The sequence below is a fragment of the Argopecten irradians genome, chromosome 13 (assembly GCF_041381155.1).
Source record: "Argopecten irradians isolate NY chromosome 13, Ai_NY, whole genome shotgun sequence".
Classification (NCBI taxonomy): domain Eukaryota; kingdom Metazoa; phylum Mollusca; class Bivalvia; order Pectinida; family Pectinidae; genus Argopecten; species Argopecten irradians.
The window spans coordinates 9,442,958-9,495,146 of record NC_091146.1 but is presented as its reverse complement, the minus strand read 5'-3'; the positions used below and the strand labels follow the sequence as shown (position 1 = coordinate 9,495,146).

General features: G+C 34.2%; 2 protein-coding genes and 1 non-coding gene across 6 annotated transcripts; 2 read left to right on the top strand and 1 right to left on the bottom strand.

The window, feature by feature from the left end:
- Positions 1–8,981: 8,981 nt before the first annotated feature.
- On the top strand, positions 8,982–31,228 carry LOC138305545 (spermine synthase-like). Of its 2 annotated transcripts, XM_069245819.1 has the most exons (11): positions 8,990–10,258; positions 14,673–14,796; positions 15,268–15,364; positions 15,838–15,902; positions 23,670–23,845; positions 25,662–25,816; positions 26,370–26,459; positions 26,991–27,099; positions 29,483–29,568; positions 30,168–30,277; positions 30,610–31,228. In XM_069245819.1, exons 1-11 carry the CDS (start codon positions 10,198–10,200, stop codon positions 30,638–30,640), a joined length of 1,104 nt encoding a protein of 367 aa, XP_069101920.1. In that variant the 5' UTR covers positions 8,990–10,197; the 3' UTR covers positions 30,641–31,228. The 2 variants fall into 2 exon arrangements, with proteins under 2 accessions (XP_069101919.1, XP_069101920.1); XM_069245818.1 differs by lacking the exon at positions 30,610–31,228 and having other exon boundaries at positions 8,982–10,258; positions 30,168–30,323.
- Positions 31,229–31,386: 158 nt separating this feature from the next.
- LOC138305542 (uncharacterized) lies at positions 31,387–48,156 on the bottom strand. 3 transcript variants are annotated; one of them, XM_069245814.1, is made up of 8 exons: positions 47,747–48,053; positions 46,907–47,013; positions 46,031–46,099; positions 45,318–45,359; positions 41,177–41,235; positions 40,775–40,870; positions 40,242–40,509; positions 38,143–39,777 (listed from the first exon to the last, which is right to left on the bottom strand). In XM_069245814.1, exons 1-8 carry the CDS (start codon positions 47,920–47,922, stop codon positions 39,134–39,136), a joined length of 1,461 nt encoding a protein of 486 aa, XP_069101915.1. In that variant the 5' UTR covers positions 47,923–48,053; the 3' UTR covers positions 38,143–39,133. The 3 variants fall into 3 exon arrangements, with proteins under 3 accessions (XP_069101914.1, XP_069101915.1, XP_069101913.1); XM_069245813.1 differs by lacking the exons at positions 38,143–39,777; positions 40,242–40,509; positions 40,775–40,870; positions 41,177–41,235 and adding exons at positions 31,387–33,159; positions 33,650–33,926; positions 34,773–34,930 and having other exon boundaries at positions 47,747–48,156; XM_069245812.1 differs by lacking the exons at positions 41,177–41,235; positions 45,318–45,359; positions 46,031–46,099; positions 46,907–47,013; positions 47,747–48,053 and adding exons at positions 41,303–43,071; positions 43,709–45,301.
- Positions 48,157–51,456: 3,300 nt separating this feature from the next.
- Positions 51,457–51,529, top strand: Trnav-aac (transfer RNA valine (anticodon AAC)). The gene has a single exon. It is a non-coding gene; the product is annotated as a tRNA-Val (tRNA).
- Positions 51,530–52,189: the final 660 nt, after the last annotated feature.

Sequence of the window (52,189 nt, the reverse complement as noted above, 5' to 3'; positions counted from 1 at the left end):
TTAGTTTTGACGGTTTTGTTTACATCATCTATTCTATTCTAACTAAATCACACGCGAAAATATTTTGTTTCACATAGCACACGGAGTTTCACCCCGTCACATCGCAGAATTAGATTGTTACATGTACGTGACACAGATTATCTTGTATTCTGATAGAACGGACAATGGTGTAGTTTCATGTAACACTGATCGAGCTAACCTTTTTTTAACAAATTACAGGTGTTAAAGACCAGTCTAAAGCATAGTCATACGCACGTGTATGTTTAATGTAACGTCATTGGCAGCCTTGCAACATGACGTCAATGTTCATGATGTGATGATTTAACGTCGCTAATTTTGTCATTAATGAATCTACATGTTGCCTCATTCAAAGTCGCATATCTCTTAAATGCTTTATCCTACGGCTTAAATATTTTGTAAACGTGATTTACACAGCATGAAGTAAATAAAAATGTGAAAAAATGAAAATGTGATTTTTCCCCATCTGGGCCCATTTTGTCAGTCGCCGTCACATATAATCATGACTGGTTATGGTAATTTCTGATACTATAGATGTTATCATCACTATACATCGTGCTGTGCACATTTGTTGATCTGATTTGTGATAAAAGATCATCTTGAAGTCTTCAAATATGGAAAATTTATAAAGTCCGTGATAAGATATTTCTATCAGTGAGAATGAGCTGTAAATATGAACTCTAGCGGGGACATCTCAAAATTACTTGACATAAGTATCAGGCATGCTATGCAAGCCCTCAGGGCCTTTTGCTTTTGCAAATCATCAATTGTTAATACATCATAGCCTAAATACATACATTGTAGCACGGCCATTTAAAAGTTCGTTTGTCGATACAGAATTATGTTAAAATTATGTTATACATGTATTATGATAAATCGATGACAGTCGAGAGAAAAAAATACATAAAGATACACACAAACACCCATTTTCTTATTTTTCCATTTTTCTTTTCTATAATTTAATTATTGCCCTGGCAGAAAGTAGATAAATATCTTTCTCACTCTTCAATTCAAATGTATTTTCTCCACTTTGATAATCTCAAAAAGGACATTCCGTTACAGCATACATATGCATGTAGGTATACAGTGTGCTATTTAGCCGAACTGACTAAAAACAAGAAAATAATTATGACAGGATCTACATTTTTTTTCGTCGTCGTTAAGACAATAAGAGCTTATATTTTGATTGGTCCATTTCCAGCTACATCAGAAGGTGATCCCGTATAAGTAGTTCTCCGATCCTCTATAAAAACCGGTGAGAATGAGAATTTTGATAAGATTCGATTTAAATAACTTATTAATTTTTATGTTACTTGTGTTTTTAATGTAAATTCAACATCAACAACTGACACAGCTATAACCCGATGTTTGAAAGATGTTGTACAGTAACATGGATGAGTCGAAGTTGGAGGGACCATCATTTGGACTTGCACTTTTAAAGTGAAGACAATGACCTATGGACTTTCCTACCTAGCTGCCTATTAGGTTTATATAGTGTGTATACTTGGGGCTTTGTTATTGTCACAAACATAATTAAACGTTTTCAAATATTTCTTCTTATTTATTCTACTGGAACTGATGCAATAAAATCAACTAAGCGGATCACTGCCCATCGTGCGAAACGTATACATGTGCATTGAACAGCTCACTGCCTACGGAATATGGCGAATTTGTATGTAATTAAATAAGCTTTGACAAGCTATAAATATTAAATTTATCAACAAAATCTCGACACTTTGTATGATTTAAGCGAAAAGAAACAGCAAATTGTTTACATGATCATAAGGGCATGAAGAAGAGACGAGTTCTGTACGTAACATTATAGAGGCTACCAGATCTAACATGCATGGCTGGTCAACGTTTTTTTTTACACAACTGTAATGAAGATCCAAAAAGTACTGACTCGTAGAATACTTCGACTTATAAAACTTCGACTCATTAATGATTAGATAACTAGTATTATTCAGGAGAGAAAAAATCGGGAACGAAAGGTTTATTCGACACATTGAAAAATGCGAGTCATTGAAGATCGGCTTATCAAAGTACTACTGTAATTATCGATTATGTTGCTATAACGACGAATGAAACACTTCTAATTTAATTAATCGTAATAAAAATGTATCTTTCCTCTGAGTGTCAATGGTACAGTGTGTTTAATGTGGTGAACATACAACGGAGGGGCTCTAATTTTAGATTATTTGATAGAAATAAACCCTAACTATAGGGATCTTATAATAACATGTGCGGAATAGAAAGAGCAATACATCCGTACACACAAAGAATAATCTTAAATACGAGTAGGGGTAATGACCCCTTGAGGTGAACAGCCAATGATGAATTGTAATTTTAAATTAGACAGTGAAAATCAAGTTCATTTTCGATCCCCTCTAAAGTTCACATTCACAGCGCATTCTCACATCCGCTCAGTTAACGGAAATGTATATTATGCGATGTATAAGTTGTAAATATCTAGAGTTGATATAAAATAAATTCTGCGGACGCATGGAGGAGTCCGAGGACGTCTGTGATTGTATTACGGTACAAAGTAAGTAAGTACAAAATGAATAAAGAAAGAAAGAAGGAAAGAAGGAAAGGAAGTAAGTAATTTTAGTAAGTAAATAAGTGAATAAGTAAGTGATTAAGTATGTATTTAGTAAGAAAGTAAGTATTTAGTAAGTAAGTAAGTGAATAAGTAAATTATTAAGTAAGTCAGTAGGTAAGAAAGTAGAAAGGTCATTACGTTATAAGTAAGTATTCAGTTAGTAAGTAAGTAAGTAAGTAAGTAAGTAAGTAAGTAAGTATTTAGTAAGTAAGTAAGTAAGTATTAGTAGTAAGTAAGTAAGTAAGTAAGTAGTAAGTAAGTAAGATAAGTACATGTAAGTAAGTAAGTAAGTAAGTAAGTAAGTAAGTAAGTAAGTAAGTAAGTAAGTAAGTAAGTAAGTAAGTAAGTAAGTAAGTACATGTAAGTAAGTAAGTAAGTAAGTAAGTAAGTAAGTAAGTACATGTAAGTAAGTAAGTAAGTAAGTAAGTACATGTAAGTAAGTAAGTAAGTAAGTAAGTAAGTAAGTAAGTAAGTAAGTAAGTAAGTAAGTAAGTAAGTAAGTACATGTAAGTAAGTAAGTAAGTACATGTAAGTAAGTAAGTAAGTACATGTAAGTAAGTAAGTAAGTAAGTAAGTAAGTAAGTAAGTAAGTAAGTAAGTAAGTAAGTAAGTAAGTAAGTAAGTAAGTAAGTAAGTAAGTAAGTAAGTACATGTAAGTAAGTAAGTAAGTAAGTAAGTAAGTAAGTACAGTAAGTAAGTAAGTAAGTAAGTAAGTAAGTAAGTAATGTAAGTAAGTAAGTAAGTAAGTAAGTAAGTAAGTAAGTAAGTAAGTAAGTAAGTAAGTAAGTAAGTACATGTAAGTAAGTAAGTACATGTAAGTAAGTAAGTAAGTAAGTAAGTAAGTAAGTAAGTAAGTAAGTAAGTAAGTAAGTAAGTAAGTAAGTAAGTACATGTAAGTAAGTAAGTAAGTAAGTAATGTAAGTAAGTAAGTACAGTAAGTAAGTAAGTACATGTAAGTAAGTAAGTAAGTACATGTAAGTAAGTAAGTAAGTAAGTAAGTAAGTAAGTAATAAGTAAGTAAGTAAGTAAGTAAGTAAGTAAGTAAGTAAGTAAGTAAGTAAGTAAGTAAGTAAGTAAGTAAGTAAGTAAGTAATAAGTAAGTAAGTAAGTAGTAAGTAAGTAAGTAAGTAATAAGTAAGTAAGTAAGTAAGTAAGTAAGTAAGTAAGTAAGTAAGTAAGTAAGTAAGTAAGTAAGTAAGTAAGTAAGTAAGTAAGTAAGTAAGTAAGTAAGTAAGTAAGTAAGTAAGTAAGTAAGTAAGTAAGTAAGTAAGTAAGTAAGTAAGTAAGTAAGTAAGTAAGTAAGTAAGTACATGTAAGTAAGTAAGTACATGTAAGTAAGTAAGTAAGTAAGTAAGTAAGTAAGTAAGTACATGTAAGTAAGTAAGTAAGTAAGTAAGTAAGTAAGTAAGTAAGTAAGTAAGTAAGTAAGTAAGTAAGTAAGTAAGTAAGTACATGTAAGTAAGTAAGTAAGTAAGTAAGTAAGTAAGTAAGTACATGTAAGTAAGTAAGTACATGTAATGTAAGTAAGTAAGTAAGTAAGTAAGTAAGTAAGTAAGTAAGTAAGTAAGTAAGTAAGTAAGTAAGTAAGTAAGTAAGTACATGTAAGTAAGTAAGTAAGTAAGTAAGTAAGTAAGTAAGTAAGTAAGTAAGTAAGTAAGTAAGTAAGTAAGTACATGTAAGTAAGTAAGTAAGTAAGTAAGTAAGTAAGTAAGTAAGTAAGTAAGTAAGTAAGTAAGTAAGTAAGTAAGTAAGTAAGTAAGTAAGTAAGTAAGTAAGTAAGTACATGTAAGTAAGTAAGTAAGTAAGTAAAGTAAGTAAGTAAGTAAGTAAGTAAGTAAGTAAGTACATGTAAGTAAGTAAGTAAGTAAGTAAGTAAGTAAGTAAGTACATGTAAGTAAGTAAGTAAGTAAGTACATGTAAGTAAGTAAGTACATGTAAGTAAGTAAGTAAGTACATGTAAGTAAGTAAGTAAGTAAGTAAGTAAGTAAGTAAGTAAGTAAGTGTAAGTAAGTAAGTAAGTAAGTAAGTAAGTAAGTAAGTAAGTAAGTAAGTACATGTAAGTAAGTAAGTAAGTAAGTAAGTAAGTAAGTAAGTAAGTAAGTAAGTAAGTAAGTAAGTACATGTAAGTAAGTAAGTAAGTACATGTAAGTAAGTAGTAAGTAAGTAAGTAAGTAAGTAAGTAAGTAAGTAAGTAAGTAAGTACATGTAAGTAAGTAAGTAAGTAAGTAAGTAAGTAAGTAAGTAAGTAAGTAAGTAAGTAAGTAAGTAAGTAAGTAAGTAAGTAAGTAAGTAAGTACATGTAAGTAAGTAAGTAAGTACATGTAAGTAAGTAAGTAAGTAAGTAAGTAAGTAAGTAAGTAAGTAAGTACATGTAAGTAAGTAAGTAAGTAAGTAAGTAAGTAAGTAAGTAAGTAAGTAAGTAAGTACATGTAAGTAAGTAAGTAAGTACATGTAAGTAAGTAAGTACATGTAAGTAAGTAAGTAAGTAAGTAAGTAAGTAAGTAAGTAAGTAAGTACATGTAAGTAAGTAAGTAAGTAAGTAAGTAAGTAATGTAAGTAAAGTAAGTAAGTAAGTAAGTAAGTAAGTAAGTAAGTAAGTAAGTAAGTAAGTAAGTAAGTAAGTAAGTAAGTAAGTAAGTAAGTAAGTAAGTAAAGTAAGTAAGTAAGTAATATGTAAGTAAGTAAGTAAGTAAGTAAGTACATGTAAGTAAGTAAGTAAGTAAGTAAGTAAGTAAGTAAGTAAGTACATGTAAGTAAGTAAGTAAGTACATGTAAGTAAGTAAGTAAGTAAGTAAGTAAGTAAGTAAGTAAGTAAGTAAGTAAGTAAGTAAGTAAATTAGTAAGTAAGTAAGTAAGTAAGTAAGTAAGTAAGTAAGTAAGTAAGTAAGTAAGTAAGTAAAGTAAGTAAGTAATGTAAGTAAGTAAGTAAGTAAGTACATGTAAGTAAGTAAGTAAGTAAGTACATGTAAGTAAGTAAGTAAGTAAGTAAGTACATGTAAGTAAGTAAGTAAGTAAGTAAGTAAGTAAGTACATGTAAGTAAGTAAGTAAGTAAGTAAGTAAGTAAGTAAGTAAGTAAGTAAGTAAGTAAGTAAGTAAGTAAGTAAGTAAGTAAGTAAGTACATGTAAGTAAGTAAGTAAGTACATGTAAGTAAGTAAGTAAGTAAGTAAGTAAGTAAGTAAGTAAGTAAGTAAGTAAGTAAGTAAGTAAGTAAGTAAGTAAGTAAGTAAGTACATGTAAGTAAGTAAGTAAGTAAGTAAGTAAGTAAGTAAGTAAGTAAGTACATGTAAGTAAGTAAGTAAGTAAGTAAGTAAGTAAGTAAGTAAGTAAGTAAGTAAGTACATGTAAGTAAGTAAGTAAGTAAGTAAGTAAGTAAGTAAGTAAGTAAGTAAGTACATGTAAGTAGTAAGTAAGTAAGTAAGTAAGTAAGTAAGTAAGTAAGTACATGTAAGTAAGTAAGTACATGTAAGTAAGTAAGTACATGTAAGTAAGTAAGTAAGTAAGTAAGTAAGTAAGTAAGTACATGTAAGTAAGTAAGTAAGTAAGTAAGTAAGTAAGTAAGTAAGTAAGTAAGTAAGTAAGTAAGTACATGTAAGTAAGTAAGTAAGTAAGTAAGTACATGTAAGTAAGTAAGTAAGTAAGTAAGTAAGTAAGTAAGTAAGTAAGTAAGTAAGTAAGTAAGTAAGTAAGTAAGTAAGTTAAGTAAGTAAGTAAGTAAGTAAGTAAGTAAGTAAGTAAGTAAGTAAGTAAGTAAGTAAGTAAGTAAGTAAGTAAGTAAGTAAGTAAGTAAGTAAGTAAGTAAGTAAGTAAGTAAGTAAGTAGTAGTAAGTAAGTAAGTAAGTACATGTAAGTAAGTAAGTAAGTAAGTAATGTAAGTAAGTAAGTAAGTAAGTAAGTAAGTAATGTAAGTAAGTAAGTAAGTCATGTAAGTAAGTAAGTACATAAGTAAGTAAGTAAGTAAGTAAGTAAGTAAGTAATGTAAGTAAGTAAGTAAGTAAGTAAGTAAGTAAGTAATGTAAGTAAGTAAGTAAGTAAGTAAGTAAGTAAGTAAGTAAGTAAGTAAGTAAGTAAGTAAGTAAGTAAGTAAGTAAGTAGTAAGTAAGTAAGTAAGTAAGTAAGTAAGTAAGTAAAGTAAGTAAGTAAGTAAGTAAGTAAGTAAGTAGTAAGTAAGTAATGTAAGTAAGTAGTAAGTAAGTAAGTAAGTAAGTAAGTATTTAGTAAGTAAGTAATTAAGTAAGTAAGTAAGTATGAAAGTAAACAAATTCCACAACCTTATTTTACTTGATTATGATACTTTGTGTCCGAGTTAATTCCCTTCCGAAAACGTCCGGTAAACGTTGGAGGATACTTAATGTATGCAAATGAGCTGTACCATTGTCATGCAATATACTTTTTTATATAAGAGGAATTAACCGGCAGGTCGGGAGGGTGGGATGTCAGTTAGAAATACATGTCACTCAACTGTAATATCCCATTGACTGGTACGATAACCACAACATAAAAAGGTATGGTATTCTCCTTGGGGCACCACTTTCAGTGAGTAGATTTAGAACAAGCAACATATAAACTGTATGCATTTGTTAGAATATCACGTGAAATAGGTTGATAATGAATATTTATATTTTTTCTTGTACAAATAAACATATCTGTTGAATTCGTACATAATCTATTCCTATTCATTATATTTATTTAGAAACGTATCTGTATATCAAATAAAAGGGTTAATCTTAATTTGCAACATTAAAATATCATCTAACTCAGCAACCTTTATTCAAATGTTAGAAACATGTTTGAATGTTTCTTTCCATACATATTTATATATTTCGCTCAGAATATGAAATTATAGCTAAGTAAGTACATGTAAATAAATAACACTATGCTAGTAATTAGTGAAAAAAACGTGTTACCTTATCAACATAAACATGCAAAGTATATGCAGCAATTATATATATTATGCATAGATGTATATGTACACATGATATTTGATGCTTTATGCATATACTTATTACTGGTTATAGTACTTGCTGATATTATCGGTGTTATCATTTTTGTATAACTTATTGTGTACGTTTGTTTATCTAAGTTGAAATAAAAAAAATCTTGAAATCATGAAACATCTAGAGTTTCTTCCAGTCTATTATCATGCGATGTATAAGTTGAAATTAATGTTCAACTGTTACTCCGAGGGACCCCAATCGATTAAGGGGTTGGTTATCAAAATGCTCTCTAGGGACACATTGAAGCTTTGTGATCTGTGATTGTATTTCGGTACATTTCTTTATGACAAAGCATTAAGGAAAATCTCAAACTTCATCCTTTTCTATATTGTAAGATATAGTTAAGTTGATCAAATTATGTATTCTAGTTTTTGATATTGAAAAGACAACAATTCGCTGTAAAGGAAAAACGGAATTGTTATACCAAATAGATTCTATCATCGGTACCGCGGATATAGCTACATGCACTCGATATCACAAGACACGGTTAATTGAATTAAGTATTTACCTATACAAAATTAATAGTGTTTGTCATTTCCTAGTTTAAGTGTTGCAAAAAGCATTCTGGTTTTGCTTAATGCACAAACTGTTACATTTCACAGCGTCATTATAAAAATATTGGTCAATATGTATGGTATTCATCGCTTCGGCGAAATATGTAATGCAAAAAAACCCAATAGTTTCATTTCATTACAAATAGTGTTATACATTTTATCTGTGCATACCGGTGTATGATAGTGTAATGTGACCGAGAGAATTTTTTTTATTGTGTCGGACAGGAAGTCCAATGACAATTTCATATTCTGAGATGTGTTGATTAAACGTCTAAAACTCTACTGTAGCGTATCAAAAACAATAAATAAAAGCAAAATAAATCCAATGTTTATATAAGATGTGCATATGTTTGTACAAATGATGAAATTCGCCAGCCAGAGAAAATGAGTGTTGTAACCTAAAAGTAGACATTCTAGAATATATGACCGCTACAATCATGTCAATATCAATTATAGTGTAAAACGTTGCCTTGATAAGCTTGTTTGATATAAAGTACATTGCATGCACAAACGGGTACTTGTTGGCATTGTCTTTATACACACTGTTTTGTATTTTGTATTATAGTTAAATCTGCTGAGGCCAGAAGTTTAGACCGATGTCTTCAAATGTTGTCTAAATGTCAATCAATCTATTTAAAGGTATCGACTTCTTAAATACACAGAGGAACCACCGGTTTTCTTGTCCGCTTTAAAATGATTTTGTAGTATCTTTTCACGCCTGAGTGGCTCCATTTCGCTTCAATAACACTTTATAACAACACGTATTGTGGTAACTGTTCAGATAATATCCGAGACTTTGTTTTGGATGACATGTAAGTACACATCTGTGTATTCCAATAAGAACTGGTATGTTTGTAAATATTTAACTAATTTCTGATATTATAGTACCAAGCTGTTTGATCAGGATGGACTGTTGGATTCTTGCTGTATGAAATAAATAATAAGCAATGGAATAGAATTGAATGCTTCCGAATTGATCTTTTAATAGGCGCAATTTACACTAAAGGTTTGGATCAAGCTTAGTCTCTGACGATTCGTTACGTTGATATATTAAAGCGGGCACTTTCCTCGCGACTTTAAGGATTGGAATTACTATCAGCACTCTTAGGACACTATAAAGGCTCCAAAACCTGAAATAGGTGAAATCTAGCTAACCTTGAACAAATACATAATTCAATTTTACTTGAATATTTTACTCCGCAGCAATCAAACTCAACGTCATCCACAAGGGAATATGAAGTAAGCCTTAACCGTGCTATTGTACCGATGACTTTTGAAGACCTCTGATTTAGAGACGGAGGTAATTCTCCGATACGATATCATTTTAGACAAGTGGTACGTGCGGCGTTGTAGATTCGGCGAATATTGAACAGTATAGGTACAAGCTTTGTCTCGTCAGGCGAGTACAGATCTACGTAGACCTCACCACAGAATAGGACGTGTGTATATACTGCACGGTATTGGAAAATTCAAACTATACTTGTGTGCAGCGCGGCAGCGCAGAACAGATTACAAGAGCTCTGTAAATATCATCAATATAAACACTGGGTTATACGTCTAATCCTCGAGGTGTCGTCTGCTGCCAAACGTTTTATACAATTCTGAATCACATATACAGTGAGGTCCGGGTTCAGCGTCCCATTTTTTGAGATTTCAGAATTGTTTCCTGACGGTGTATTATTTACATTCTTGGAAGCCGCGATCAACCTTGGATAAAGTTATAGATTGGTAGGAAATTCTACATATCACTATACTGATTAGTTATAATGTCAACCTCATTGGACATTTTTAATTTGACTCTATAACCTCGGATATCATTGTGAATATCAAATTATCAATATCCATCCGTGACTATCGGATTGTGACCAGTGTGAATCGTATTCACCGGAGACACCAGCTGCTACTGAACAGTTTAAACCCACTACCACCACCAACACCAACAGTTCGTGGACAGAAACACATCACGGAACCTCCCGTGTTGATGAATTTGTTTTACAGAAAAGTGCCAAGCTTTTCCGAAGGTCAACATGTCCGCCAAGTCAATTATGCTCTGCTTTCAGCTGGTCGAATCTCAGATGTCGGATGACGGTAACTATATAGTGGGAAATCATTATTTTTCATGGGGGTTTAATTTTCGTGGATTTCTCGTTTTTGACAAAATTCAATTGTACAGTTACTTTAGTTCAAGAAAATGAAGAGATTTCTATACTAAGTCAACTTAAATTTCATACAAATCAAAGATGACATTACTGACTAATTGATGTCAAAGATTTACAGCTATATAGCAATTCGAAACTCAATTATAATGTCGAAGTATGATCGATTGATGTTGCTTGTGAGGAACTCTCGATATATTTCGATAACCGAATAGGATTTTCAATAAAAATAAGAAAACGCGGATTACCTTATCAGATACTCATTTTTATTTAATTATCATGCTATATTGTCAATTCGTTTCTATCTATTTTATCTTAATATGCATGCTCGAAATCCCCTGGTTTTCTTAGAATTAGTTACACATTGGTAAAATGATACTAGGAATATATTATGTGCAGATGTGTTAACAACATTATACAAGTATTTTTTAGTGTTACTGCGCACTACTTGATGATATTTACCCCTCGGTGTGGGTAATCAAAGATCGTTATATTGTACTCAGCCTTTGGCCTCGTGCAATATAACACTTGTTGATAACCATTACCTCGGGTAAATATCATGTTCTAGAGCACAGTAACCATCGAAATATTTCTTTTATTACATAATCTAAAATTTCAGAGACTTCGATATTGCCAACATGATGGAATCGACCGTCTATTGTCGCTTTATTTTGCCACAAACAGGGATAGCGATGGCGTCGAAAAGGGACATGAATCTATTTTTGACGTCATTGTTACGTTACATATTATTACGAGCGATTTCTCGGAAGTCTTCGTCTTTTTCTTTAAAAGTAGGTAACAACGGCGAGGTGTTCCTAAAGCCGTGCTATAAAACATTCCGACGCGTGCAGTATAACGTTACCATGGAACTGTGCGATAAAACATATATGAGTTTTCATTGAATCGTCAAATACAGATTGGTATAAGCAAATTATGTAATCAATTTCCATATCTAGCTATATATACTGCGAACGTGTCTTTTAACGAATAGTTTCTTGATTTTACGATCTAAAAGCGATTTCATTCCTTGAAATCACCTGACGGTATATATATATATAAACTAAAGAGTTTTACACGTGTCGTGGAGTCGCAGATAACATTCCTTCAATACCTCGTGTATCTCTTAGTATAATAAGTCGATTTCGAGATACAAAACCTACGTAGGTAAAGCATGATTTATACTATCGATTAGTCTCACTTTACTCTGATTGTCATATTTTGACATGAACGTTTTGACAATTACCGGAAAGTGACCAATCGGCGGCACATCATACTTCATCCACGTCATTTTGGTATCTTGGAACTAAACCTTTTCTGGACATTTGCTCTATATCTTAGCTAGAACTCGATAGTTGTTTTGACGTTTTAACGACAATGCTTTTGATATCGCATTCTCGTTTGTTTTAGCCAGAAATCGATAGTTGTTTCAAAGTTTTAATGGGAAAGTTGTTGGTGTAGTATTCGCCTTTATATTACTACTGATATAAATGCTTAGATATGAAAGGTAATCTGTACCACCAAGACAAGTCCAAATGAACGTAATAATGGATCATTGAAAGGCGAATATCACACCACAGCTAACTATCATACATGGTTGCACCTTTACATTTCTAGTGAAGTATGTAGTCTTACTAACTCTATTGGTCAGTAATACAAACACACATATAGGCTATCTGGTTCCCGTGGGTATAGTCTTACAATAGCATAGCGATAAATATTTAAGTAATTTGAAATTGAGCCATCTGAATGAATATACTATAACGCTGTAAGTCACTACCAACAACAAGATACATAATTCACGACACATCGTATATACGTAACGCTGTAGGGATAGTGGTACTCGATGCTATGGAAATAACCACCACTGGTGTTATATGTAAAATTGGGATTGATTTGTAATGATGTTAAAGAACAGCACCGTGCAGCACATGTCGCAATGATGTTATCTCGTCCCGAGTTCTAGATAATAAAATCAACATCAAGTCCTAGAAACGTTTAACTATACTTAAGGTCAGGGGCATTTAAAGACATGCTAGGACTTGAACCCGGAATTTTCGAATAAAACCACGAAACAACATTTCAGGAAATGGTTGTTGTCCCATGCATGTTTCCAACTCGCGACAAAGAGAGCTTGTGGTATTATATCGGAATATCTTATCCACTCGCTTCCAAGTCTAAAACTTAGTTGGTTTCCTAAAAACTTCAGATTTTTTCATGATCCCGAAGCCAGATTAATCACTAATCATGTGTACTAGAGAAAGACAATTTCCATCAGGAACGGGCTTGTTGGCACGACGGTGTGCAGCTTTTTCATTTGACTACTATTGACTTCGATCATATGAAATGCGTCTTTGCGTTGAGATTTACAAATCTAGAATACGTCAGAATTAACCAAATACGACTGCATGAATGATATGGAGTGATAAGTTCTACGCTGAAATATCAGTATAGTGGACTCCTGATAAGTTGAAAAATAAAACAACTCGCATTTCGATCAAAAATGTCAGGAAATGGTTTACTGAAAGGTTACATATTGATTACGAACTCACAATGTGGCAACACAGAAAGTTCGTCATCTGGTACTGTTTAGGCTGAATTGTCGAGTTAACTTTTGTGCAAGTCCCGCAATTACCGTATCAATGTAAAGTGACGTCACACATAAACACACGGACAATTTCTTATATCAATGATCCCCGTAGTCACCCCCGATATGTGTTTGTAGTGTACCAACCTGCTGGAGATATGAGTCTGTTACGTCACAGAATCACATATCTTTAGGACTTAATTAGTCCAGCGTTGTAGGGATCGTCAGGTTTTTATTGAAGCCTTGTCGTCAAACGACAGCGCTCTGTCTACTATTATATCATCTTGATGCACATCATCCTGGCACATCAGCGCGCGACAAGTGGATTCTGGGTCGTGTGATGCACGTGCATGCAGTGCACGTGATAATGTTTTGATGTAGATATACATCGACAGATAAACAAATGGCCCCATTGACTTGTCAAACTGATAAGATTATAATAATCAAGGGGTGATATGAGTGTGTATGAGTAGGGGAACAACATTTAATAGACTTTCATACAGAATAAAAGAGATATGCAGTAGTTCATTAGTAAAGTGAATATATACAGTGTATGTACCGTGTTTTATGTACACTGAATCATAACACTGCATAGTTGCTTATATTCGAGAATTCATCCATATCTGCGGAATATAGTGCCTCGTGAAATTGATCAAAATCATGGTTTTATATATCCCAGCCTGTTGTATAAATGACACTTTCAAAGGCTACAAAGATAATACCTCCCCCTCCCCCCCCCCCAACCCCCCCCCCCCCCCCCCCCCCCCAAAAAAAAAACAAAAAAAAAACCGAAAAATTCCCAAACAGTATATATATGTTTTCATGTACAGTTACATTATAAAGACAGTAGATAAACAAAATCCGTTATGCTTCGCAAACCTTTCCATATCAAATCAAATAGCGCTGATTATCACGATAGTATTACCAAAACAGTGGCCAAGAACCCGGTGTGATCGCTTTAACGTCTCGTGAATGACGATGTCATAATAGATAGCATGGTATCTTTTATTGTTTAAATCAGTCGGACATACTATTGATAAGATAAGATTTAAATACCCGAGACAGAAGGCCATTTTTTCTAAAACGAAATCGTCTAAGCAATAGTTTAGTTTAAACATATTTTATTGTCGTACATGGTTGATAAATTGGCCACAAGTTATATATATATCTTATAAACGCCCTCTAACAATTTACAGTGCATTGGATATATAAATCATAATATGGCCTGGCATAGGATAATAACAACAATAGTGTGTTTAATACAGTGAGAGGAAAGGAGGGGGTGGGGGTGGTTGTTAGGGGGTGGGGGTTAAGGCTGAGTGAGGATGGTATAGACTTATAGTAAAATATATGTGCCATCAAGTGCTACCCACAGCTTCCCAACATTATGTGATTGAGAGATATCATCAGACTGCATATCGCGTGACAGTAAAAACCCTTTTAGAAAAAAATATTAGATGATGGTATACTTTTTACAGTTAATTGAACTTTAACGATATTCTTTCGTTTATTTCTTTTGTTTAAGTGATAAACTTTCTTGGATTGCTCCATATTTTCTTCAATGCCACTTTCTGACATGACAATTATTGAAAAATTAAATAAAACATATACCAAAACTAATTATGTTCTAAAATATTTGCGCCATCGACATGTTTTGGAAAAAAAACAACGGTAATTAAAGAAGCTTCATTAGATTAACCTAATTAGGTTTAGTTGCAATTATATTACTAGGAGGTAATTTACTTATGGCATTTTGTCGCAGATGTGCTAAATAAGCTGAAAGGCGTACCTGAAGAGTGTCTGCCCGGACCCTTTATTGACGTCATCACACGGAATTATGGGAAATCCCAAGGATACATGGTCGTGGGGATGTCTGAAGATGGAAGGTAAATGAAATAAACGGATTGTTTTGTTGATTGTCTCTTGTCCGACAATTTACAAAGTTTATGATGATACTTTTTAATATACATGTATTTTTTTTTTGTTTCGAAAGATGCATGCAGACTATCAAATAACCACTTTAATGGTGTTGTCAAACCAAAAATATCAAAATAGTCATTGATATTTAGAAAGAGATACAATGTACGTAGATACGATTTGTTAGATTTGACATGAAGTGAAGGAAACGACAAGATGGCCTACCCTTTGAAGTCCATACAATGTATTCCAACAATCGTGTTTTAAAACTTTTAAATTGTATTTAAAAAGTGACAGTTTAAAGGGATATATATATATATGCTCCTTTTCAATCACTAATTAAGAAGAGAAACAAATAAATAAGAACAACATCCTATCATATCCTCGACTGAGTATATTTTTTGTTCGTTATGTTTATCCTTTTATTTTCTATCAAAAAGTCACGTGACCATACGGATGTACCCAAAGGGGCTGGTTACAGTGGACGTTCAGAGACTAGACGAGGAGGACTCGGTCCCCGATAACAAACAGACAGCCGTATGTATTTACTTTAGGTTATACATTTGATGTGTTTTTGTGTGTGCGAGCGTGGGGGTAGGGGCGGGTGGTGGTAGGGGGAGGGGAGGGTGGATGCTTACACAACTTCTAATATAAAAAAAAAACATCTTTAAATACACTGTATATTTTGGGTGAGAAATAATGGTGGCCGAGTGGTAAAGATGCCAAACATAATAACACAAGACCTTCATCTGTGGGTCGCAAGTTCGAATCCGATGTGGTGGCAGTTGCCAGGTTTTGGTTTTTCGTTGAGATTTCCTCTGGTAACTCGGCTTTCTGCCACCATCTAAACAAGACACATCCTGAAATAGCCCTGGCTGTTAATAGGACGTCAAGCTATCCCATCAAACCATTCTAGACACACCTATAGCTGAGAAGATATTTTTGTTCATAAAAGTCGCTTTTATTTTAAGATGTTAATGGATTTTATTGAATTCAACATTCCTTTACAGTTCGTGAAGAATATGGAGATGAGACTGAAGAAGTACTTTGGTGACCTATGCAAATACAGCCGCAGGTAAGCGATACAAACATTAATGAATCGATTCAAGTGCGTTGAACTCATTTCGAACACTCATTTACATAAATGAAGAGCATGATGATGTACCATCGATAAAAACAATTTTGAATACGAGAGTTTCGAGATCCAAAAACGACGCGGTAAAGTACAATTTACTAAATATTTCATTTTTTTTCTACAGCTGATCACCTTGCGGTTGATCATAAAACAAGTTTAATACGGGAGTTTCGAGACCCCAAAAAAGACGTAGGTAAAGTACAATTTACCATCGATTAGTCCCACCTTCCGGTGATTATGACATCACGAAACTCACGTCAAATGATGACGTAATTATCACCGGATGGAGGGACTAATCGACGGTAAATTGTACTTTACCCACGTCGTTTTGGGATCTCGAAACCTCCGTATTGTCATAGAAATTGTTTTAACGTTCTTCTTGGCGATCATTGAGGCGACATGATGGACTGTTCTTATCATAATTCCTGATCAAACACCAAACTTTAATGCTAACCGGCTGACATAGGAACAGGGAACATGTGTTCAATGTATATTTCCCTAAAGTATTTATGAGGTGCTGGTTATCAATGAACAACATTAAAATAAATACATATTGGGAACATATTTTAATTGAATCAACGCATTTAAATTTCTTTTGATAAATATCACGCTTGGATTTATTATGTTCAGTCTGTATATCTATAATAATTATATTGCTGCGAAGCTCTGATATATTTTATGTTTCTTGTTTTCAATTCAAATTATTTCCATATCCCTTTAATAAAAAAATCATACACACTTATTATTCTCATCCACTATATTTACATTTTAAATTGAAATAAGTTCTATTGCCGCTGAATTTCAACCCAAATAAACAGCAATATAGCAAAATACATATTCAATAAAATTGCTTAGTTTGTTCCCCTCTGGTAAACTTGTATAGGCCAGTCCCAATAACCTAAACAATATAAATTTTACCTCGAAATGACCATCGCCTATCGGGACAGATACTATGGAGTACAACTTGATAATTTTCGTATTCAGATCAGGTATATATGAGTTATATTCGGTCGATAAGGCGATAATGCACATTTGAGTGATATTAGATTAAATTTTATATTGAGACATATCGATGAATCATTCACCCAAATATCCCTGCAAGTTAAGTAATGACAGTTGTATGAAAAGATATGTTTCCTTAAATTGGGAACAGTTCAGTCTGTAGCATTTCATTAATTTTGTTTTATAATACTCTTTACGCAGATTACATATTTATCTGCCTTTGCCGGTTGTTACTGATTACTAGGGATTTCCATTTACGGACGGAAATCCCTTTGGTTATTGTTCTGTTTTTACTTCTTACTATTATTTTTTTCTATCTTGTTAGCAGAATATCTCACGAACGGAACACAGTACGAAGCTCAACTTTGGAAGTTTTATGTACGTACACGAGATCTTGAAATGTACGTTCGATTTTGTACAAAAATGTTCAAGGTCAAGGTCACAGTCGTAAAAAACTACTTTTTTGAACAAACTTTAAAAGTTCATAACTTCGTTACCGTACGCTATCCCCGTTTAGTTATTATTGTAGAACGTCACATAGCGCGTTTTTTCTTCATGACATGTTATCAGAGATTATGTCAAGGTCAAGAGTTCGTTACGGGGTCAAACAAAGGTCAAACACGAAATTTGCCACAGAAAAGTTTTGAAAATTGGATATGAAAGGACATGCTCTCAGAAATATATAATTACAGGTTTCAAGGTCATGTGATCAAAAATGACGGAGATATAACCCTTTAATAAATGGCGGTATTGTCGTTTTCCTGCCAAAAATGTACAAGGTTTCAGCGCCTTTAAAACTTAACATACATGCTTCAATTTTTGCATAGACATTGCATGGACGAATGTCTACAGAACTTATGTATTTTCATTGACCTTGACCTTAACTCAAGGTCACATAGGTCAAAAAGCTTGAAATCTTTAAACGACTTCTTCTTAATAAGCGAGAGGCCTAGAGACCTGATATTAAGCTGTGGTATGCTGAGATGAAGGGCTAAGATTTCTTCAAATAAATAACCTTAATCTTCATTCAAAGTCATTGGGGTTAAATAGACTGAAATATATTTAAACGACTTCTTCTTAAAAACCAAGAGTCCTAGAGACCTGATAAATGGTATTTGGCATGCTGGGATGGAGGCCTATCATGTATATTCAAATGAATGAAATTGACCTTCATTCAAGGTCACAGGGTCAAATAAGCTAAAATCTTGATACAACTTCTTAATAACCCATATACCTAGAAACCTGATATTTGGCCTGTGGTACGCTGAGATGAAGGGCTACCAAACTGGTTCAAATGAAAGATCTTGACCTTCATTCAAGGTCACAGGGGTGAAAATGCTAAAACCTGTAAACGACTTCATAATAACCAAGATACCTATATACCTGATATTGGGCATGTTTCACGCTTGGGTGATGGGGTACCATATTTGTTCAAATAAATTACTTTTACCTTAATTCAAGATCACATGGGTCAAGTAGACTCACACATATTTAAACTACTTTTTTTCTTAATAATCATACAGCCTAGATACCTGATATTGGGCCTGTAGCATGCTGGGATAAAAGTAATACCACGTTTGTTCAAATGAATGACCTTGACATTCATTGAATGTCACAGGGGTCAAATAGGCTATTTTTCGTTTGGTCAGATGTTTGTCTGTCTGACCTTATATAAAATCATAGCTGAAAGTATGTTCGTTTAATATACAGTGTCTATCCTGTGTGTCCGTATGTATATAACCATAGGCAGATAATGCTCATGGACATCTGATATATATATAACGTCAGTTATAGTAACCGCTGGAGTATCGAGGATGCGTACTCACACAAAGGCCGTTTACTATCGTATACGTAGCTAAACAGCCTGCGAATAAATACAAGCTACATATTGTGTGAAATATTACAATAATAGTATCGCAGATCGCACAGTTGGACGCGCGCTTTTTTAAGTAGGTAATGTAATCATCATATCACCGTAATCTACGTTATTTATCAAACGTTAAAGTTTTTGTCACTCACATTTCACACATCACCGTGACACACCGTGTACGGATACTGAACCATGTATTGCTGTGAGAAGGCAGCAAAATCTTACAGTTCCATTTAAAACAAAAAACTTTTCTCTAGCTGTTTTTTTCTTGTTTATTCTGCATCCAAGCTTATTCTAATCTTAATCACGCATGGAATTGTATAAGCCCAATTTTATTTTGTGTGAGGGCATGTTTTGTATGTATGTGATAAGATTACATTATATGGTCAAAGGGAGATAAGTTTAACTCTAATTGTATCAGTTATTCCTCTTGGTCTTCATATAAAAGAGAGAATGAAAGTAGACTTGGAACCAAATAGATATGTTTTTTGTGTTGTGAAGATTAAACCTATATACATTGACTGAAACATTTACCTCGTTTTTAAATCTTATGCCCAAAAAATGAGATTCCCACAAATCTATATTTGGTTTTACTCTGTAGTGTCCTTTTATTTTCCTCATGTCCATGTGTGTATATATCTGCAAGGAAGTAAATCCCAGAATAAAAGTTTTCGAAATGTGAATTGACATTGTTATATTGTCATATCCTATATTTCAAACATACAGAAAGTACTGATTTTTTCAATTCAAATTCCACTAAAATAGGGAACTTGTTTTTCTCACTAGACTCTCACTGATTGGCTCAGCATCCTTGTGTGCACTTCGGTAGCCAAGGGTAATACACTTGGCTAGCGAAGTTGATCGTGCGTGTCTGCCTGTGCATCCCTCCATCCATCATTCAGTCCATCTGTATGTCCACTCGTTTGTTCGTGAATCATGTGTTTGTTTGTTTGTCTATATGACTTAAAGATGCTCCACCGCTGACAAATGGTATTTTTTCACTATCAAAAACAGGAGGAGACGATTTAGTATTTTTCATCAGTTACAAAAGTTACTTACTTTACACCATTACCACAGTTAAAAAGTTTGAGCTTCTAATTTTAATTCAAGTTAAAAATATGAAAAATAATTAATTGCATTCCGAAAAAATTCCGTGGCACTATATCCTATATGGAATGAAGTACTGCTTGCGCATGCACCAAAGGCGAAATAAATTATGTTATATTATTTTTTTGTTTTAAATAGGCATATATATATACACGATTAAACACCAATTATTGTTCAAATGAAGAATATCATTTATGCTCTGTCGGCGGGGGAGCATCTTTAATTAAATGTATCTCAAAGTATGCACGTACTGTACGCAGTGTGTGTCCTGTCATTTCGTACCGGCAGACAGATTAATAGACAGCTGTCTATTGAGAGGTAAACAAAATGCCAGCCACCTAAAGTTGTTATAGTGGAATCATTGTCAACATACACGACATTTTGTCAAATATATTCAAATTGGACACGAACATCGCTGGTACCGCATCGCTGGTACCGCATCACATTTGCGATGTCCACGTTGCATATACATGTAGCCTATATGTGGCTAGCATTTTGTTTACCTCTCAACTACGCGTGGCTTTTAAAAATGAAACTGGAAGCGATGGTGATTTGCTGCCGTTTACTCAACTAAATGTGTGAAATAGAAGGGTCCAGAAGTATTTCATTGTGCAAAGTTGTTTAATTTCACAAATGAGATATAATATGGGGGCAGAGGGGTACATATGATCCCAATGAATAGGTATCTGTACGTTTTCGCCGGCATTGTATGGACGATGTATTAGAAATTTGCCGGTGACGTAGCGTAGGCCAAATCACTCCTACGATTTCGAGTTTTTAAGAGGTATCGTCAGCTGACTACATATTAGTCATAAAAAAAAAGAAAAGAAATTAAAAGCGTATTAAGACGCGCAGTGTTGCGTGTTAATAACCACATAATTTTTCGTTTGTTTGAAGTGGCGGCTTCATTTTACATAAATCACTCAAAAAGTTGAGAATTCATTTATAGATATAATATACTTTAATATCCCATCACAGGCAGCGATCCATTCAATTGATTTTATTGCATCGGTTCCATTAAAATGTAATTTGAAAACAAAAATTCAAAATTTAAAAACCGTGTAAGTGATAACATCAACTAAACCACAAGTGTGTGCATGTCTAGAAAGTTTATGCGTTAAAGTCCAGATGAGTAGAACTTTTTAAGATAGTCCCTTCATCTTCGACATTTGAAATTTTATTTTATTGGCAAAAATATGCCATTTTATTTATGTGTTATTTATGTGTATACTAATTTCATCGTAATGCGTTCTTACTTTCAAATTTTTCAGCGCTGTTTGTTCTTTCATGTGTGCAAATTGTGAACATCATATCATGCGTGTCTGACTGTCCTTCCATCTGTTCGTCAGTCTTTCCATTAATTCATGTTTTCGTGTGTTTGTTTGTTTGTCTGAGTTAATAAAATCATATCTGGAAGTATGTTCATGGTATATGCAGTGTGTCCTGTGTGTAAGGACGTGTGCACAGTCCGATTAAAAGACAGATGGAAGGAAGGACACGTTGATACCCGTGTTCAACAAGATACATTGTGTATATAATCATTATATTCGTTCTTTCTTTCCTTTTTTGTTCGTTTGCTCTTTTTGTTCGATAGTTATTGTTTTCTTTCTTCTTTCGGGCTTGCGTTTGTTCGTTCTTTCGACCGTTTGTTCGCTCATTACACGTAGTTCGATTTTATATGAGAGAAAATTATTATAGCGATCGTCTGATCGATAACATGATTATTTGATGGAAATCCCGAGTTTTGATCGCGATCAAATCTAGTTACATCATGTTTTTATGCGTGGGACGTTATATTTTTTCAGATAACATGATGTATTTTAAGGCTACTTAAGCAATAAACTGTTACCAATTTGGACATACAGTTGATATGAAGCCCATCCGGAAGGAAATAATGGCGCCCGTTAGGACGCCATGAATATTTATCTTTCTGACGAATGGGATTCATATCACCTGAATGTGCAATCTGGTAACAGTTTATTGCTTATATTTCCATTACGACCATTCAAATTTCCCGCTTGCGCTTCTAGTGTTGACGTCACCAAGTTCAATTAACGCAACATCTATAGCATCAGCTTCTGAATATAGTTCAACACAAAACGGTTTGAATCAAGCGAACAAATGAAAAAATATGCGATGTTATTTTGCAATACATGCTATTATATTTACATATGCCCCTATATAGTCAATGGGAGGGGCGTTGCGTTCAAATTAACGTAATCGCAATGACGTAGGAATACAAACGCAGTACAGGTTCGGACTACTTCTAGTTCACGCTTCGATAAGTTTTTGCATCATAAGTTGACGGATTTCAATATAACAATAAAGAGTTTTTATAAGATCCAATTAAATAGGTATTTGACATCAAAACAAAAGACGTGTTCAAGCATTGTAACGGTAATAAAAAAAAATTCGCTGGTCGGGGCTACAACCGGAGGGCTTTCCTCAGGAATGTTCGGGGAATTCCATAGTTACTTCAGTAGTACATGTGTGTACGGTCACTCATTTCACCTAAATATACAGAACATCTGATTGTCGGTGAAAATTCTCGGAGCAACTTAGCGAACAATAGGTTAACAGATCATATACAGGTTTCCAGAAAAAAGAACATTAGAGGAAGCCTATCCGAAACAGTATCATCAGCTTTACCACCGTTAGCATTCAAAATAGACCTGCACTCACGCAAACACTTGTCTATCACCCGTACCATAAAATAAAAGTCATTACTATGAAGAATTTAGTCTATATCGCATTCGTAGACCGATACATACATGACAAACATTCAGTAGCTCATTGGTCATACCATCAATAGGCTATGTTACAGTAACTTTCCTCGGTTGAAAATCAAATATGGCGGTTCGCTCCACTTCGGACCGCATCACTACCCTGACAACGATACCGTATACGTACCGGTAGTCGTTCCGCCTCGGTTATCTCAATTTTTATTCGAATTGGACATTATTATTATATATTATCAAATTGTTAAAAACACATATTTTAAAAATAATTGAAAGGTGTCATTGTTATATTTCAAACTTAACTATAGCTCAACAATCGGAACTATATCTTCGGTCATTCTGACTACCGTAGTTACCCAACTTAGCAACCATCACCGTTTCAAATTACGGTAAAAGTAGACTTATTTATGTAAATATATAGATTGGACATTGTTTTGATTGCGTTTAAAGGTGGTATGAACGCAATGGGATACAGACATATTCTACATGAAGCGCTAGATATTCATACACTTGACCATATTGGAGTTCATAGCCAGATATTGCCAATCTGGTTTAACATAAAAATGTAGATCAAACGAGAAACTGAAAGTAGAATGGAAATATAAAGTAATTGCGTTTTATGTATAACTACCCACATGTGAGATAGCGTTGTAATTACGTCAGATAATATGGTTGTTCTATTGGGTTCTCAAATAGAAACTCTTTCTTTGTTTCGTAGTATATACCAGTATTCTGAGACAAAATTTCATTTTAAATTTGGATTATTATTTTGCTATTTCAGAGTAATTCGGGACATGATTATTTCTTTTGATGTAATTCCATTGTTAAACTGTGTTTTAGGACCAAATAATAATATTCTGTTATGATGATACATTGGGCATGGTTCCAGTATACAGCATTTTAAGACATCAACCTCTTAGTTCTCCTGGTATAGAATCTCGTTGTTTAACAGTATTGTATTACTTAATTGTTTTTGTTATTGTGATACAGTGTCCTCGGCCAGATCCGTCGTGGAGAGGTCTGTCCTTACTTCTCCTCGGGTGACGACCTTCTAAGCGAGTACCGACCAATCAAGCTTGTTTGGGAGAAGGAATCTAAATGGCAGAACATCAAAATCTACCATTCGGAAGAGTTCGGAAACATTCTATGCCTCGACGATGATCTCAGTACGTAATTGTATTTACACTAATAATTATGATCTCGATTAAAATTGTAACGAACATTTCTATTTTACTGTAGCTTTAAAAATTATGTTATTATATCATAACGTAAACAATGGCGTTCCTTGTAACGGCGTCTCTGGTTGGCTGAATCAATGGCGTTCCTTGTAACGACATCTCTGGTTGGCTGAATCAATGGCGTTCCTTGTAACGGCGTCTCTGGTTGGCTGAATCAATGGCGTTCCTTGTAACGGCATCTCTGGTTGGCTGAATCAATGGCATTCCTTGTAACGGCATCTCTGGTTGGCTGAATCAATGGCGTTCCTTGTAACGGCGTCTCTGGTTGGCTAAATCAATGGTGTTCCTTGTAACGGCGTCTCTGGTTGGCTGAAACAATGGCGCGATGATTACATAGAAAAAAGAGTTCCACATTGTTTTGCATTTCGCAGGATTACCTTGTATTGACTTAAGTATATTTATTATGTTATGGAGCTACTTAACATACACTTGTATTCGGGTCATTCCTTAAGCATATATCCCAATTACTTTCAAGCAATAGTTATGTAACAGTTATGCTTATTATGTTTGTATCAAATTGCGCATCAGCTACTACATATTCACACTATTGCATCGTCATCCATGACGTAAATAAACGTTCCCGATATCCAATGTCCATGTGCACGTCCAGTTGCTTTCATGTCCTTGTTTAAAAAAAACCCGTTTCTGACATGCAAGTACAAAACGAAATTTGAATGACATATACATTATGTTTAAAATAGCAACATGTCTCGGGAATGGTCTCAGAGAGTAATGATACCTTCATATGGGAAGAAAACCTATTTAATCACAATCAAAGGCGACGGAATATAGATATATTTAGATTTTATTCAGATATTTATGGCAAATATATCGCGTTTCCATATATGTCATTAGACTTATTGCCAAAATAGTTATAGATTGATGTAACCAACCACTTGCCGCGCTGTTAGCGTTCCGTTTTTTGTTGACAGAATATGGAAATGGAAAATGCACATGAACATACTACCATATTATTTCCAATTTTTACAGGATTAGTCAGTTCCTGCGATAATGACTTCTCAACGCAGTGAACAATGTGATCCAAACTGATACAAATTGAGTCTGAGTAAGAACAAATAGTTGTATATACCAGTACTTGTCATATCATCTATCATATAGGAAACATTTTCATCTTAAATTAATATTGAATCAGTTTAAATAGAAGTATTCGTTCCGTGATCTGTTGGTATATCACGCCGGGGACCCTGGTCCGACTCCGGTCACTCGACATATCCCCTCTGTTATTCTGCAGGTGTATAAATAATTATCGCAGAATGCCCTCTATCTGACAATATCCTATAAAATATTTATCTATAGTTGTCTGGTCGGTACACCAGGCACATTTCCCGTTCTGTCGATAAATGGTGGCTTGAGATGAGATCCCGACTCGACTTATTGCTCCCTTGGCATTTTGTTACTGTAATATTCACATCTGACAAAATGTTTTATTTTATTTCTCATCGATCCTGCCCATACAAGGACGGTGTGTTGTTGGCCTGGCAAGGGGCGGAAGATTCTGGCGGGGTTCCACCGTAGTCCTAGACAAGACCTGTGATATTAAACTATACCTTTAGTCTTTGGCTAAGTTTTATCAATGTCGTTAAGAGATATCCATGAAGTAAAAAAATGCATGGGTATCATTCCATATATTAACGAAAATGTTCTAGCCTGAAGCGCCAATCTTTGTTTAAGAACTAAAATGTTTCTATGAAGATGCCTATTACAATTTTTTTATATTTTACAGTGATAGGAGAAAGTGACCTTATATATACCCAAACCCTACTGGGGATCGGGCGTAACGACTTCAAGGATAAGACGGTGCTGATTCTCGGGGGTGGGGACGGTGGTCTTTTGTACGAGTTACTCAAAATGGAACCACGTCACGTGCTCATGGTCGAAGTATCCTTAAAGACAGTATGGTTACGTATAAGACATTTTTTATGTTCTTGTACCCTATATAAGAATGAATGAAACAGTGTGCATTGGCTGTCCAAGGTATATGTATATCCGTTGTGCATTGTTAATACTGGTCAGTGCCGTATCGTGGCATTAATAATAAGTCATTACGACAATTACTAAGATGAAGGTCTAATTGTAAAACTGAGTTTTATGCAAAATCGCTACCGTTGTTCTTATAAATGCTTATTCATAATTAGGGCGAAAACATTCTGGTATCTATTCTCACTTCCATACAAAGAGAACATGGCGTCCTCCCTCCAGAAGACGAAGTAGAAATACGGATCTGTATTATCAATTAGATTGGTCATTTGACCAATCGTGCATTATCTTTTTTAATTATAATTAAAATATTTGTGTCTATTTAAGAAACGATAAAGCTATGTGTAGATATCGATAAGTATTGGAATTTATCATGACTTTGGGGGTTAGTGTTTCGAAAAACAAAAAGAAACAACAACAAAAGGAAATCTTACATACCTTTAACCTAAATAAGATTGACGAAGAAGTTATCAGCGCATGCTCGACCTACATGAAAGAAGTCTGTCATGGCGTTATGGACAAATTCGAGGGACCTAACTACAAGGTACAATGATTGCAAAACGTAAAATTTATATATATGTATTATGTATCCAATAGGAATTTCTTGTTTGACTGATCATCTGCAATGACTGTGTCTTTACTCCTCATTCTAGATACGGTAATGCGCATGTCAAAGCGACCGGAAACAATTTTAAGGTCACCGTATGCTTTCATGGCTCATTGCTCAACTTATCCTAGTTACATATTAAATTAATAGAACTTGATTGCGTAATCATTGGTGATATTTGGTAAAACAACATTTAAACGCTCGCTCATCTTCTTCTTTTGCTAACTACGCACATGTTGCTTGATCGATACAAGCACATACCATTTATTTGTTTGTAAAAGTATTACTTGTGTTCCTAAAAGTCTGAAGATGTATTTTTTACGAAAATAACACTGCAAAAAGTGTATGTACCAAATGCAGCATACTGGCCACATTGGTCATGAATTCATTAGAATTGCCTGTCAACATATACATGTAACTCCAATTTACTGTTTTACTGAATTATGGCAGTGTATCACTATGTTTTAGATCCAGATTGGAGACTGTATGGACGTACTCCGGGAGAGCATTGCGTCAGGGAGGAAATTCGATTACGTCATCAACGATCTCACAGAATTCCTCGTCGGGGCAGATAATTGTGGGTACAGTTTAAATACTGATACGGTATTGTTTATCAGGCCTAACATTCTTTGAAAAACTAAAACCATTAACGAGAGCTTCATTTGTATTTGACGTTTTGAGCAATATTTTATATATCAACTACAACAATGATATTCTGATTAAGTACACATTTCCGGGGACAATGATCTAATTCTACCGCCAGTCACATGTTGCCCTACTAATGAAACACGTTAATGACTTTAGTAGAAAACACACACCAAGCTAATTCCCACTAGGAATGACTTTTCTCCTAATTTGAATATCTAATTCCTTATTCGATGATGGAGTGGGTGACTGCTGAGTCGGAAAACTTAACGTACCAAGGGAGAACCCATTGTAGTAACACGGTAGAAGCCAGGGGAGAAATCATTGTCTTTATCGATATAACTCAGTTCTGCTGATCAGTCGCAGTGTGAAAATTGTATGTCTGAGGAACGTCATGTGATAGATTATCTTCATAAGGAGATAAATCTCTAGCATACCCCATAGCTTTGATACAGTATCATAGAAATTGGGATCATATACGCTTCAAAGAACAACTGATATAAAGAGAAGGCTCGTCACGCTATGCCAAGGTATAGCACGAACTAGATAGGGCTTCTTAACGGATTAACACTACCACACCATGTCGGAATGGATCGAACTCAAATACTGTATACCAATAACCTTTCAAGCGTGATCCATTTTTGTTTATCGCGAATTGATATCTTCTAATGTTCTTGCACAATTGTATTCAAAGATATCTTCATTTAATTTTACTTCCGCGAAACTTAAGTTCCGCAAAAATGCTTTGAAACTGAAATCGCGAAATTTAATATCCACGAAAGATAATTGGTTAACAGTAACACCCAACGTCTCATTGAATAGGGGGATTAGCAATTAAAGCAGGTCTTGTTTTTTGTGTCTCTCGCACAACTAATCGTTTGGATCATGCTGGTAGGGAAACACTGAGCTGGGAATTGCCTGAGTCCTCAATATAGGTGTACGTAATACTAGTGAAATCTAGCAAGGTACCAAATCAATAAAACCCAAATTGTCTGCTAAGCAGCGCACATTGACTGCGCATGGTACCACAATGAGTAGGGAAGTAAAACTTTAATTACAATCACGTGCTGTGCTCTGCATGCCACCGAGGACCACACAACTCACAAGTCTGTGTACTATTTAGTGTTTACAAGTCAAGTAGGCTAATGCCGGTGACACCCTTATATCCCTACGGCCTAATAGTCCGAAGGCCCATTAGCCCGAATGTCCATTAGTCCAAAGGTCCAATAGTCCGAAGGCCCTTTAGTCCGAAGGCCCGTTAGTCCGAAAATTAGTAAATATTGCAAGTTATATAGTTGTTATAATTAACGTACAGTTGTATTTTCACGAAAACATTTTTCTGCAGTGCTGATCTGACAATTTATATGGACGATTGGACGGCAAGTTGTCATTTCTTCATGGAGCATTGCGAGGTCAAAATTACATCAAATTGAAAAAAAAATAATACTAAAACAGGTTTATATGTTATATGTTACCGGATTGCATTGTAAATTAAAATGCAAATACTCTTTAACATCAGATACGTTTACGTATTTCAAGATTATGTTCTTTTTTAAAATTCGTAACATTTCGTTGTATATTATCATTTTTCATCAAATCTATAGTCATATACATGTAAGTATACCTTAGCAAATTTACAACAAATCTTTTGCATCGAAAACCGTAATAAACATTTCGAGTACTGTTCACATATAAATTCCAGTTATATTATTTTTTCGGACTATCGGGCCTTCGGACTAACGGGCCTTAGGACTATTGGACCTTCGGACTAACGGGCCTTAGGACTAATGGGCCTTCGGACCATTGGGCCGTAGGGATATAAGGCGGTCACCCTAATGCCAATGTCGACATTGAATATCTATACACATTTTACATATTTCTGAACAAAATTAAAGGTCACATATCTATGCAGAATTGGAGCGTCCCTGTTTGCATGTCAACATACAAAATCAACGATATATACTGCGACGTGTACATGTGTTTCTATTAAATTGGGTATCTCAGTACGTCATACATGTATCATCGATCAACCCACCGACGCTAATACACACTTCAATGTACGCTTATGGGATGTCTCCCTGTCGTAGTCAAACGGCATTTCAGACCTTTTACTTTTTATCGCCTGGATACCAATATCCCCGCCATCCAATGCGAGTATCCACATATATGTGTTCAGTCCATCAACTAGACGTATACCTCCTTTCGTTTGTCCACATACAAAATATATCTCCTAGCTGACATTTTGTTCACATGCACATTGCACATATATCTCCTAAACTGACATTTTGTGATTATAGACTTTGCTTTATTTGCAGATTATACCTATGATCTAGAGACATCCTCACACAGTTTGGAGTTCTCAATGAAGATTCTAAACGAAGGAGGGAAGTACTTATCCCGGGTGAGTTATCTCCACTTCACAAATCACTATTATAACTTGGTTATATCTCCATGAAAAGGAGGTATTTCGGGTGAGTTATCTCCCCTTATCAAGTAATTGTTACAAGTGGGCTATATCTCCATAAAAAGAAAGTATTACGGGTGAGTTATCTCCCCTTATCAAGTAATTATTACAAGTGGGTTATATCTCCATAAAAAAGAGGTATTACGGGCGAGTTATCTTCTCATAATAAGGAGTAAACTATACAGCTGAGGGAGAATCATTTTGGAGATCTGAAATTGTTTATACGTGGTGTTATTGGTATAACTGAAGGCGGTGTACATATTTAAAATGTATTATCTGTCAGGCAAGGTTTGTCAGCAAATATTATCTTATTTGTTCATTTAGTTTTCGATAAGTGGTATTAACAAATGGTATCACTGATTCGGAATACATAGTATCTAGATAAAATAATGAAATTGAAACATAGATGTATAGTGATTGCATATGTTAATTTCATATATTTGAAGAGCAATATAATAATTCATTATGCTTTAATTATTTATGAGTTGAAATTGATTTGTACATGAATAAGGTTAATTTGTTCTATTGTTTTGAAGGGAAACTCGCTTCTCGCTAAGGCCTACACGGATAAGTTTGAGGCCAACGTCCGAGCTCTGCAGCTCGAGTTTCGTCGGTATGAAGCAAACGTGCCTTCATTCCAGGAAACGTATCCTTTTTCTGAACGTTTGGCATTGACTTTGTTTACCTCATGATTATAATCGTCATCATTTTCTGTGTAAAATAGTTAAAGAGAATCGAACGTCAACATTTTCTGTTTAATATAGTTAAAGAGAAATCTCCGACATTGGTCATTTTCAATAATAAATCTACGGAAGTACACCTATAAATTTTAATTATTTGCTAGTTTTTTCATGCATTGATACAAATGAAAATTCGTAATTCGATTTTGTAAAATAAATAGATTGTCTCTCTATACGTATTATATGTGCTTAGTAGTAGTATATTTTTATGTCTAAGATAAACCTTGACCTTCCTCAGATATTGCCTTTATGAAGTGTGGAAACCATAGTAACGTACAAGCCAGCTTTTATGTTATGGATTATTTTCGTATTTTAATTTTGTGATTATTTTGAAGATTTCTAAATTGCGATGGGAACTAGAATCGACTGGATTGTTTTAATGAATGTTCTCAAGTCATGTGTGAGAGTGCTTCAAGTATTGCTTTGGAAATACTTTATTTTCATAAAAGGTAGTTAGACGTATTAACTTGATTTTGGTAAAATAGTTTGGTTTCATAGTGTTGATTTAACACATCATGCTTTAAATTTAAACACTCTGACATTTTTGCTTGCTAGACGCATACGAGGGCCATACATAAACAGAAATAAGGACACATCATAAACATCGGTTTTATAAACAACTAAAGTTAGTTATATGTTTAGTCAAACTATTCATTCAAATACGTTATAGAGGTCACTTATAATATATTTCTTTTCTCCAACATCACGTGTGCACGTGCGTTTGTGTTGGTGATGGGTGCGCGTGTGTTAATGAAATGTGGAACGGTGCATGGATTTTACATCTCGTTCTAATTTTCTAAATAACTTGTGTATTTTTCACTTTCATAATCAGACTATAAATAAAATAATGATCGACAGCATTCCTTGACTTATCTTTTATTCGAGTTATCTCCCTTACTACAGGACTAGTACTTCCTACATAAAATTATTATGCATTTGACAACGTTGTCATGCTAACTAATTACTATATACATTTGTATGTCATATTTATAAGCAGGGAAATGGTTTTAAGGAATTGTTTAGCCCCGAAAATGGTATTTGATAATGCTTGGTATTGCTAAACCAGAGTTATTAAAATCATATGAATAAGTCTGTTTTCTACCTGTACTTGATGATAATGCGTTGATGTTTTACTCGCTTCTGTTCCTTTTGCAAGTACAAAGTGTATCAACATCTCATGATAAGTCCTACATGTATCTTGAGTGATTCTAAGGGGATTGGAGGATAGATGGAGGGAAATTTCTGACTTTACGGAATATTTATATGTCTAAAAATCGAATTTTACAAATATGTGAAAAAATTAAAATGAACATAAAAACAGCGCCTCATATTACATGTACAAGGTATAAAAATCCAACTGATAGAAACATACAGTATACGAATGTTTTTCTTCATAAAGTCTATCTTGACGGGAAGTTTTATTTCTCTATATCATTCCAAGAGTATGTGTCAGTAGATTGTGCATTTACTCTGGGTTTGGATTTTGGAACAATAAATTATCCCATATCTAGATAAGTTGGCCTTTTCCTATTTAGATGACTGAATAATATAATCTAGCCCGCTAAACCTGCCTATATTATTAGGTTTTATTTATCTATGTATTTGCCTAATATATATGGACTTTATATTAGACTAAAAAAAATAAAAAGCTTAGAAATATAGGCAGGTTTTAGCGGACTATCTAGTAAGTAGAATCTACTCTGTGTCGCTATAATTTGCGAGGTGTCATTTTTCGATATTTCATCTGTCGCCCTTTGACTTTGCGTGTCTTTCGGTTTAAGCTTTAAAAAGCCATGCCATTAATTGTGTCTTTTCCATATTAACGCACCAAACAACACAAGCACTAAACACCCAGAACACGAGGGTTGATCGTAATAAATGGATACGACTTCAGGTTTCCATTTCCGGACTTCCAAAACTGCACGGATATATTTCAGCATCATTAATTTTAGATATATCATCTACGTTTAGGTTATTTTAACTTTGAATTTAAATTACATTCAAGACTTTGACGGATCGAAACAGATGTTTAACTTTACAAGACCATGAATAACTCATACTAGGATTTTTTATGTCCAAGCCCGGGTTCTTTTTATAGAGCAAGCTACGCCCCTGGGAATAAGAAAATAACCATGTTAGATATCGTGGTCCTAAATCATTTGCCTAGGGCTAGGACTACATTGGTCAAAAGCGCCCCCGCATGGCCAGTAGTATTTGTCCGTTTTGACCTTGAGACAGATAAAACAAAACTTAACCTGACACGTATTACGTGAGCAAGTCATGTGTTTACAACTGTCCCCTTCTCCATACTCGATCACACACTGACACTTTGGGCATGCGCGAACGGAAGGGCAGTTCGGAACACCAACAATGGTTCTTACGGGACAATTTCGAAGAAGACTTCTAACCTTCGGAATACTCTGTTTACATTCAGTGTTTATGCACGATTTATCGCTACCGACGACATTCCCTGCACATGTCACACAGAATGATTTTGTACAATAGTAACACGTGACCACACTTCTGTCACACGTGTCTTCCAATGCCTCGTCACAGTTGGGACAGAGGTAGACATTTTGATGTTTCTCAAGCCAATTTGAAAACAATACGGTCTGGAACAAGTTAATTTCGTCATTGGACAGACATGCTCGAGAACTAATAGACTTGAAACTCCACACACTTGAGCATTGCTCGCTCGGTTTGTCTTCTTCCGGTATGGCAGGACACGTGACCTGAGTGGCACCATTGTTGATTTCATTCCAAGAATATCTATATAAATTGTCAGGAGCTGAAAGAGAAAGCAAATTGTTTGGTGTATTTCAAATTTAATAATTTGAAGCAAAATTTTTGCCATTGAAGAACTGGGGGAGGAGGAGTTTTGAAAAAAAAAATCAATCATTATGTTTACAATGTACAATATTTTTATTTTTTATCGATTTCTATTTTGTTGAAACCATCGATTTTTTTGGAATTTTGTTTATGCAATACTTTCGTTTCAATTCGTTGCCATTTATAAATGAAAACCGTTATTTAAAATTTTTATTCAATGCAATTGGATTGGTGAATTAATTGTCGTTATTGTGGGGTTAAGACTAAAGTTATCCTAAGTCGGGGCATTGTTTATATTTTTGTCTATAGGCTTTTCTTGTCATAGCAAACTCAGGGTGTTTTCTTTCCAAACATTGGATAACATTTTTAAGATAATACATTTTCGTTTTATTAATGTTGAATATCTATTTTTAACAGATCTTTTAAAATAAAATTGAGTTCAAACTTACATATAGCATGCCCACACACCATACGGACGCACATATCGTCACTATCAGGGTCTATGACGTCATCATCTTCAGTCTGGTACTTTGACGGTGGATCTCGTGACTTTGGCTTTTGGACTATAAATAGTTTGGTCAACCCCGGGTAGTCTGATAGAGACTTATTTCTGTCTAACATAGTACGTCTATTTTTGACCCATAGGTCAAGGTCATAACATTTCTGACTGTCTGCTTCCTCTATCTTGTTCGTAAGGTATGCGATACAATGTGAAACATCCCATGTCTAAAACGAGAAACGAAGGAAGATAGAACATGAAAATGGCAATAAATCAATCTAAATACGGTAAAGACAGTTTGATTTTAATTATATCCTGAAATCAATTCAGTGTACTTCCATTAGCATTTTCATGTATCTGAGTGAAATAATTAAAATCTTGAACCAAACATAAAAGCATTGTTGCAGGTAAATAAGTATAGACTTATATTATCAGTACACCATATACTTTATTTATATTTTATATACTTTATTTACATACATGTACTAGGTATATTCCTTTGTAAATGATAGAACAAACGAACTAATATACCTTGCTTATTTAAGGAATAGATGTTTATTTTGTTGAGGTTATAAGTGTATAATGATAATGGAGAATGTGTGAATTATGTAACCCCGCCGGCGAAGCCGTTTACACGGGCTCCATCATCATTATACCCTCATAACCTCAACAAAATAAACATCTATTCCTTGTGTTTACAGTTATTCGAGTAAATGAATATTATTAATTCCCGCGGCAGTTGCATATTTTTTTCCTCTCCCGTCATTGTCAACGAATTCGATTGAACAGCTGATTGGAATAGGGTCATTCATATGTTCCCGCCAAAAGTACATTATAAATATTTAATCAAAACCCTTGATTTACTTACAAGGTATATATTTATTTGTAATCGATAACGCATAAAGACCATTTTTTATAAAAAAAACCAACATGAACCCATATATAATTCATAAAGCCGTTGTACTTTAATCATAGAGGATGGAGATTCCTGAATTGGTTAAGCATTAATTAATACAAACAGTGGTGGTAAATAAGATATGTAACAGAAGGGAAATGGAGTCAGTATATCTTACCTTTTTAACTGAAGTAAAAACCCCATTTTCGCCGAACCTCCATACCGCTATGTGATCCGCCGGAACTGTAAGTCCGGATCCGGACCCATGCTTTCTTTTCTTACATACGACTTTACCTGCATCTGTATGGCGTCTTTTACTCATCTTATCCGTGGAACCTGAAATCAAGAAATTAATCTGGTAAATGGAAGTGCTGTCAGATGGTGGTGTATTTAAGACACTCGACTTTCATCTGACCGACCGAGGGTCGACCCCGATGGGAAAAGATCATGAAGGTTTTCTACGGGTACTCCGGTTTAGCCTCACTATGTGATTTACATGTACATATTCTTTTGCATCTTAGTAAGTTTGTAAAAAGAGACAATAATTTTGTTTTAATGAGATTGATTACAGTATTATATTCTTCATTATACTTATGTTACGTTGAATGTGTTCCATCATATCAAAATGACATAATTATGTTTTATTTGATATCTTGTCACACACGTTAGTGTCTGGGAGCAGTAAGGACAGCTTAATCTGAAATCTGGTTCCCTTCCTTCAGGCACTGGTACAGTATCCGGCCATAGGAGGTGATATGTATATGCAATATAACTTGTTTTGTAATCGATGTAAACAAATTCTTTTTATAATGAAAGATGGCTAAACATTCCTTAATGTACATACATCAAAGGGAAATGATTTTTAGTAATACCGGAAAGGCACATTGATATATGAATCAATGACGCGAGGTATAGGTGAGACTTACAAAACATATATAGTATCGAATATAATAAGGGAATAACAAACAACGCCGAAGCGTATGTAAATAAAATAAAATAGCGTGGAACGACACAGTACGAAACGGCCTGGCCATTCATCCTGAAAACGACGTATTTCCGGCCGTACGTAGGTACGACAGGCGGGTACGGGAGGTTTATATACAAATGAATGAGATAATGTTGGTTATATGCTTACTACATTTTATACTAAAGTAATGGTCTGTATTACACCATGGAGTTACAGTAATGTATGTTTAGTCAAACAAGTTATATAAAAGAAATCATTGATCTATTTTGGTGAAGTGAATAGACTGCATAAAACACGTAATAGCACTATTAGTCTACTCTTAAATATATATATGTACATTTATTTCTGTGACACCAAACCATCTGATTTGTTATGTGTATTAGATATATAACAAGTCTGTTCTTAATAATACAGTTAGCATTATGTCAGTATTTATACAGCGATACAGTACTATTTGTTATATCATAATTCCACCTTGTATACACATTACGATGACATATTACAAGCGATACCTGATACATCATGACAAATTGTATAAAATGTGTAAATGTTAAACTATATAACGAAATTTTACTCACCATATTACCTCTGTCTGATTCTTGTGTCAAAGATACCCTAGTATGCGGTGCACTCTTACACAAGTCGGTATGTATACACAGCAGGCGAAGGAGTGGATTTCCGTCACATCTACTTTCGCTTTGTATGTACTTAGCACTATCAATCGATTTCGACTTTCGGTTTTGTGTATTGAATCGTAAGATTTAAATGTAGTTCAGCGATATTTTTTTTCAAAATGGGGAAATCTTACTTTCACTTTCCCAATATTTACTTTTGGTTTGATATGTCGGCAGCAATATGATCAAATTACCTTTTATTACGTGTAGAATTTAGAATCCCCCCAACCCCATTTTTTTATTTTCTCATCTTAACCGTTTAACTGTTTGGTTTGCGTTATAAAGCGATATTTTTAATCGTAAGAAATTTAATTTAGATTTCAGACATATTTAGTTTATGTTAATCATTCCAACATTAAACATAAACTAAATATGTCTTATCTTTGTTTTAATGTGTAATGCAATGACGCTGAGCAATACATATGTGGTACTGTAATATCGATTAGAGCTACTTTGATTCTGAAACACCATATCTAATCATTCATTTTATTTCATTGACAGATGTCGTATGGCGCAGTGATAGTTAATTTCAGTGTGATAATTAAGACGACAGCGAGAAACATAAGACAACCCGCGTTATGAAAATTAACATTTCATTAATTTTGATTAAATTGTTAATAAAGTAATGATAAGTGAAGTATTAGCGGTATGCTTATAACTTTTTGCGACTCTACAATTTATCAATCTCGTTTTATGTAAAATAAAAAGCCGTTTCGGAAAGTTAATGGGCTATTAATAGGCTCAATCATTTTGTTATTGCTGTAGAATTAATTAAAATGAAAAATAAACAATGATACAATATAGGACTTAATTATGTAACTTTATTTCTAAGACAAGTGATAAAATAAATAGTGAAAATATGTTATGTTAAGGAATCATTTTTTCAATTTCAACATTTTGACACATTTATGGTTGTTAAATGGACATATAAACAGGAAAACACTGAAGTGAATCACCAAGAAAGAGCCGTCGACGGCTTCTTGGGTTCTACGAAATGATATATGGCTTATATTATAAAACAGCATGCGGTATCGGTTATTACATGCTTAACTTTTAAGCTATATATTATCTTCTAGTGAAGGTTTCATTGACAAATGTACAGTACCTGATTGAGTATGATACTCTCTGTACGAGTTACCTCCCTTCTGAAAACGTAAGGTATACGTTGAATGACATATTTCTTATATGCAAATGAGCTGCACCACTGTCATACAATACCTATATTTTGTATAAAAGGTTTAACATGGCAGGTTGGGAGGGTGGGATGTCACTAAATGACAGCTAACTCCCAATCACAACTGACCAAAAAACTTAATCTACTGTACTGGAAGCACCACTCACCTCACAGATCGATGCACCCCAACAGTATTAAGCGAAATAAATCCTGTTCAACTGCTCCACTGCTGAATACTTATCTGTTAATTTTAATAGTACTGCCAAAAATCATGATAGATATTTATGTTTACAATACAGTAAAATGAGAGTACACGATCAACCCAAAAACGTTAAATTGTTGTTTACCATTTCATTTCACATTTTTACAGTGAGACAATCCTAATGATTTTCGATACGTTTTCATATAGATGTCCATAAAGAATAAACAAACATCAACTGCTACGGTGCTGTATTATCTGTAAACTACTATATCGACCACGGTCGATATAACCATTTATCAACCTCATCAAAATGCTATATTTGTATATTAAATGTTTCCATTGTGTTTGAATACATATATATACAAGACTCACAATGGGTCAGTGTGTTTCTTTTAAGAAAAGCATTGAGCGTCAATCTCGCCCCTTCTCTGGCTAGGATATATCACCGAGTTTATCAATTTATTTTTTGCCTGTCGGTCAATCATTTCATACAATTAATTTAAATGAAAAATGAACAAAAACACAAATGCATAACTTAAATATACCACTTTTTATTTATAAGACAACTGAATAAGAAAAGTTATGAAACCATGTTTGGTTACGAATTCATTATTCATTTTCTTTTTAATTTCAACAAATGTCATTGACATATTGTTGTTAGTCAATTGGCTCGATAAACAAGCAAGCATGTATTACTACAATAGTTCGGATTCTTTGGTCTACTTCACTAAGGCCAATCATACAATATATTTGTTGTTTAATATAATGTTCACGCCGTATCGCGGGTATACTGGGCAACTTATAAATGGTTTGCTTCCCTATACATAATGTTCATGTATTTATATATATATGTTTGTAACAGTCTATCTAATGCAATGCACCTAGTACAGAAGTTAAAATATCATAGTTTTTTTTGGTAATTGAACATTGTTGACGGAACAAAATAATTCTAAATTATGTGTAGTAAAAATGATAATAAAATAACCCAGGACTAAATGAAAATTAATTGCAATTTCTTCACGACAGAGGCAAAAGATATTTAGGATGGATTTTTTTAGTTTGAAATTATCAAATCTTATAATAAATCTGTATGATTAAGAAGATTATTACTACAGTAGTACAGTTGTAGGTTCAGAATGCATCGCGGACATTTAATATTCATATACAGTTTCTCAACTTTCTGAAATAGGAATTATACAATGTATATTCGTGGTCTAAGTAAGTCGGTAACAGATAACGCCTACATTAAGTGTTTAACCATTTTATCTACTCAGTATAACGAGAGCTAAGAGAGGGCAGTAACTACCGTCATCCTAGACAACTTTGAAGAAGTCTTTTATGGACTGATTTTGGGAAAGGTAACACAACTAACTAGTTATATATTTTTTCGTTATCGCTTGAATTAAGGCTAGTTGATGAACCATTCAGATCTCATTTATCCTTTCCAAAGACACATACACTGTACAAAAATGAGTAACATGAAAACACACATGTAATAAATACTTCTATCTTCTCGTATACTTTACATAATCTGTCTCGGGCTAGGACTACACGGCTCAAAAGCGCCCCCACAAGGCCAGTAGTATTTGTCCGTCTTGACCTTGAGACAGATGAAACAGAATTTAGTTTTACAAGAATTTCGAGGACAAGTCATGTGTTTACAACTATCCTCCTCATCATACTCAATGACGCAATTGCATTTTGGGCATGCGCGAACGGAAGGGCAGTTTGGAACATTAACAAGTGTTCTGGTTGGACAGTTCCTAAGTAATGTTTTTAATCTTGGTACGCTTTCCTGGCACTCATCATTGAAACACTCACGTCCGTAAATGGGGCGGTGACAGTGGACACAGAATGAAAACGAGGTACCACTTTTCTCACAATTGAAACATTTAAAAACTGTTGCACAATCGCTGTATATCGCCTCATTACAAACCGGACATAGATGAATATTGGGTTGTGCTTCAACAAAGTTCGAAAATAACTGACAACAAAAAAGACAGTTTTCGTCGTTTGAGAGACAGGCTAGTTTACTGACAGAGGTGAAATCCCAAATCTTTGAGCATTGTTCACTGGGCCGTTTGGCGTCCGGTACAGCTGGGCACGTGACCTCAATTCCACCATTTTGTATCCTTGACCATGCATATTCATACAAGTTTTCTGGAGCTGAAAATGTGAATTGTAGTGCGTAAAACACATGCATTTTGTTTAATTAATCGTTTCATACAGATAATTTTATTATTTAATATGTTGATTGCAAGCCATATAATGCGAATATAAATTCTATCTGACATTTGTGATATATTTTCTTATATAAGAATGGTAATTTTTATCAGTGGTTTCATCATATTACTTATCATTGTTTCTTTTTAAGAGGTCCCTCAACTATTAAAGTTTTGTTATAAAATTTCTTATTTCATTCCGTATTGACATATTACAAAATCATTTTGTAGGCTTATAAGTAGGTATTGATTGGAACATTTGTTTGCGATTGGAAAGTCATACTATTCAGGAACCTTAAACGACACGATTTTCGCTTACAACATAGCATCATGCCTTCACAATTCAGGCCTCCTTTCAAGGGAGACAAATATGTTATATGCAAAGACGGGATATATGTGTGTACTCACAAATAGCATGTCCACAAGGCATCGCCACACACGTATCGTCAGAGAAGGGGTCTGTATCATCACGACGAGGGGTTTGATGACAAGGATGAGGATCTCTAGATCTAGGCCGTCTGATAACGTACAGAGATTTCAGCCCGGGGTAGTCGGAGAGTGACTTCCCCTTGTTCAGCATGATGCATCGGTTCTTAATCCAGAGGTCGAGCTCACCGTATCCAAAATTCCCAGTTTTGTTTCGCACGTGCTTGATACAATCGGAAACGGCCCATACCTAAAGTGACAAACACAGTTTCCCGTAGACATTAATATACTTTCTAAATGCTCTATTACATACAGTAAAATAGTTAATTTAAGAGTTCTGAATGAACAACTACGACGAAAGAGTGAATTGTAGCTTTGCACGATACAGAAATATTTATTATATTATGAATTTCTGGTATGTACTGCATTAAAAAAATATATTGACATATTTCGTAATTTTCTGTTGAAGTGTGTACTGATATTGGTATCTTACAGCGTTTCTTAATCACCGTTACCTTGGGTAAGGTAGTAAAGAAGTTGTCCTCGCCAAATATCCATACTCCTATACTGTGTTCCGGAACTTGCATCAGTGTATTCTTGGTCGGTGGGTTCTGTAGGGGAATATTGATAAGTTACTTTTATGTTACCTCCCTTCGTTTCAGATTGTCTTATGCCCTTACAGTTTATTTATATTAATCAGAAATAGCATGCTTAACATTTAACATGTATCTTAAAAAGTATTCCATTACCGTTTACAACACAGTAACGACATATATCTCATACTACACAAGCTCATGTAGTCATTCAATGTAGTTAAAATATAGTATTATGACAAGAGTACTGTGCATGATTACTATCAAAGACTTGGTTTCTTTGACCTCGTGGAATCACAGAACTACTAAAATATCAATATTTACCAGTCCTAGTGTAACATTTGAGTCTGCGGGCGTTGATTTTGCGGCAGGGAGCATGGTATCTGAATTAAAAACAAAGGATTAGTAACGTTTATTTGTTTAACCAAGGGAGATAAATCGTTTACCTACCATCTGCATGCTGCCATGTAAAAATCCAAAACCACGAGGCGCTCCTGGAATAGTCCTCTCATATGCGCGGACCCCCGATCTTTCACGCATAGTCGCCGATCTTTGCAATCCCCTTGATTTCTTTGTTCTTTTCACCTCTTTGATAGCATGTGATGCAGTGTCTACACCGAGCGTCAGTTTTGTCTCCGTTTTGGTCTTTGGTTGAGAAGTTTTAAACATGGATACAACTGGATAGGCTGTGGTGCTGGGATAAGTAATACATTGATATCCGGATGGCTGTGCGCTATAACCATATCCTTCTATCCGTTCAGGTGATTTCTGTTTAGGTTGTTTGTTGTCCTTTACTGATGGTGAATAGTTGTCGGTTTTCCTTGACCGAAATGAATCTTGCATCTCTTCCTCAATTTTATAATGGTGTCTCTGTTGCTCGCTATACTTTACAGATGTTGAATAGGTTGGTGAATACATCTCTCTTGTTTTAACTGACTTCAATCCATCTGAACTTTTGTCGTCGTTTTTGATAGCGTTTGGCCTTGCAGCAATTGGATATCCAATGCTATCTTCGTTAGGGTGATCTGTCCGCTGATCAGATAATGCCATTATTTTACTTGGTTCAGTCTTCAACTCTTCAACAGGTCGGGTATATCTTTGGGATTTTATTTCCCCAGATTCCGCAGTGTGGATATGTTCTGACTTTTTAGGTCGTCGCTTATCGCGAAACGACATAGATCTACGGAGAGTATTCTGTCGTTGAAAATCCGACAAAGCTGATGGTTCTTTTTCGACAGGGTCCTTGTTAACAGGTCTGACCGAGTATCCACGTTCTTCGTCTGGTTCTGTCGGCAATTCTATAGGCTTTTCTATGGCGCTGTTGTTTTCGTTAGGGATGAGCCTTGCATCTATTGAATATTTACTAATATCACCCGTATTAAGTTGACCTGTCAGCTGATCAGATGACGTCATTAATCTTCCTGGTTTAGTTAGTTTAGATTTCAATTCTTCTGCAAGTCGGGAATATCTTTGGGAACTCATTCCCCCAGATTCCTTGGGAAAATATTGTGCTGTCTTCGAATAAAAACCAAGGGATGTCTTCTTTTGTGGCGTTTCGCGAAACGACATTGATCTGCGGAGAGTACTCTGTTGTTGATAATCCGCCACACCTGATGCTTCTGTTTCGACAGGGTTCTGGTTAACAGTTCTCATTAGGTATCCGCGTTTTGTCTCTGGTTCTGTCCGCATGTCTACAGGGTTTTCTTTTATTATACACTTTTCATGTAAGTTAACACGTTGTTTCACTGAGACTTTTTCTGGCACAACGACTCCGTTATCTACGGAATCTGTTGAAGATAAAATCTGTGGCTTTTCTGTATTTTCATCGGACTTATCATGGTCTATGTTGTTAAGACCAGAAGGAATACCGGCAGATTGTTTCAGTCCGTTATAATTACCAACTTTATTACGACCGTCTGCTATTCCTTGTGATTTCCACAGCCCGTTAAACAATGGTGAAATGCGTTTCTGAGACTGCCGAACTGATTTGGACCTACGCAGAATCCCGCTATCCAAGTCATAAACGTTGTCTTGGTTACCACTAATCTCTTCGTCTTCAAAATCTAAAATGTCCTCGTCTTCCATCTTGCTTCCACGTTTAATCTCGGGTGATTATATATATAACATATAGGCAATTGTGTCTAGATGTCTGTCTCCTTATACATTCAGTACATCGTCCTATTGTCCTATATATTTACTGATAACACCGGTGGTTATACCTGTAAGAAAACATGAACATTTACAAAACTTCACATAGGTAAATGTAGGTAACTTCAATATATAAACGAAGATAACTTAAACACACGGACTAACGTAATTGATTCTTTTTTTCCTAACTATGATGAAATATAAACACACACTATGCACGTTTATGCACACTATCATTTGTTTGTTACATCTCCATAACATAAAATTGATTTCAAGTTAATTCTTTATTAATACTAATTGCATGATCTTCAAAGACATATTTAAAGTGTTGTATAATCTAAATAATATTAAAATTGTTAAACAAAGTGCTAACTCTTCATTCGCATCAATAGTTATTTATTTCTCAAGAACAAAGCCCACTTGCCTTGCCTGAAACGTTTTCTTTAGCAAATAAGTTCAAAATCAAATCAATACTTCAATACGGCACAATCGTACATGTATGCATCAAAGTTACTTTAAAACATGTTACAGTCATTCACAGTATAATGCAATTGAAAGTTTTGAACTGTTATTACTGGATACTTGTTAGAAACGTGGATTACTACTTGTAACAATATTTGAGTTAACATGATTTGAATAATTTTCTAATTACATAATTACTCAAATTTATTAAGAATAAAATCGACAGAAATAACTGAAAACACTCACCTTTACAAGTACGACTTTCTGTAGTTGGAGTGATACATATATTCACCTTGAGCGTATAAAAACATTTGGGAATCCCGTTGATTTTAGTTTTATTTTCATTTCGCATATATGGATCTTAGTGAACAACTCCACGCTATTCCTATTGTTATGCAACATATGTCGTTGGTGCTATTTGTAAACACTTGTGTCACGCATGGAGAAAGTACCAAGAAAACACCTATTTACTTTCGGTTTTGAAATCAGTTACGGTACACATATCTGTTTAATACCATAAGTAGCGTTATAACTACAGTGTATCCTAACTGCTTATAAATTTAGTTGATATAATTAAAAGTTCATTTCTGTTATAGGAAATAGATATAATAACAATAAATCATTTGTCTTCTCTGAAATTATTTTTAGTATAACTGATGTCTTCTATTATAAATGTATCTCTCTACATATTCATATCAGTTATCGAGACTGCCCTAAATGTCAAAATTAAGTCATTAGTTTCGATTTCATCTTATCAACTGATAACAAACACACATTATTCTGCCTAATTTGCGAACAGAAACCTAACTGTTGCTCGCTTTGAAGGACACACATTGTATTATTACAAACTATCTAATTATAGTACTTCGATTATCAAAACATGGGATCAAACATGATGAAATAGCTATGGTGAGTAATATTGATATATATTTCTTGTGATGGTCTATTTGATACGACTACCAGAATACATTCATGTTGTAGTACATAGTAAGATCTTTCATATATGTTTAGGACTGTAATGCAATTTATTGAAATATGCACATGTAGCATAACATATGTGTAATTTATATATGTCCCCATCAGTAATAGAAATATACTTGTCATTGTTTGGCGGTAGATATATTTGGCAAACAAGCCGTCACACTCCATTTATTCTGCACAGTCCAAATATTTCATGGACAATAAAGTTAATAATTACTGATGGTTTAGATGAAACTGATTCCAGACACGTAAATCGCTACGTTAATTACTAAAAATAGAATACGCGTTTAATGGTGTTATCTTGTTCACGTGCTCGAAAATTCAAATTAAAGAAATTATGATCTATATCATCAAAATAATAAAATAATAAAACAATAGCAAATACGATGCGCTCACCGACTTAAGTTTGCATGATTATGTTAAAAAGAGGACAAGGGGAAATACAAAAAACACAAACACATTGAGAGCCGATGTAGTTTATCGTCTATTTATCAATTATTAATCATGGCAGTATTTACAAATAATAGCATAAAAATTAAATAAAGACAAACGCATTGTAGAATTGTATTATATGTTTATTATATCTTCGATAGAACATCTAAAAAAAAAAAAAACAGAATGAAAAATTTGAACCTTGATCCGGCGGTATATGTGTCTTCTTCCGTAATGTGGGAAAAGGTGATTTATTAACTAGAAAGTATGTGAAGATACAGTAATTACTTTGATATGCATAATATTTAAATAACATGTTCCTACTTTTGATTTTTACAAAATATAAAATATGTAAATACTGACTTTGCTTCGTATAAAGTAAAAATACAAGTTCAGGAACAAACAGAACATTAAATATTACAAACTATAGTCGTGAACTTACCAGTTTCTGCCGACATGTTAGAGGCATTGACCAATCTGTCATCTACAGGAGAAAACAAATACTCCTTGGTCATAGTTCACTTGTTATCAATGTAAACATCAGTATTTATCAGCCACGTGTTAAATAATGTACATTGTAATACAACGAATGTGAATTTTTATGGGTAATTTACTCATCTTCTTCAAACATTATTAACATACAATTCATAACATAGTATACCTGGAATACAACTGTTACTGAATCTCAGCATTACTGTATGATAGAGAGAATGGATGAAAAATAGCGTATAAATACAGCCTGATGTCATTTTTTGTAACACTACCGCTAGCATTGCCTATATTTTTGAGACTGTTTACGTCGCGTACATAACTATTCAGCAGTGAAGTTAATAACTATAATCTTTGTTATCATTCAAATCTGCTAAAAATCTCACAATAAAATGATATATATTTGTATTTTACGTGATCGTTAGAATAACTAAACTCAAACACCTTTAAACAAGTAAGAATATGTCCTGAGGGAAATTTCAAAATTAATTTGTATAGTCACAATGATTTATAAACGAAATCATACCACATTAAATAAATGATTACGCCGCTACAGTGGGGTAAAGGCAGCTGTCCTACTTCACATTACGTGTGATAATTGGTTAGAATACACATTGGGTGATGTCTCGTGCAGTTCAACTTATTGTCATGCGAATTAGGACGTACCTGTTCTCGGTCCACTATCTCCGACATCATGTGAGTCGGCTGATGTGGGTTTCCTCTGTGTATTGTCATCTGAGATGAAGTAAGACCACAGTATAGCGATAACAGCTAGCATTTCATAAAACATATTTCAGATCGGGTATTGCATATTGAAAATCGAAAGTGAAAGTAGGAATTACATATACTGTACATGTTTATATATCGCTGGGTATACACTCAAACGATATCTACACTTCATCATTTCTCGTGGCGATAAGATGTCACGAACACAAATCGTCACAAAGACGCTGACAAATGCAGATGAAGTAGGCAACAATTAGAATACGAAGTCAATCGTGAAATTAAATCACAGCATTTAATTTAGATGAAAATGAAAAATCTAAAATAAAGTGCGTACATTACTTAGATATCGGATAAATAAACATTAATAATATAGATATAAGGTTATAAATTTTAGTTCACATTCATTATATTTTATTTCTCTATAGTTCCTTCTACTTTAATTATTTGTGTTTTAAGTGGCGGAATCATGTTTCGTTACAAGAGCATTGTTGACTTTGTGTATGAAACTGTAACCTGGAATCAAACAATAGAGTAGCATATATTAAAAATAAGCTTTAATATGCAAATATTTCAAACAACACATATACGGTGTATTGCATGCTAAATAAAATCATTAACATCATTTGCTTTCATTTCATTACTGATTTGTTATTTGTTGTTACTTGTACTTGCTGTGTTTGTCAGAACTGTAATAGGTCCTCTATACTAATTAAAGCATGTCACTTTAAATCAAGTTAATTTACTCCAGTGCATTTACCACAGGAAATTACATGCTGAAATAAAAAAAAATCTTCAAATGTAAAATACAAATAATACCTTGATATGAAGTCAATCTTTGAGTCAATGGTTTCCTTTCTTCTGTTTCTTCCTCCTCTTCGTTCCTTCGTTTCTTTGTTGACCTTCGTCGTACTGTTGATGGGGGACTTATCAGAATGGTTCATCAACGAATTAGGAATGAAGCAATAGAGAGATAACGCGGTTAAACTTGTTTAGATGCTTTATTTGAATGTCAACACTGTAATGTCTCTAATGGTTAATTAACAGGCTTAGGAAAAAATGAAACAAAAATATTCTGTGTCCGTTTAGTCATTGCACATGACGTTTATTTTATATATGATATGTGTATATTAATTGTTTAATTGTAATGATAGTAATTGGCTATTGTATCATCTGCACTTTTTAACCTCACGAATACAGCCCGTTCCGTATTTATAGAAGCATTGACTGACAGTGATTATATTTGTTTTGTTTAAAACGAAAGTGAAACTAGAGTATAGAAGGAACAAACGCAATTACAAATTTGTATAATGTGTACACATAAAATGTAACGTAAATTCGGCCTTGCAGTTAGTACTCCAGTGCGTTATAAGTGATCAGTTATTTTATTGCTGTTTAGCAGACCTCATTCTTTCATTGATGAGGATATAACAATAACACTTAAAACAGGCCACGTATCAGTAGTGTATATTAACAGTTGTATATCCCAATAGCCATTAGAGCTTGTTGTCCTAAATGTCTGTCTATATCTATGTATCAACCATAACAGTAAATAAAGCCTAGGATTGACACCACAATGAACAATACATTTATGTGTAACTGATATATGTTAGTTTAATCTGCTTGTATATTGAGAATGATTGTTAAAGCATAAAATACCTTTGACGTTCGACAGGTGCTCCCTGTGTTGCCCGTGGTTGTCTTGAGTAACCTCCCCGTCCGGAGCCTCCATACCCCCCTTCGTACTGTGGCCTATTACTGACGAACGTGTATGCTAATGTTATCACTACTGCTGCGGCCGCTGCCACCCCGAGTACAACAAACTTCATATACATTGTTATGTATGTACTTGTATGATAAAGCCACTTCCACGCGTCTGTACAGTGCGCATGCTCGTTAAGTGTTTGGTATTTCACACGAATGTTTACAATCTGAAGTTGGAGGTACAGGCACAAATTCTTGGAATCGATACAGGTGTTTCACATAAGTATTGTCAATAACTGTAAAGATTAGGATTTTTTTCCTGTAGAATTAGTTTATGTAAAGATGATAATTATGTAAAGACAATTATAAACATTGATACATAGTTTATTAGCATGCTATAAATACCTCACTTTATGAATAACACGTAAACGATGCGTCCGCAAAAAAAAAAAACTGCTGCTGAAACAATAACCTGACTACTTTCTTTTAAGTAGACGCTACTGAAACAATAACCTGACTACTTTCTTTTAAGTAGACGCTGCTGAAACAATAACCTGACTACTTTCTTTTAAGTAGACGCTGCTGAAACAATAACCTGACTACTTTCTTTTAAGTAGACGCTGCTGAAACAATAACCTGACTACTTTCTTTTAAGTAGACGCTGCTGAAACAATAACCTGACTACTTTCTTTTAAGTAGACGCTGCTGAAACAATAACCTGACTACTTTCTTTTAAGTAGACGCTGCTGAAACAATAACCTGACTACTTTCTTTTAAGTAGATGCTGCTGAAACAATAACCTGACTACTTTCTTTTAAGTAGACGCTGCTGAAACAATAACCTGACTACTTTCTTTTAAGTAGACGCTGCTGAAACAATAACCTGACTACTTTCTTTTAAGTAGACGCTGCTGAAACAATAACCTGACTACTCTCTTTTAACTAGACTCTGCTGAAACAATAACCTGACTACTTTCTTTTAAGTAGATGCTGCTGAAACAATAACCTGACTACTTTCTTTTAAGTAGACGCTGCTGAAACAATAACCTGACTACTTTCTTTTAAGTAGATGCTGCTGAAACAATAACCTGACTACTTTCTTTTAACTAGACTCTGCTGAAACAATAACCTGACTACTTTCTTTTAACTAGACTCTGCTGAAACAATAACCTGACTACTTTCTTTTAACTAGACTCTGCTGAAACAATAACCTGACTACTTTCTTTTAACTAGACTCTGCTGAAACAATAACCTGACTACTTTTTTTAAGTAGATGCTGCTGAAACAATAACCTGACTACTTTCTTTTAAGTAGACGCTGCTGAAACAATAACCTGACTACTTTCTTTTAAGTAGACGCTGCTGAAACAATAACCTGACTACTTTCTTTTAAGTAGACGCTGCTGAAACAATAACCTGACTACTTTCTTTTAAGTAGACGCTGCTGAAACAATAACCTGACTACTTTCTTTTAAGTAGATGCTGCTGAAACAATAACCTGACTACTTTCTTTTAAGTAGACGCTGCTGAAACAATAACCTGACTACTTTCTTTTAACTAGATCCTGCTGAAACAATAACCTGACTACTTTCTTTTAAGTAGACGCTGCTGAAACAATAACCTGACTACTTTCTTTTAGGTAGACGCTGCTGAAACAATAACCTGACTACTTTCTCTTAAGTAGACGCTGCTGAAACAATAACCTGACTACTTTCTTTTCAGTAGATGCTGCTGAAACAATAACCTGACTACTTTCTTTTAAGTAGACGCTGCTGAAACAATAACCTGACTACTTTCTTTTAAGTAGACGCTGCTGAAACAATAACCTGACTACTCTCTTTTAAGTAGACGCTGCTGAAACAATAACCTGACTACTCTCTTTAAAGTAGACGCTGCTGAAACAATAACCTGACTACTCTCTTTTAAGTAGACGCTGCTGAAACAATAACCTGACTACTTTCTTTTAAGTAGACGCTGCTGAAACAATAGCCTGTCTACTCTCTTTTAAGTAGACGCTGCTGAAACAATAACCTGACTACTTTCTTTTCAGTAGATGCTGCTGAAACAATAACCTGACTACTTTCTTTTAACTAGACTCTGCTGAAACAATAACCTGACTACTCTCTTTTAAGTAGACGCTGCTGAAACAATAACCTAACTACTTTCTTTTAAGTAGATGCTGCTGAAACAATAACCTGACTACTTTCTTTTAACTAGACTCTGCTGAAACAATAACCTGACTACTTTCTCTTAAGTAGACGCTGCTGAATCAATAACCTGACTACTCTCTTTTAACGAGACTCTGCTGAACCAATAACCTGACTACTTTCTTTTAAGTCGACGCTGCTGAAACAATAACCTGACTACTTTCTTTTATGTAGACGCTGCTGAAACAATAACCTGACTACTTTCTTTTAAGTAGACGCTGCTGAAACAATAACCTGACTACTTTCTTTTAACTAGACTCTGCTGAAACAATAACCTGACTACTTTCTTTTAACTAGACTCTGCTGAAACAATAACCTGACTACTTTCTTTTAAGTAGATGCTGCTGAAACAATAACCTGACTACTTTCTTTTCAGTAGATGCTGCTGAAACAATAACCTGACTACTTTCTTTTCAGTAGATGCTGCTGAAACAATAACCTGACTACTTTCTTTTCAGTAGATGCTGCTGAAACAATAACCTGACTACTTTCTTTTAAGTAGATGCTGCTGAAACAATAACCTGACTACTTTCTTTTAACTAGAATCTGCTGAAACAATAACCTGACTACTTTCTTTTAAGTAGATGCTGCTGAAACAATAACCTGACTACTTTTTTTAGGTAGATCAGTACACATAACATTTTATTTTAGGTAACCTTTAAAGCAACAAATTATAAATGCATTATTCCTTTTGTTGTTTATGAAGTCATAGACGAAAAAGGAGAAAGACATTATTCATAGAGACAAAGCGTCTATTCGCGTCAACGGGAATGACTGTCCATCCGTCTTTTTGGTCTATGACTTTGTGATCACAAAATTTTCGGGTTTAGTCGTTATAGCGGGTTGAGATCTTGATGCCGTTTGCTCCTATTACAACTGTATCAAATTATTACAGAAACCTGAGATGCATTTCGTATCTTTTTTCTTGCCTATGTTAAATAAAATAAAAGTAAAACAGTAAAATAACACGTACTGTATATCAAAGCTGATGTGTTAACTTTTTAATGCACTATACATATGTGTGTGCGTCTCTGTGTGTCTGTGTGTCTCGGCAAATACACGTTTATCGCATCCGGGTCATAATTCTATTTGGTATAACATATTGTGAAAGAAACAAACAAACGGCTAATGGTTATTGCAAAATTGGATATAGAATTTATTCCATACTCGTAATATATTTTTAAGAAATACAAAACACACAAGTGTGTCTTTTGTAACTTATATATACATTTGTATAACTATCTTGTGTGGAATATCTTTCATATCCGACAACAACTCGTTTCAAAACTACTATACACAACACACTATTTGGCCTAGTTAGTATACAAATACATATACAAAGTTTGCACCTTGACATACAGCACAATTCACATTGGTGCACTTGTGAGTACAAAATGTCTTGTAGATATCGATCTAGGTAAAGATAGATCCAGTCTTCGTATAGCGCACCGTGTATACAAGGTTCCGTGGTGTAGTGGTTATCACGTCTGCTTAACACGCAGAAGGTCACGATTTCGAAACTCGTCGGAACCTGGAACTATTTTTACTTGCTAGAAGGAATTTCAACACACGATAATATAAAGCCATCAGTCATTAGTATAATTCAATTCTGTTTTTATAAACATACTTTTTATATGCATCCCGATATCAATCTGCGTATATAATTTCGTAAAACAACATCTGGCCAAACAAATAGTAGGAGCATTTGATATGGATATCAGTTACAGTTATATGTGCCGTATTTGTAATAATCGCGAATCAAGATGAGCTTTTAATGTTATTCATTACCAAAAATTACCAATATTTTTTTGGAAATACAGTACATTCAACGCATAGGTTTAAATTTAAATGTATAAATAACAGCTGAAAATAATTTTCAGTAATACTCCCAAAAATCATTATATTTACATTTAAAGTGAAGTGAAATGAGATCATGATGCCAAATTGTGGTCTACAATTTCATTATACGGTTATACATTGTACGGTGTTATTAGTAATCGAAAAATGATTTCTGCAGATATATTTCCATCTCAACACACTTAAGGTATAAGAACAAGAATTTCGCAGTTCATGATTCCTGTGTTGTAAGGTTTATAAGACATCTGAACCCATTATTTCACCAAACCATATAATTTTTAATATAGATAAATAATTAATTTTTATCTGTTTCCATACTAAATCCTACTTTCTGAT

Coding starts and splice junctions, on each gene's coding strand:
- LOC138305545 (XM_069245818.1), top strand. CDS start 10,198: ATGTCCGCCAAGTCAATTATGCTCTGCTTTCAGCTGGTCGAATCTCAG. Junction 26,460..26,990: donor TCGAGGGACCTAACTACAAG/GTACAATGATTG, acceptor ACTATGTTTTAG/ATCCAGATTGGAGACTGTAT. Junction 29,569..30,167: donor GAGGGAAGTACTTATCCCGG/GTGAGTTATCTC, acceptor ATTGTTTTGAAG/GGAAACTCGCTTCTCGCTAA.
- LOC138305542 (XM_069245812.1), bottom strand. CDS start 42,937: ATGGAAGACGAGGACATTTTAGATTTTGAAGACGAAGAGATTAGTGGT. Junction 40,871..41,302: donor TACATGGCAGCATGCAGATG/GTAGGTAAACGA, acceptor ATTCCCCTACAG/AACCCACCGACCAAGAATAC. Junction 40,510..40,774: donor TCTTTACTACCTTACCCAAG/GTAACGGTGATT, acceptor TTGTCACTTTAG/GTATGGGCCGTTTCCGATTG.